General features: G+C 56.7%; 1 protein-coding gene across 18 annotated transcripts; it reads right to left on the bottom strand.

The window, feature by feature from the left end:
* Window positions 1-11,092: 11,092 nt before the first annotated feature.
* On the bottom strand, window positions 11,093-66,734 carry BIN1 (bridging integrator 1). 18 transcript variants are annotated; one of them, XM_036092906.2, is made up of 19 exons: window positions 66,468-66,723; window positions 39,574-39,654; window positions 32,996-33,050; window positions 32,649-32,743; window positions 32,189-32,284; window positions 31,176-31,283; window positions 30,259-30,351; window positions 26,486-26,571; window positions 26,194-26,269; window positions 24,760-24,842; window positions 21,526-21,673; window positions 20,068-20,196; window positions 16,664-16,771; window positions 16,126-16,149; window positions 15,045-15,152; window positions 14,050-14,139; window positions 13,680-13,790; window positions 13,275-13,376; window positions 11,093-11,722 (listed from the first exon to the last, which is right to left on the bottom strand). In XM_036092906.2, the coding sequence occupies exons 1-19, from the start codon at window positions 66,549-66,551 to the stop codon at window positions 11,615-11,617; spliced, it is 1,785 nt and encodes a 594-aa protein (XP_035948799.2). In that variant the 5' UTR covers window positions 66,552-66,723; the 3' UTR covers window positions 11,093-11,614. The 18 variants fall into 18 exon arrangements, with proteins under 18 accessions (XP_035948799.2, XP_035948806.2, XP_035948805.2 ...); XM_036092913.2 differs by lacking the exon at window positions 20,068-20,196 and having other exon boundaries at window positions 66,468-66,722; XM_036092912.2 differs by lacking the exon at window positions 30,259-30,351 and having other exon boundaries at window positions 66,468-66,722.
* Window positions 66,735-70,031: the final 3,297 nt, after the last annotated feature.

Here is a 70,031-nt window from a genome sequence, read left to right as displayed (position 1 = left end):
GTCTTCAATTTCTTTCCTCAATGTTTTATAGTTTTCAGAGTACAAGTCTTTCACCTCTTCAGTTAGATTTATTCCTAAGTATCTTATTGTTTTTGGTGTGACTATAAATGGGATTGTTTTCTTAATTTCTCTTTCTGTTCCTTCATTATTGATGTATAGAAATGCAACAGATTTCTGCACATTGATTTTGTATCCTGCAACTTTACTGAATTCATATATCAGTTTTTTGGTGGAGTCTTTCAGGTTTTCTACAGATAGTATCATGTCATTTTCAAATAATGAAAATTTACTTCTTCCTTGCTGATTTGGATGCCTTCCATTTCTTTTTGTCGTCTGACTGTTGTGGCTAGAACTTCCAGTACTATGTTGAATAAAAGTGGTAAGAGTGGCATCCTCATCTTTTTCCTGATCTTAGGGGAAAAGCTCTCAGTTTTTCCCCATTGAAGATGATGTTTGCTGTGGGTTTTTCATATATGGTATTTGTCATATTGAGGTATGTTCCCTCCAGACCTACTTTATTGAGGGCTTTTATCATGAATGGGTATTGTACTTTGTCAAATGCTTTTTCTGCAACTATTGAGAGGATCATATGGTTTTATCCTTTCTTTTATTAATGTGATGTATCACATTGATTGATTTGTAAATACTGAACCAAGCTTGCAACCTTACAATTTCCTTTAGTACTAAATAGGTGAACAAGGATTTTTTGTGGGGACCCATGATATTTTCTTAATCAAGCACCCAAATATCCTCTGGCAACTCTTTTTTTTTTTTTTTTTTTTTTGACAGAGAGAGACACAGCGAGAAAGGGAACACAAGCAGGGGGAGTGGGAGAGGGAAAAGCAAGTTTCCCGCTGAGCAGGGAGCCCGATGCGGGGCTTGATCCCAGGACCCTGGGATCATGACCTGAGCTGAAGGCAGACGCTTAACAACTGAGCCACCCAGGTGCCCGAGCTGACAACTCTTTTGATTTCTCCTTAAGACCAGATCCTAAATACAGAAACAGTAAAAACAAAGCTTTCAGCTATCTTCAGCTAAAACATTCTTTGAAACTTCCCAGAAAGCCCCTGGAAACTCACAAAGATTTGTTCCTTCACCTTATAAAACAAGGACGAGAGATGCTAAGTCATTATGTTTGTTAAATGGGTTCCATCTTCCTTCATCAGAGCTGTATTGGAAGCGCTGTCACATCAGAAGAGACCCTCAGCCTTCCCTAGGTTAAGGTTGTCTCTGTAAATGTCATCGGTGTGACTATTACAGACGCCGTAGGTTTTAAGGGAAGGCCCTGAAGGTTTGTCAGTGCCCTCAGGGTGAAGTAGAGTATTTTATACTCTTCCGTCTTTGTATTACTGGCTACTGTAAAAAATTAGCCACAGTTCTGTCACAGGTTGTTCTTAGTTAACTCTGTCTGTCTGGAAGCTCTGCTAATCAGCTGCAGGCCAGGCACAGTGTCCGGCACAGAAGGGCAGCCTCAGGTCCTCATGAGAATGTACCAGCGGCTCCAGCCACCAACACCTGAGTGAGTCACCTCTGGGGACAGACTGCTGAGCTGGCCCTCGCCTGGACAAACTTCAGACCACACCAACAGATGGATCAGGATTTCTAGGACACAGTTCAGAGCAGAAGCTTTCTGAAAGCCAACAAGGAACGAGAATTAATTCAGATTGAACGAGGTCATTTTACTGTGATTATTTTTTGGAACGTTGTTGATGTTGCTCTAGTTATCTTTCATTTACAGATCTGTGAGGGAGCCCTTCCTCTTCCCTCTTAACCTGCAATTTAATAGACTTTGCTTTTGTATATTGAAAAGAAACATTTTTTTTCCCAGAAATGACTAAAAGTCCTTGGATGCCTTTTCTCCCATGTACCTCCCTCCACAGAGGTGGCTATTCATTTGAATTTAATATATATTATCCCCATGCATTTTTGAACACTTTGTTATGGATAGATACCCATTAGTAATAGATGGCATAGTTTTCAAGCTTTTAATCTTCATAAAATTGGAAGCATGTTGTAATTGTCCCTCTGCAGTTTTCTCTTCTGGGAAGAAGGTGGTGAACATTGTTTTTGAGATTTGTCCATATTGATATATGTAGTTCTCACTCATTCATTTTTCCCATCATGTGACTATATTCTATCCATTTCTTGTTGGTGGACATTTAGGTTTTTGCCATTGTTTGTCTATACAAGTGGTGCTGCCCTAAACATTTTGTACAGATCTGATGACCTATTTACTGAGTAGAAGAATGTCCAGTGGAAAACTGGCACTGGTTTTAGCTGTTAAACAACTCATAGCTGTGCATGAAAAGAAACATTTTCATCTGATTCCCACCGACCAGCCAGAATTCAGAAACTCTTACTTAGTTCTTTCAACTTTTCGTGGAAGTGTAGTTATTGTCATAGGTTCAATGAGAAACTGTCTTCCTTTTTACTGAAATATAATTGGACTGTGCATTTGGGATGCCATACCTCGGGATAATTGTCATTTAACCAGGTATGATGAGCCACTTTATGTACAAAATCAATGCCACCAAGCCCTCCCCAGAGAGCGTATCGGGTGCCGGCCTCACAGGTGGAAAATAAGGTGGCTTCCTGCCAGCAGCATTCCCCCATCTCAGGAAGCTTGAAAAGAGAGGAAATCATCCAGTCACCTGGTGTTGACAGCTTCTTGGGCTCCGTTTCCTAGCAAATAATAGAAATTTTTAAAAATCCAGGCTGAGGGCCCTTATAAAAACTTGCAGACCGACACTAATTCCAGGGCCTTTGCTGTCGCTCGATGCTGAATGGTTCCCTAGATTTGAAAGCAAACTCAAGGAGGCCTGTAAATAAATGAACATTAATTTACTCACTGCACCTATGTAAATAATCAGGCCAAGCCTGATCAGACCCATTGGTTGGGGATCAAGAATAATTTTTGGAGATTATTATGACCCTGGGCTGGGGGTGGGGGTGGGGAGGTGGAGACTGTTCTTTAAAAAATGTGAAAGACTTTAAATAGGCAAAAGAATTACTGTGTGTCTCTTCGCTGAAAATCTGGACATGACTTAGTGGACCTTGGGGTTGTCTGATTCTATGGGGTGCATGCCTTTGACTCTCTAGGGCTGGGCTGTTTTGTAGCTCTGTAGAGACGGAGTGAGCTAATGTGGGCTAACAGAGATGTACATAAGTATTGTCCAGGAGAAACTATAAATCTCTGTAAACCCAGTTCTCGTGTAGACTGCCTGTAGCAGCTCACTGGCTCCTCACTAATTAGTTAAATAAAATGTGTTGCATTTCTATTTGCATGAGACATATGTGGATATGTATGCATGGTTTTACTTTTTCTAAATATTCTGTAATACTTTGGGGGGCCTGGGGGGCTCAGTCAGTTAAGCATCTGACTTTGGCTCAAGTCATGATCTCAGGGTCCTGGGATTGAACCTCCAGTCCTGCTCCATGCTCAGTGGAGGGTCTGCTTCCCTCACCCTCAGCCCCTCCCCCTGCTCATACTCGCTTTCTCAAATTTTTTTTAAATAAATAAATAAATAAAATATTCTGTAATACTTCTTAATTCCCACAACTACTCTGTGAATTAAGTGTTGTCACCACAAACTGAAACCCAAGGCTGGGAAACAAACTGAGACCAAGGCACCATTAAGGCTAGATGCCTCCAGTGCCAGAGCCCAGTTCTCAAGCACCCCCACACCTGTTTGCAGGTGCCTGGATACAATTCAGACATCCATCTTGTCAGTGCCCTGCACCTTGTTCCCTCTGGAATCACCCTTTCCTCTGCTCCTGAGTGAAACAGCTCACTGTCCCTTCCCTACATATTTTGAAAATTGCAGCTCCTGCCCCACTATCTCCTAGGGCTTCCTCTGGGCAGAGGGCTGGGGGGAGAGTGGTTTTTTTTCCATGCATGTCTGTCCTCTGCTCCCAGCAAGTGGCTGGCTCACTGCCACCTCCTCAGGCCCCTGTCTTCTTCCAGATTCCTCCATCTCTCCCCACCCTGCCCCTGGTGGGTCCCCACACCCACCTCCCTCACCCCCCACAGGCAGAGGCAAAATTACTTTATCATGAAGAACAACTCACCTCTTTGGCTTCTGCTATCCAGGCCATATGGGAGAGAGAGGGAGAATCATGTTTCAGAAGGAAACATGATCTTACGGTTGTTTTTTTTATCCCAACAAATGACCTTTTGACTCTGTTAGAGGAATTTTTTTGTTTCCTGCTGGCCCGATCCTTTCCAACTTCAAACTATGGCAACTTTTCTAATAGAAATTGTTTTCTTCCTATTATACAAAAATCGAATTCCCTGACAGAAGGTGATAATCTATCAGCATGGAATGCACCCAAACAACGTTGCCACTGGCCTGAAGATGCTTCCCACAGAGGAAATTCTAGAATGTGCTGAGCAACTGCAGTTTTTTGTTCAAATAAGGACACATACACACAGCACACTATTTTGAAAGATTTTAAATGTAAATCTTGCCTATGGTCTCTCAAAAAAATTCTTGTGAACAAAATAAAGATTTTCAGCTCACAGGACAGTGGGCAGGGGGCGGGTGTCAAACTGGGGAAACCAACATTTCAAAAGAGAATATCTGAGCAAGCATGAGTCTATGGTGGTGTGCCTCAGGGCTCTGCAGGAGGTGGCTCTGTAGAGTTCAGTGATTTTATTACAACTGATCATATCATTGGTCTCCTGTCCACCATTGGTGCACCACCCTGGGTGCCCGGCTTCACCAGAGTTAGGACACAGGCTGAGACGGAAGACAGCTGTGACAGATTCAGAGTCTACAGATCGCTGACAAGGCTCAGTCATTGGGTCAAATTAACCAGGCAAAATGCAACCAGGAGAAGTGCCAGTCTGCCTTTGAGTATTTAAAAACCACAATCCCAAACAGGCAAAAATGAAACAGGTTGCTGGGTTGGGTGATGGGATTGGCGCTCCTTTGCTCCAGTTTCTAGCAAACAATGCCCCCTGGCTTCTGCAATTAGCTGTGGTGGCCACAGGGCAGGGTCCAAGCAGAGCATGGTGGAGCACCACACTCTGAGCACCCTGAGGCAAGACCCTGACCTGGATGGAGCCAGGGGACACAGAGGGCTCCTGCTGCAGGGGGGTCAGAGGAGGGAGCAGCTAAGCTCAGCCCACTACCTGCAGCACGACAAACACCAGGACAGAGAGATGGACCGATGGGGGTGAGCTCAGAGGAGGTGGCTGACTCCCGGGGCTGGGCACTCAGGTCTAGAGGGGAGTGGGTGTCAATAGGAGAAGAGAGGGCCAGTCTCTGAGGGCACTTGGCCACAGCATGACAGAGAAAAGTGGGACAGCGGGAAGAGGCCAGGCGGTTCAGCTATGCCACTGAGACAGTAGATTCAAGACAGGGAGTGGAGGAAGATGGGGTAGAGAGATGGTCAGGAGCCAGCTCCTAAAGGGTCTGGATGAGGGAACAGCCTTGTGAGGGAAAACACAGGAGCTATGTGGTCAGGAATGAGTCTCTGAAAAATTCCTTTGGCAGCCATGGTTCACTCCAGGGATGGACTGGAGGGAGACGCCAGAGTGGCAGCAAGACCCACAAGAACACTGTGGCATGACTGCCGGAGGAGGTGACAGGACCTGAACCAGGAGGAAGGGGAGATGGGCAGGAAGACACCGATTCAGAACTCTTTAAGAGGCCAATCAGAGAACTCAGTGGCAGACACGGGAACATGGAGCAATCTAGAACACTTCAAGTAACAAACCGCCCCCCCAGATGTGCCGGGCTTATTTGTTTCACATGCCAAGTCAGGAGATGGCAGGCAGGTTGGAATGAACACAGCTCTGGGATGCTATCGCTTCACCTTTCCATTCTGTCATCCTCAGTGAGTGGTTCTTTGTCCTTATGCATGTGGCCTCGGGCTCACAAGATAGCTGCTGTGCCTCTAGCCTTCCTTCTAGGCAGGGAAGGAGGCAAGGACCTTTCTGTTGAAAAGGCTTTGACTTTTTTTTTTTATGTTATGTTAATCGCCATACATTACATCATTAGTTTTAGATGTAGTGTTCCATGATTCATTGTTTGTGCGTAACACCCAGTGCTCCATGCAGAGCGTGCCCTCTTTAATACCCATCACCAGGCTAACCCACCCCCCCACCCCCCTCCCCTCTAGAACCCTCAGTTTGTTTCTCAGAGTCCATAGTCTCTCATGGTTTGTCTCCCCCTTCGATTCCCCCCCCCCCTTCATTTTTCCCTTCCTGCTATCTTCTTTTTTTTTAACATATAATGTATTATTTGTTTCAGAGGTACAGGTCTGTGATTCAACAGTCTTGCACAATTCACAGCACTCACCATAGCACATACCCTCCCCAGTGTCTATCACCCAGCCACCCCATCCCTCCCACCCCCCACCACTCCAGCAACCTTCAGTTTGTTTCCTGAGATTTAAGAATTCCTCATATCAGTGAGGTCATATGATACATGTCTTTCTCCGATTGACTTATTTCACTCAGAATAATAACCTCCAGTTCACGTCATTGCAAATGGCAAGATCTCATTCCTTTTGATGGCTGCATAATATTCCATTGCATATATATACCACTTCTTCTTTATCCATTCATCTGTCGATGGACATCTTGGCTCTTTCCATAGTTTGGCTATTGTGGACATTGCTGCTATAAACATCAGGGTGCACATACCCCTGCGGATCCCTACATTTGTATCTTTGGGGTAAATACCCAGTAGTGCAATTACTGGGTCATATGGTAGCTCTATTTTCAACTTTTTGAGGAACCTCCATGCTGTTTTCCAGAGGGGCTGCACCAGCTTGCATTCCCACCAACAGTGTAGGAGGGCTCCCCTTTCTCCACATCCCCACCAACATCTGTTGTTTCCTGACTTGTTAATTTTAGCCATTCTGACTGGTGTGAGGTGGTATCTCATTGAGGTTTTGATTTGGATTTCCCTGATGCCGAGCGATGTTGAGCACTTTTTCGTGTGTCTGTTGGCCATTTGGATATCTTCTTTGGAAAAATGTCTGTTCATGTCTTCTGCCCATTTCTTGATTGGATCATTTGTTCTTTGGGTGTTGAGTTTGATAAGTTCTTTATAGATTTTGGATACCAGCCCTTTATCTGATGTGTCATTTGCAAATATCTTCTCCCATTCTGTCGGTTGTCTTTTGGTTTTGTTGACTGTTTCTTTTGCTGTGCAGAAGCTTTTTATCTTGATGAAGTCCCAATAGTTCATTTTTGCCCTTGCTTCCCTTGGAAAAGGCTTTGACTTTTTATTTGGGAAGGGATGCCCTTGATCTCATTGGCCAGGACTGTGTCATAAAGCCACCTGTAACTGCAAGGAAGGCTGAGGGACTTTTGTGGAGTTCATTGGTACCCTGAAAACAATCAGCGTTTGGTTAGAGAGGAGAAACACAGGAGTATTGGCTGGGTACCTAGCAGTGTCTGGGGCGTCACCCTGGGGGAGGTGGCAGGTGGGGGGTGTCTAGGGGACACGGCAAGTTTGACAAGCCCAGCTTAGAGGCATAAACAGTTTGAGATGCCCGCTGGCCTCCAGAGAAGATGGGCAATTGGATACACCCACCTGAAGCTTCAGTGAGGACACTCTCCTGAAGCAATAGATTTGGAGTCACCAGCTCATGATGAAGGAGGACCTTCCCAGCCCATTCCATGACTCTGCTCTAGAGAAACCATGCATCCTCCAGAACGACCAAAGTAAGAATGGTAGTGTTGTATCAGGCTTCCAGAGGAAGGAATCTCATCACCTTGGTTCTAGGGTGGTTTCTGTGTATGAACCTTGACCCACCATGAGCTTATCATCTCCTTGGGGAAGAGCTCGCCTCCTTCCTGGTTGCCTCCAGTGGTTCACACAGAGCAGGGCACACCAAGGACATGAGATAAACACTGGAGGCCGACAGGCTGGGGGCCAGGACCTCTGCCACCCCGGGACTCAAACAAAGTGTTTCCTTGAGCAAGACTTAATGTCCGTCTTTGTCACTGTGTGTTGACCTTGGCTGGCTGGGACAGGGGATCTTCCCCCCCTCCCGCCGCAGCCGGGGTCCTCATCTGTAATCAGGGTTGTCAGGAAGGCCACTTCTTTGCTTGGTAATTATCCTCTCTAATCATGCTGAGAAGGCCCCTTCCTCAGTGATTTGCTCTTCTGCAGCCTGAGCTGGGCCAGGGATGCCGCTGGGAGCAGCCTGCCCCGTCTGCCAACAGGCCTGCAGGGGCCCCTCCCAGGAGTCCGGCCTGAGAGCAGGCCAGGCAGGCTGTCTTGACTGCCTTGCCCCTCTCTGGCCTCATGGACCACAAACGGCTTCTGAAGGAGCTTTTCTTAAAGGAAGGTGTTTCTCTGCTCCTCAGCAGTCCTGCCTCGAAACCTCTTCCTCCCTCCTGATGTTGGTGGTCAGGCTGCCCCGAGGCCCTCCCCCTGCCTCCTCTACAAACTCCCCCAGGTGCCCTCATCCGTTCCCTGGCCCCAGTCTCCACCTCAGTGCCCCTCAGCCTCGACCTCTCTCCTGAGCTCCGGGCTCCCCAGCGAGAGCCTGAACCCCCACAGGCCTCTTCAACTGGCCCCCTCCTCTTGCCCAGGCTTGCCTCCTCTTCCACTTGTGTGGGATGGAGCCTCCCTGCATCAACTCCTGGAGATGCCTCGACAGGCTCAGCAGAGACTCCTTCTCCCATGTGAAGCCAGGGTGCTAGCTCCTTTTTGTCTGCAGAGCCTTGACCACACAACCACGATAGCCCCTACTGTGGTCCTTTTTTGTCCACTTTCCCCCAAACTGTGAGTGCATCAGGGATAGGAACCACACCTGAATCTTCTCTATAATCTCAGGGACTGTGTGGGAGATGGCTGGTTAGTGAATGAATGAATGAGCAAGTGAATGAATGCTCAGGAGACTGGATCTGTACAGACTCAGATGTATCCTCAACCACACAGGCTGAGGAAGACAGCACACTGTCTATACCATCTCCCGTGGTGGGGCAAGTTCTGGGGTGAGGGGTCAGATGACTATTCCTTCTGGAACACGAGAAACAGCCCCACGTGCGTTATGTTCCCTGGTCACACACTGACCCTCTTGAGGTGAGTGAAGTAAGGGTTTCCCAAGACTCACACACACACTCACACTCACACACACAAACACCCACTTGTAGCCTCTATCCAGTCACATTCCCTGGTCTCATGGTCCCTTCTGGAAGACACCATAATGCAGTGCACACTCACTGGTTTGAGCTCCTAGAACCCATTCCCCATCTCCTTGGAAGCCATGCCCAAATTTGCGTTCAGGAGTCCACCCTCCTCCATTTGACCCAGCCCCACCTCCGGCTCAAGGCCTTGTAACTTTGGGGCCAATCAGAAGCCCCACCCCCAGCCACAGAAACTGACTCAGCCCTGGGGACTCAGGCCAATGAGACAAAGATTTGCTGAGGGGCTTCTGGGAAGGAAGACTCGTGTCACTCTGCGGAGGTCTCCTCTGTACAGTGCAGTGCACAGACATCACACCTGAAACTGTCGGGAGCCCTGTCCAAAGATGAAGCCAATACCCAGGGAAGAGGGTGCCCAAGAGCATCATGGGAGGCCTGAGCTATAGCCCGAGTGCCCACCTACTTTAGATGCCAAGAATGCCCAGCCAAGCCTTGCTGAGCAAATGAGCCCAAGGTTTGGTCACAATGTCCCAGTTCAGACCTGGTGTTTAGGAGTGGGTGACACTAGAGGTGTGAATACTTAAATTCCCAGAGGCAGAACCACGGGTGTCAGGGCCAGGGGGACCAAGAGAAGCAATGCCAGTGTGGTCTCCAAATCCAACCAAGGATGAGGAACAAGAGGCCGGCCAGAGCTGGCCAGTGTCTGAGTCGCTGTGGAAGGGCTTGGGAGCTGGCAGGAGGGAGGGGAGACCAGGGGGAGTTCCCAGAGATGGGCTGGGGCCTTCTGAAATAGTCTGGTCACTGTTTGTGCAGAGTCTGTGGCCTTGGGCAAGGAGAGGGAGGGACCATTAGCACTGACAAGGTATGTGCTGCTCGCCTCTCTCAGACAGACACAAACCTGGTAGTGTCCCAGCTCCCAGACACTCGGCCCAGCTCAGGCTTCAGGCCAACTGCCTACCCACTTGGGCAGGGGCTACTGCACCCAGCTCCAGCAGCTATGAGCTGTTAGTGTGGGAAGAGTGGACGAATGAATGAAAAGCTAAAGCTTCCGAAACAGGGGTAACTGGAAATGAGCTCCGTGTGCCTCCCCGGGCTCACGGAAACCACGGCGGGCAGGGCCCACAGTATCGGCCACAGACAAGGCAGGGCCACGGCAGTGACTACCCTGCCACCTGAAGCAAAGCTCAGGGGTTTTACCCAAAAATAAAGCTAAGATTCTGACGTTCGTCTCCTTCACCGGCTTTTCACCACTATCCAGAGTTATGTAGAGAGAAGTCCCTTCCACCTGGAAGTCCAGCTGGTCCCTGGGCCCACGAGCACAGCTCCGGACCCGGGCCAGCCCTGTGTGTGTCACAGGCTTGCTCACAGCAGCCCAAGCTCACTGAGGAGCTGAAGAACTGGGCTGCGTGCAGTGGGGACCTTCTTGCTGGAAAGCGAGGCAGGCGGCATGAGGAGGGAGAAGCTGGGCCATCTGGGCTTGTCCTTCCTGGCGCCAGGCTCAGGCCTTCCCCCATGCACCCGAGGCCAACTGTGCAGGTTCAGAACCCTGTACCACTACTTACCAGCAAGCCACCAACCCTCCTTGGGCCTCAGTTTCTTCATCTGGGAAATGGAGTCCTGGCACCTGACCCCGGAATTCTCACACATATCAAATAATGTCACTTAGGGCGGCACCTAGCTGGCTCTTCAAGCACCTTCCCTGCCTGCCTCTCAGCCCCCATCACCTGCACCCCACCAACCACCAGTCAAAAGGCCAGGGGGCAGGGGCTGAAGCTGTCAGTGGGGCCGGAGGAACTCAAATGGAGGTGGCATGCACGCCACAGCTGGTGGGGGAACTGCGAGAATGGAGCCTCTTGACCAGCAAAACTTGCCCTGGCAGAGGGTTGGGGGAGCGGACTGTCTCGGGAGAAAATCATTGATAATCACAGTGTCATCACACTGCAGACAGAAACGGAGCGAGGACAAATAAATGGACATAGGTTTTCTGAGTGTCTTTGTCAGTTTGTTTCATTTTGTTTGGAACACTAAGATTTATTTTCAAACAGCACACAGACGGTCTGCGGGGCAGGGTCAGGCCGGGCTGATGTCTGGGCCCTGAGGTCTCTGGAGAGACCCAACCCCACCCACAGCAGCTGCCAGGAAAAAGAGGACCCTTGCCCAGGCTGCTCGGCCGAAGCTTCAGGCAAGCGTGGTGGCTCGGCAGCCCCCAGGCCCCGCCCTGCGGCCAGGCACACATGCGGGCGCAGTTGGGGGGGCGGCCGGGAACTAACTAGGGGACACAGCAGCTTCAGGAACACTGGTGATTCCACTGGACTTGCCGAAAACAGGCTCTTTGGAAAACAACCTAATCTTTGGGAGAATACCTCTTGGCTTAGGTCTCTCCTCTCAATTTCCCTTTGCTTTTCAAAAGTTTAAAAACAAAATCAAAAAAAAAAAAAAAAAAACACACACATTTTTCGGGAAAAGGTGTTCTTCACACGCCCAGAGAGCCACACCAGCCGCTCACTGAACCCGCTCGGTGAAGTTCTCGGGGAAGACGCCCCGGCATTTCTCCAGCTCCTTGTGCTGGTTCCAGTCACTCTCCTTCACGCCCATGAGCCAGCCTTCATCCTGAGAGTGAAACGGAGCACCCAGGTCACACGGGGTTGGGGACAGAGGGCACTCAAACCCTGCAGGGCATGGATCTCACTGGAGATCTGCTGGGAGGATGTCCCCTCCTTCTTCCTGATCATTTCTTCCAGCCTATCATACCCACCTGAAAGAATGCCTCCTCCAGGCAGCATTCCCTGCTACCCTAGACCCAATCCTACCCAAGCTAGGAGCCATCTGCCCTTTAGCAGGTGGCTTTAACTCTGGCATTCGGGCGAGTCCTCCTCTCTCTAGAAAGGCAGCCTGATCGCTGCACTGGTCTGAATGTGTCTAAACGCCCTCAATCCCAGGCCAAGGAGTTTCCCACTGTCTGGTACCCACAGAGCACACATTTGCTTTCATATTGACCCCTCACAGGACCACCTACCCAAGCCCTGACAAGTTCCCTAGCCCCAGACCCTGATCCCTGGGCCTGTAGGGGCCATCCATCCCTGCCCAGGGTGGAGGCCATCACTGACCATGCTAAGCCTGGGATCTCCCTAGGTCTTCATTATGTCATTGCCTGTCACAGAGCCTATGCATGTCCTCTCTGACCCATGTCCACCCACCTACATGACCCCCACTGTGGGCCGGGAGCCAGGATTCTGCTTCTTAAAATCCCACCCAGTCCAGGGCTGGCCCAGGGAGGACATGAGTGGAGACCCCGGGGGTTGAGGGGAATTGGCAGATTTAGCACTGGGCCCAGGAAATCCTTGTTACTCAAACCTCCCAGCCCTTGTGGCCTCAGTCAGTACCTGCTGCCCTCAAGTCCCAGCTCACTGAACACCCACAGTGAGGCTCCTGCTGAGAAGCCACAGCGACCCGAAGCAAGCAGCCTGTCCGAATTTAGGAGGGAGTCCCTGCTCTGTGCCAGCCCCAGTCTCCACCAGGAGCTCACTCTGAGATTGACTAACAAGGAGAAGCCACAGCAGAGGGAGGGTCTGGGAGGTATCTGGCCTGGGAAACAGTTGGGGACACAGCTGGGGCTGTTCAGGAGTCCTGCAGGAAACCACACACTGCCCCTGTGGGCAGGGGGCAAGGCCAGCCTGGAGGAGGCAGCCCAACGTGGGGATGCCGAGCGGGCACCTCACCAGCTCACTGCCGGGCAGGAGGGCTCAGTGAGAGGTGTCTCAGGGATCCTGTCCTAGGAAGGGAAGGAGGCCTTGAGGGGTAGGGGAGGAGGAGGGGAGAAAGACACCTAGATGCAAAAAACTGAGAGAAAGGCAGAGCCAAGGAAGGAGGAAGCAAGAAGAAGGAAAGCTGACAGTCCGAAGAGACGGACAGAGGGTCCACGGAGACGGGCGGGGGAGGCAGACAGACCCAGGGAAATGTGACAGCACGGGAGAAGGGGCCAAAGGGAAAGGAGAGAGATGGGGGAGAGGCGAAGGGAGGGGAAAATGAGTAAGGGGAGAAGAGAAAAGGAAAGAGGAGGAGGAGGGGTGAGCCGCCACGTGCTGGGCCTGTGGGTCTGCAGCTGGTCGGTCTCTGCTGCCCCCTGCTGGCCACTCCCGCCCCAGCCGGCCGGGGCCCTCACCTGCTCCTCCGGGTTCTGGAAGGGGATCACCAGCACCACGTCACCAGCCTTCAGCTGCAGCTCGTCCGTGTCAGTGGCCACGTAGTCGTGCTGGGCCTGTACCTGCAGAGGTTGGGCGAGAGCTCAACACCCCTTTCCTCCGAGGCCTTTGGTCCCACCTGCAACCTAGCGCGGTGCACCAGGCCTCGTGGTGGCTTCAGTGTGCCCTGGAAACATGGTGACCGGGAGCATGCAAAAGCCGCAGGACCAGGGCTCAAGATACCACCTCGACGACTGGGTAGCAGGGGTAGTGGGAGCAGGGGGACTTTGGGCACACCCACATAGCCTCCCAGCTCAGTGTCCTCATCTGTAAAAGGGCACTGTCGGGTCAGATGGAGGCTGTGGGGTCAGCTGGCCTGGGCTTACCTTGAACATGAACCCCGGGGGCAGGTCCAAGCGTCCCCCCCCGCTGCCACCCTCCACGGTGCCGTTCACAGTTGCTGAGAAGGTCTCTACCACCACCGCAGGGAGAGAGCTCTGGGGGGGGAGGGGAGGAAGCACAGTCAACATGTGGGGAGCTGGTCGCGGGAGGTCAGGGGCCACAGGGGCAAGGGAAGGGGAGGGTCTCTGTGACTGATGCCAGACCGGTCTGCCTCCGGGTTCCTCGACAGGAACTGTGACCTGGACCAGCACAGAGCAAGGAGCACAGGCAAGACACGGGGCTGGGGAGCCACGAGCGGGAGGGTAGGTGGACAGCAGGAAATAAAAGACAGGGCCTTGGTCCCTGTCATCTTACGGAGGCCGCTTCACTTGCTGCTGTCTCCCCGGGCTCTTGGGCTCCAGCCGCAGGGTGGGTCCCACCCGCCACCTCCGAGGCCTCCGCTGGCTGCAACATAAATGCCAGCATGGGGTCAGACACAGGACAGACGCTGTAACCAGGACAAGGAAAGGGGCCATGGAGGGCAGCACCCCAAGTGGTGTCTAGAGCTCGTCAGTGCCTCTGTGCGGTACAGGGAGCCCCTGGAGGAAAGGCCAGGTCCCTGCCGTGGGAAGCAGCTGGAGAAGGTGCTGGCAGCACAGAGATGCCAAGTGATGGGCCGCACAGGCCCCTGGATGCCACCAAGACCCCCCCTCACAGGCCCTGCCCTCTATGCCCAAGACCTGGCCAAGCCTCAGCTTCTTCCCACCTGACTGGCCTGGTGGCTGAGCCAGCAGCAAGCACCTGTCCCAGCCCAAACAACGCAGGGCAGGCCAAGCAGCCCTTGCCTGGCCCCAGACACCGGCTCCCCGAGGAGGGGCAGCACCGTGCTGGGCACCATGGTGGGGGCCCGGCCAAGGCAGAGTGGACACTGCCCAGCCTCCGTCAGGCTGACCTGGGCCAACACTCACACTCAGCCACTTCCGAGTTCTGGGATCAATCACTCAAGCTTCCTAGCCCCCACTTCCTCATCTGTAAAAGGAGGAAATGTCTAGGTTAGGGTGCAAATTAAATGAGAGAATCCTGGGAAGTGCCTGCTATAAATCAGTGGATGCTCTGACCACTCCTCCCTCTCTCTGCGGAAGGCCTGAGCTGGGAGGCTGGGGCTGGCGAGGAGGAGAAGGGCCCATGTGGCCTGAATCACTGCAAGCAGGAGTGACAGGCCCCATCCTGGGGCCTCTTGGCTCATGGCCCTGGCCTCACCCTCAGGCCCACAGTGGCCTTGTCCATCCTGTGCCCCTCCTCCAGGCTCTTCCTCACAGCTACACCCCCAGAGACTGGGGACAGGTGGGGGCTGGCAGGTGGACACTTACTTGGGCAGGCCCCGGCTCGGCCGTCTGGCTGGGCCAGGCCACAGCAAAGGTGCCCTCGGCAGTGCTGGGCTCCCTGGAAGGCAGGCTGCCAGCTGGACTCTCTGTGGGCTAGTGACGGGCCACCAGGGAGAACAGGGTGGGAAGGGTGGGAGACCAGGGAGGAGAGGGTGTTGGGCAAGGGCACGAGACAAGAGAAGAGAGTCGTGAGCAGCCCAGTGTTGGCAGAAGGGAGACTGGGTACCTGCGGCAGGCAGCCTGGCCCAACGGGGGGCAGACATGGAACCCCTAAAGGGAAAACCACTCCCACCTCCTTGCTCCTAGCACTGCCAAGGGGATGAGCAGGTGCAAATGAGCTGCACACAGCTCAGCACCCACCCAAATCCACTCATCAGGATGGCTGCCCGCACCAGGCTCACTCTGGCCTCCTCCAGAGCAAGGCTATCCGGAGCCTTCAAGCTCCTGGGAGAATATGCTACCAGCACTCCCACACCAGCTGCTCCTGCTCCTGCAGAAGCTGCATCGTGGCTGCTGATGAAGTCCCATGCCCCCCTGAGCCTCATGCCCGAGCCACCCAGTGAGGATGACACCGGCCCAGCAGGACGGCTCACATAAGGACACCTGGCCTCACCCTGCTTCTCCTGCGTCTCAAGCCACCCTCCTTCTCTCCCCTGTCCCAACAGCTCCCTGACGCTGCTGCCCTGTAGGGCCCCCACAGACAGACAACTCCTCAAGGACAAAGACCTGCCACCCCAAGGCCCCCCTCACGGGCCTCAGCCCAGCATGAGGGCACCACATCTATCCCAGGCGACCACTCACAGACCCTGACTACTGAGCCGAACCACAGAGGACCCTCTTCTCTGGCTAAACTGAGGAGCCCCTTCCCCATGGGGTCTGGCTGAGGGGCAGTTTCTCCGCAGACAGGAAGCAGTGATGGCCGGCTCCCTGTGCACACGAGCACCGGCCCCTGCGTGCCCGTGCATGCACCTGTGAACGGGCTAGGTGCAGGACCGGGCAGGGTGGGCTGGGCGCACACGGAGGAGCAGCTCCCCCCGGGGGTGGGCACAGAGCAAACACGGCTTACCTCCCAGAGGTCCCATGGAATTGACTAAGCGCAGCAGAGAGGGAGAAGGACAGAGTTAGTACAGAGATTAGTGATGGGGGGTGGGCAAGCAGTCCCCAGTGACCCCCCACCCCAGGTCCTTAGAGTCCAGCAGGCACAGGGCAGCACGGAGCCAGGCTCCAAGGTCTCCAGAGAGCCAAGTCCTGGACGCCTGCCAGGGGGCTGAGACCCCAGGCCAGGCAGTGCCCAGACACGGAGCTGCTGCCAGGAGACGGGCAGGATGCTGACAGGGGCCATAAGTTACCAAGTGAGTGTTCAGCTGACCCTCCTTCTGAGGGTCGTCCCCCTGACCTGTGTCTGCCCTTCCCGTCCTCATGTTCAGGGCTGGAGGAGGTGACAAGAGCTGGGGGCCAGGGGAAGGGCAGTGAGTGGGAGGAGAGCCTGTTGACCCTAGACCCCAAAGGCCTGCCTCAGATGGGCACACGTGGCCAGACATGAGCCCATGACCCGGTGCCCCAGAGACCCATGGGCCCGCAGGTGCCGGTGGACTCAGACCAACCTGACCAGAGGGCGTGGGCGCCTTCACAGGGCTCGCCACAGGCGGGAGGGGGTCAAAGTCCAGGTCCAGCAGACTGGCCTGCTCCGAGAAAGGCCCCGGGGCCTCAAACTTGGCAGCGTGGCAGAGGAGGACGGCAGTTAGTGACAGGCCAGGAGCATTCCGCAGGGTGCCCACGGCAGGCGCACACGCTCACAGACACGTCCGCCTCACACACAAAGGAGCACTGCCCAGGCACAAGCCTGGCATAAGCTCCTCACACACAAAGACGGCACCCGCCACCCACCTCAGACACCAGCAACAGACCCAGCGGGCAACAGCCACCAGCCCAGCACCACCCCCGGCTCTGCCGTCAGTCTCCGTCCCCAGGCCGAGACCGTCTCCCGGGGCCTGCTCCTCCTCCCTGCCCCCCCACCCCGCGCCCACGGGCTCTCCCAGCGTCCCCACCCGCCCTCCCCAGAAGCAGTACAGTCCACCACCCCGGGCTGGACAAGACCACACACGCTCCCTCTAACTGAGAGGGCCCCTAGGACAGGCATTGGCCTCCCCTCGCTGCCCCAGACAGACAGGTCACCTGTGGTGACCCCATCCAGCAGCCAGCCCCACAGAGTGAGGACAGGGCTGAGCCCTGAGCACACCGCCTAGGAGCCCGATCTTAAGTGCGGGTTCCCCAACACTGGGGGCACCTGTGCTCAACCTGCAGGTGCTACCCCCAGCCACGCCCAGAGATTCCCATTCAGCGGGCCTGAGCGCAGCCCAGGAAAATGCTTGTAACAGCCATGGCCCCAGGAGACTGTGTTCACACTGTGAGAAGCCAGCCCCACGGTAAGCTGGGCAGGATGATCGAGGGAGAGCTGCTCTTGAGGAGGATGGGCTGGGTCAGCACCAGCTCAGAGGACACACTGTCCTCTAGGGAGGCGGGGCCTGCTCAGTGGCACCTCCAGCTCATACACAGGGTTTCCCTTTGGGGGCCAGGGAGCACTTTGCCCGAGAGAAAAGGGCCCTGGCTTGGCCCTGGGTCCTCCTGCCCTACTTCATGTGGTGCTAGGAGGGCCATAGCCCCAACAGCCCAGGCCAGCCCAGCTTCCCACGTCTACTCGCTCTTGATGGTGCCCAGTGCTGACAGGAGCACCCTCCCCACCTGTGTCCACCTGAGGTCTTCTAGCAAGAAGGACCCAAGGTTTGGGTCCTGGAGAGACAGTCTCCCCAGGAAGGCCTTTACAGCTGAGCTGTGGCCCAGCAGGAGAGACCCAAGACTCTCAGTTCTGAGAACACAAGGCACCAGCTGTCCCACAGCTCGGAGGACCAGGCATCCAGTCTGGGCCAAGCTACAGACCTCAGAGGGCCCAGGCCGAGTGGTCTCACTTCCTGGACATGGGTCCCCACCCCCAAGCCCCTGCCCTAGGCTCACCCCCAGCCACTAACTTTCCTTAGGTTGGTCCCTGTCTAATGAGCCAGGCACGGGGCTGCGGCGGGGAGGGGGGCGGTCACTGCTCTGTCCCCATAACCCTGCCCTCTCTGAGCGAGGGAGTGCTCAAGACTCCATGAGTGCATGGCTTTTAGGTGCCCTCCCGCCGGCTGGCAGCAGCAGTTCCCTCCGCCAGTAGCCCCACCACCAGCCCCTTGTCAGAAGTCCATCAAGCCCTGACAGCTGCCCTCTCATGCTCCAAGGGGACAGCGCCACCCGGCCAAAGGGCAGACCACGTCCTCCCGCCCTGCCGCCCAGCCGGCCAGCCTCCCCACCACGCAGGATCAGAACTGTCCTTCGGGGCAGGGATGCAGGCTACTCACCTGAGCCCTGAAGAGCAGCCCTGTTAGCACGGCATCACGGACAGCCCACCCCAGCCCCGGGCAGCAGCACCCACAGTGGACACGTCCCACCCTCGGGGCAGAGACCTGGCCCCCCGGAGTGGGCAGACGGGGTGGCAAGGCAGGCATGCAGCAAGCACGAGCACGGAGAGGCCGACACGCTCGGTGCAGGCAGTCTGGCTGCAGGGCAGACCCGTGGGTTCCTCACCTGTTAAATGGGGCAACAACCCCTCCCGGAGCATAGTTGAAACCCAACAAGGTCACGTAGGCCAGTGGCTGGCGCCATTCCCTACTTAGTGTTTACCAGCGCTCTGCGTCCCCGTCTCCCTCGTGTGCACGGCCAGGGTGGAGACATACTCCAGCTGGAGAGCGTTCCAGCAGCACGCCACCCCAGACGCCGTGCCACCGGGTTTCCTCACCGCTCAGGAGCACCCCTGGACCAGCCTTGGCCACCTTCTACAGAGAGGAGCTCCCCTGCCTCCCAGGGCCCTGAGCCAGGGGGTCACCCACCTGCCCACCAGCCACCCTGTGGTGAAAGCTCCTACTTCTAACTTGGAGTCCTCCTGCTGGGGCTTGAGGCCTACTCGCCCCAGGCCCCTCCTAGCAGAGACCACTGTCCTCAGGTCCCAACTGCCTCTCCCTCCGACTTGGACCCTCTGGCCCTGCCCCTCCCCTCCAGGCCTCTGAGCTCGGGCAAAGGAGCCTTAAGGGGGCAGAGCCCAGAGGCCCTGGGCAGAGCAACTCTACGGCAGTGCTCCAGAGCAGGGGGCGGCCACAGCCTGGGACGAGCCAGCCTGCACCACAAGTGAGGCCCCTAGTGGGAAGGGCCCTGGCTGCAAGGCTTGGAGACGTGGCTTGGAGGGGTGAGCACAGTGTGGCCTCTGTAAGCTGATCTGACAGTGTGCAGCCTGCTCCCGTGCCACCACGGGGACCTTCCTGCTCAGCCCTCCTTCTGTCCATCTGTGGGCAGGCATGACAGAGCTTCTCCGGGCACTAACAAGCAGCAGCCCTGCTCTGTGACCCAAGCACGGTCCCAGCACCAAAGCCAGTCAGCAGCTCTGGGAGCTCAAGTCTAGATGCCTTGGCCGGACATTCCAGAGTCTTCCCAACTATGTTCCCACTGCCTCCTCTTACCGCCCCACTGCAGCACTCTGCAGACACACCGAACTCCCAGAAGTCACCCCTCCTGGCCTATACACATGCTGCCATCTCTGGCTAAAGCGATGCGTCTGCTTGCAGCCACCTGGCAAATGTCGCCTGCTCCAGGAAGCCTTCCCTGACTGGCGCGAGTCCTCCCCCACTTCCCGCTCTCCCCTTCGGCCATCGCATCAGTGGAGGTACGAGGCCGCTACTGAGCTGACCGGCTCCACAACAACCACCCACCCGTGTCCCTGCGTCTGGCCACAGTACATGCTCAGAGATGGATGAGGGAGGATGGATGGAGGGATGGATGAATGAGCAAGGGGGAGGCTCTGGGCCAACCTCTAGGGCCAGATTCTGGCTCTTGAGGCAGAGGCGCAGGGCATGGGATGAAGGAAGAAGGCCATGCACACCCCGAGAGAGCAAGAGAGAGCTGGGCCGCGGTGGCCGCGGCTGACCTGGGAGGGGGTGGTCACGCTGATCTCAGGGACAAACGTGTCATCAAACAGGCTGAGGATCTGCTCTGGCTTGACCTCCTTGGACGGGGTGTGTTTGGGAGGCGGAGGGACTGGTGGCCCTTTCCGGAGCTGTGGGTCGGCGGGTGAGGGGCCGCACAGGGAGGCCCAGCGGAGCGTGGGGGTGGGGCAGACAGACAGACAGAGACAAAGCCACGGTTAGTCACACCCTAGGCCGTGGCTGCACCCAGGCAACTGAAGAAGATGAAGCAAGAAGAATCACTGCTGCCCAAGGCACAGACACCAGGACTACAGGACCACCCCCAGAGGGAGACTGAGGCAGGAGGCCCAGAAATGCTGTGCGGAGAGACAGAGGATGAGGGGAGGGGACAGAAGGGGGAGAATTGAAAAGAGAAAGACAGGGAGAGGACAGAAAAGAAGAGGAGAAAAAAGGAAGAGCATGCCGGCCGCCCAGGGGCCGCTGGAGGAGGTCTGGGCTGACCCCCAGCTGGGTGAGACACTGCAGAGAGAAGCCGTAGCTGAGAAACAGCTTCCCTCCCAGCCTGGGCTCTGCCCTCCCGGGACCCTCCCTGCACCTCCAGCTGGAGGAACTCTGGCTCGCCTGTCACCTGGGGGGGCCAGCACAGAGCCGGAGCCAGTGCCCGGCGTGGGCCCGGGCAGGACGGCCACACGCCTGTCCACTTGGGGGGCCTCAGGCAGGTCAGGAAACCCCCCAAGCCTGGGTTTCCTCAGATGTCGAGCTGGGGTGGGCATCCGCCTCCCAGAGTGGTTGTGAGGATTTAATGTATGACAGTGTAGAAAGTGCTAGCACAGTGTCGGCCCGGAGAAAGTGCTATTCAAGTGTGGACTCTCGTCACACTCTTCACATCGTTATCCGAATCAGCTGCGGGACGGGCGACAGCCCGCCACCAAGAGGGCTGCTGCCGGGAGCGGAAGGCTGGGGGAAGGCGGACAGCTCAGACAGAGCCGCAGGCCAGCTCCCGGGGACGTGGCAGAAACCTGGAGAAGCCGGCGGGGGTGCGGGCCGGGCTTCGGGGGGCTTCCAGAAGCTCAGGGCCTGTCCCCTTGGCTACTTCATACTCCCCTCACTGCGCCCTTTCCCTTGCTGACCCTGGAAAGGTCCTGCATGGCCCACGCCAAGGGAGACGGTGCGGAGGAGGGAAAGCAGCCACCTCTGCAGGTCTGGATGCCCCCGGGGCTAAAGGCCCCGGAGCCTGAACCGAAAGGAAAGGAAGATGGAGGAAGTCAACAGCCCCGAGGGCCAGGGAGAAAGGGAAGGAGAGGGTGCTGCGGGGAGTAGAGGGAGAGACACAGTCACAGGTCTCAAGGCAGAGTCACTGAGGGGAACCCAGGCCGGAGTTGGGGACGGAAGACTGGGAAGCAGGGGCACACGGGTAATGCAGGAGGAAGAGGAGGGCGGGGAGCGGACATGGTGCCTACCTGAGATGGGGACTTGGGGAGGGAGGCCCCGGCTGTGGCCGAGCTAGGCGGCTCAGGCTCATGGTTGACTCTGATCTCTGGGGTGGCGGCAGGGGAGCCATCTGGCGGAGGCGAAGGGCTCTTGTTCCCTTTTGCAGGGGCGTTGTCACTGTGGAGGTAAGACCAGAGAGGAAGCCCGATGGAGGGAGGTCACCGCTTACAAGAGGGAATGTACGAACCCACAGGTGTGCATGGGATGGGATGTGTGCCCCAGAATCCCTGTGTGAAAATGCGTGTCCATGTGTGTATGAGCGTGTGTCCATCAACGTGTGGAAAGGAGGGGGTGTGTGTGTCCACATAGGTTTGCTGCGAAAATGTGATGTCCATGTGTGCATGAGTGGATGTCCCCGTGCTTACATGTGAGAAATGCACGTGCACGTGTATCAGAATGGGGGGGAATGAAGGGGCGTGGGCACAGGGCCTGCCTTGGAGACAGTGACAGCCCCAGGCGGAACTCCAAGCTGGAGGTCTTCGATCCCCAGGGAAGCCACCCCACAGGCCGTTGCCAGGCTCCACCAGGGAGCCCAGCTCCACAGCACAAGAAAGCCAAACATCCTAGAGGCAAATGAGTCTCATCCCACACGTCACGTCACGCAGCAGCCCCTGTGCCCAGGCTGGGCCCCACTCCTCAGCCAGCCCCCAAATGCCTCGTCCGGCCCCCCTGCCTGTCCACCCACTCACACCAAGACACCAACCACTGCCCCGCTCCCAGGGTCCCCACTCCCCACCCACACCACAGTCACCAGCTCCACACCTTTGCTCCCACAGACCCTTTGGGGGAAAACAAAAGAAGCCAACCAGAGACCACAGGGAGAATGGCTGCTGGGGATGAGGAGGGGAGGTCTCCCAGCCATATGGCTCAGTATAGAATAGAGAACAAGGGCAAACAGTGTGCATAACCAGCCACTTGGGTGCGAGGGGGCAGGAAATAAAAACGTGTATTTGTTCTTGCATCAGGAAACTCTAGAACGGCGCTGACGAAGACTAGCCACTGGCCACAGGCAGCTGTTTGAATTTATATTTAAATTAAGTGAAATTAAAAGTTCAGCTGCTCAGTCACACTGGCCACATTTCAGGTGCTCACCAGCCTCCTGAGGCGAATGTCAGACAGGGCAGCTCTGGAAGGCTACAAAGAAGCTAGCGACCACATCACCAGGGGGGCGTTTAGATGATGGGACAGGCGACAGGCGTGTGAGGGACATCGTGGTCCCTCCTCATCTCTAGTGAATTTGTGTTTCACGGGAATGTATTTGCCTCCTTAAAGCACATATAGAAACATAGTATACACACACACACACACACACACACACACAATTTTTAAAAACCAGCACTGTGCTACCAGAGCCCTTCCCCTGAGCCTCGCCAGGCCTCCTTTCTGGCCACATTCCCCGTTAGCCTCCTGGTCTGGGCCACAGCCAGGAGGACACGCTGTGGTACAGAGAAGAATACACTCAGCTGAGCTCAGGCCATCTGCCCCCTCATTCCCACCTGACAGCCCCTGAGCCCTCTGCCCCCCACAACACACACAGGACACAGCGCAGCCCCGCCGCCCTGCCGGCCCCTCCCACCAGCATCCCTGCCCACAGCACCACACACAGGAAGACAGGTTAGGGGTTAGTGGCACCTCCCAGAGCAGGGCGCTAGGCGCATGCACGGGGGCCGGCCGGCCAGGGTGCTGGCCTCAGACACCCCCACAAGGCAGCACTCGGTGCTGGTACCTGTTCTTCTTTCTGAGCAGCCGGGAGAGCAGTTTAGTTTTCTTTCTGTGGGAACGGACGGGACGCGGAGGCCTTCATTTTGGGCACGAATCAGGTCTGATTTGAGGCTGGCCTGTTCCTTTCCCTCATCAGCAACCCCTCTGCTCTGAGGAGTGCCACAGGGCGAAGCCTCCCCTAATACTCAAAGGCCATGCAGAGGGCCTGACCTTGCTCTCAGAGCCCCATTGCCCAGTCCTGAGGACCCCACTGGCCTCGGCCCTGGGATGGAGCTGAAAAAAGGAGCAAAAGGAGCAGGCCCAAAAACGGGCCTGATGAGCTGGGGAGACTGCCGGCCACCCACCCTGCCTGTGGCTCGGCACACAGGGGCTCTGGGGGCCCGCAGTGCCAGGAGGGAGCAGTGGGGGGCAGCTGGCTGGCGTGGGGCCTGGGAAAGGGGGCAACCAGGCCGCAAAATGGGCCACAGTGGTGTAAAGGAGGTTCACAAAGTTCCACTTCCCTCCCTGTCGGCTCAGACCAGACTTCTCCCCCAGGAAGTGTGCATCCGGCAGCTGCACCGCCCAGGTGGGGGGGCTCACCGCCCCCCTCACCCGTCCTGACCCTCCCACCATTTCCCAGAGGCCTTTCCTCCCTGCAGGGACCTGGGAATGGCCTTCTGGCCTTTATTCCCCACCCCCGCCTGCCCCCTGTGCACTCCTTGCCTCAGGGCCCCCTGCGGGCCCCTTTCTCTCAGCCGCACATATTCAGTCTTATTTTCGGGGAGAAGAGGAGCAGCAACATTCACTGAATACCTTCTCAGTCCTAGATGACACCCCAGTTACCCCGGGCACAGATACACTCAGCAGTTTTACAGCGAGGAAAGCGAGGGCCGTCCATGCTCTCCACACTGTGCTGCCACAGGTTCAAGCCAGGAAGGAAGGGAGATCCCAGACTCGCTATTGTTTCCCCTGAGCCACAGCCAGAGGGCAAGGCACGTTCCCCCCCCCCCCCCCCCCCCCCCCCCCCCGCCCTCGCGGTTTCCCCTCAGGAAGCAGGAATCTCCTTGCAGCTGGAGGGGCCCTGCGAGGCCAGGCCAGGCCAAAGACAGGAACCAGGATGCTTTTGTGGGCGTGCAGAATGCCAGCTTCCAGGGACTGGGGCTTTCCCAGGAGCAGGAGAGGGGAAAGGAGGAAGGCTCACCTCCCAGGGGCCTCTGCCACCAGCACTGAACCATTTAGTTCCTGGGTCCCTGCTGCTCCGGCCCCCTGCTGGGGGAGCCGGGCCCAGGCTCAGGTGATACGCAGACGGCCCAGGAGTGCTCCTTCCCTGATGGACACACCAGAGGAAACCGGGGTGCCCTACCCTGCTCCCCCGAGCACAGAGAGGCCAAACCCCAGCGGCGGCGGGGCATGCGAGCCTCGCCCTGGCCTGGCAGGAATGAGGGACCCCGGGACACCTCCCCCCAGCCACCTACAGCCAGAGGGCAGTGGGTGTCACACACCTGGGCTGGGCCTTGACTGTGAAGGTGTTGCTTCCGTGCTGCTTCTCCAGGCTGACCAGCACATCGTTGAGGTTCTGGTTGAGCTGCAGGATGATCGGCAAGTAGGCGGGGAGCGCCTCTGGGGCCACCAAACAGCCCCACTCTCCCCAGTAACATCCCTGCTTCTCTCCGTCCCCTAGCCCCTTCCTTGCACCCTTGTCCCCTGCCAGGAATAATCTTTCCTTACCACCTGAGTGGGAACTGGGAACTGCACACCAAACCCAGAAAAACAAAGCGGAAAGATGGAGGAAATGGGCTACACTGCTAATCGTTACTGTTTTGGAGGACTATCTTTTCCTTTCTTTCTACTTATAGAAATTTCCTAAAATGCCTCACACCGCTTATACTCTTTTTAAATTTTTTTAATTGTTTCTGCAAACTAACTGTTGATTCTAATTGTTAAGCGCATTTTGCCAAGATGTTTTCAGGCCACATTACTACTGCCAGAGATTTCACCAAAAGCACCAAGGCAAGACAAGAGGTTTACCTCATGTACATAGGACATTCTCATTACTGAGAAAATTTCCCTCTTTTGCTTTGGCCACCAGAAGCTCAGAACTGAATTTTCTTCCTACTTTACATAAATGTTTCCTTCCCCGCAAACACCTCTTTCTGTTTGCTTGGATTTTTTTTTTTTTTTTAATTTTTCATTAAGTTGTCTCAAATCTTTAAAGGGAGGAAGGAAAAGAAAGGGAAGACCAAAAAGGCAGGAAACCGTAGTCAGGGTGGTGACTCAGGGCAGGCCCCAAGCTGCTTTTCCTCCTCCCGCCCTGGGCCTGGAATCCACTACCATCACTTTGTTCCTCTGGGGCCAAGAGACAGAGGAGTTTCTCCAACTCTGCTTTGCAAGTTTAACTGCCAGTTAAGTTAAAATTAAAATAACACAACATAGGAATTTGAGCTAATCAGACCCCTTCTTACACCAGATTCTGGCAGATAAAGCAGACATGTTTCAATGTCTTAAGAAACATGAGAGAAAAATTGAGAAAATTCCAGTATTTTATTGATTATTTGCCTACGAACTGGGAAAGGGTGCCACCATTCTCTGACCTGGAGCTCCCTGGGCCAACACTGACAGCTCCAGAGGGGCCGGCTCTGTCCAGGCAGGAGGACTGAACTGGGGGCAGAAAGGGGGCAGGGGCCGGGCCTATGGGTCCTGCTCACAGCCTCCCCAGCACTCCCACTGGGGCTAGACACTCTAGAATGGAGAGCTCCTGGAGGGCAGGGCAAGGTGGCACCTCCCCAGGGCCCAGAGGCGGCACTGTGGTCACTCGCGTGTACCAAACCCCAAGTGGAAAGAGGGAGCTTGGCCGGCCCGTTGCATGCCTCTGCCCTGGCCCTTGGCAGCAGAGCACGGCCCAAGGCCTCAGGCCCCCAGGAGTCACCAGTACCTACCTTACTCATCTCCTTGTGGAAGTTCTCCTCCAGGCCCGCAATGCTCTGAAACGTGTTCACATAAAAACCTACACGGCTGAGGGAGGGAGGGAGGGAAGGGAAAGGGCAAAGTGAACACACGGATCAGTGCAGATGGCCCAGGAGAGCCACACACGCACTGATACCCCTCCAACCCTCCCCAGAGACACAAACCGTGGGAGGGCCTGGGGCCCAGCGGACAGACACAGGAAGACACCTGGGGCAGCCCCGGGAGGGAAGCCAAGGCTCAGCCCCATGACCTCCCGGCACTCACCTGTTCCACAGGGACGGCAGCTCTTCCTGCAGATCCACGTTCATCTCCTCAAACACTTTCTGGGCTTTGATGAGCTCCTCCTCTGCCTGAGGGGCAGGACTGGTTATTCCCCTCTGCTGGGCCTCTGTCCCAGCCAGCCCAGGCCAGGCCAAGCCCACCCCCCAAGACCTGCTCCCCCTAACCTCCCACCCAGTGCACTGGGACCAGGGCTCTGGGCAAGATGGGGGTGAACCAGATGAGGACACTCAGGGGGCCTTCCCCATGCAGCTCCTTGGGACCTGCAGCTAGGTCTGTAGGGTCTGCTCCAGGAAGGGGAAAGCAGGGCAGCCGTGGCTGGAGGGAAAAGCCCCCTATCAGGCCCAGGTGGGCCAGGAGGGAGATGATGGGTGAGCAGGGCACAACAAGAAGGCTTGAGACAAGGGGCCCAGGAGCTGGGGCCCAGGAAGGAGGCAGGGGCAGACCCCAGACCCAGCAGGGACTCTGCCCACTTACATGTGAACCCCTCTCAGGCTAAGCATCAGCCTGCTGCCCAGCCCCCTCAGCCTTGCCCTGCTGTCCCTGCTTGAGTATCCCTTTCTCAAAGCGGGTCCTACTCAGCCTCAGCCACCTCCCTGTAGGATGTGGCAGCAGTATTTCCCATGCCTAGCCCTCTCTCCTCGGTGACCTGTCCCCACCAGCCAGAGGCCAGAGACAGGAGCTCAGGCACATCCAGGAAAGACAGGGGAAAGATGGGGGAGAGGGCAGGGCCAAGGGAGGGGGGCGCTAGGCTGCTGGGCAGGATGCCTGTGCTCACCCACGAAGCCCTCACCCTACCCAGGCACGCCCAGTGCCTTCCGGGCCTGCTCACACCCACCAGCAGGTGGCGCTAAGGCCCCATCCCACAACGGAAGACCGTAGGGAACAGGGCAGCAGGCTGCGGCCGAGGCAAGGGTAGGGGTGAGTCACAGACCCTGGGCAGAGAAGGGGCTCTACTAGCTCATTTGGAGGGCGCTGCTGGAAACAGTGACTCAGTTGGGTGACTTGGATTCAGGGTCTGAATCACAACCCAGGAACGTGGCAGGCCCCTCCCCGGAGAACACTTCCCACCAGCATCCTTACATTCTCAGGCCTTTTGGCAAAGGCTGCCAACTGGCCAGAATGCCAGACTGCCACAAAGCACACGATTTCCCCAGCCCACCCAGCCGTCCCATCCAGCTTCAGGCACCAGGTCAGCCCCAGTCAGCCTGTACCTCGGCCAGCCCAGCCTCGGTGGTGGGGGTGGGGCTGGAGGAGAGAGAGGGGCCACCTTGCTCCTGACTACAATTACCTTCACGCTGTCAGAACTTGCTAGAATGAACATAACCTCCATGCCTAACTTTTTAAAATCTAATTTAAAAATTAAAGGTAGAGTAGAAAAAAAAAAAGAAAGAAAGAAAAGAAATGTCTGTTTGAACATGCATGCCTTGGGCAGCTCCTGCAGAGGATCAGATCCAGCAGGCCCTCCCTGCCTTACCCCACTGGGCATCCCAGCACCCGAGTGGAGGCCACTAACGTGAGTCTCTACAACCCACAGAATGAGAGACTTTCACCACAGGTCTAACCATGAGTGCTGACACTGTCACACACCCAACTGCCGAGGGTCTGGCTCAAGGCCCATGTTCCCCAGCTCCCATGCCCCCCAGACACCAGCTCAACATCAGCCACTACCCCACAATGCTGGTCCTAACTCCTCAATGAACATCCGTGACAATGACACGCAGCTCATTGCCGTAGGCCGAGCCCTAGTCACACGCCCAGCAGTGCTGCAAAGAACAGGGTGGCTCTGTTTTAATGTTCCTGGAACTCAGGGCCTGTGTCTGTTATTCCCTTTGGGTCCCATTCCTCATATTCTGGCTGTTTCAGAAACACTTGGGGTGGCAGGAAGTGGGGGGAAAGCTGTCCATTGTTGGGCAGGCTTTGCAGCCCCAGTGGCTCGGCTAGATGCTGACGGACACACAGAGCAGGCCAAAACAGTCCCGCTTACCAGGCTGCAGGCACCAGGGTCCTGCAGGCAGGTTTGAGGGGACTGTGGCCGGTGCAGACAGCAGCTCAGAACGAGCCCACAGGATATGTGGTGCTGGTCAGCTTGGGGGAGCACAGCTTTACCAGGTCACATTCCCTCCCCAAAGTCAAGTCAGCCAGCAGGGCAGTCCCAAGACCCCAGTGCCCCAGCTCACAGCCAGCCAGCTGCCCATGGGAACTCAGAAGGCTCCCCAGCTTCCAGCCAGGCATAAGGCAGGGTGGGGGCAGAAAGAGGATATGCTCAAATAAAAATTGCATCCAAATGGGAAAGCCAATTTGGCCAAAAGGCCAAACATCTGCAGTCCAACAACCAGAAATGAGATCATGTGCCTTAGCCTCCCTAGTGGCTCCCCTGAGGTAGGGGTGTGGGGCCCTCCCAGCAGGATCCCCCACCCACACCCATCTCAGGAGCCCAAAAACAGCCATGGGCACTACCCCCAAACCCCACAGTCTCTCAGGGGCAACAAAAATTTTCACCTGGTCTCCTGCCAAACCCACTTCAGGGAAAATTATGCAGAAACCCTGGCTCTGGGTCAGTGGCCCCATCCCCCTCCAGCCAGAAGTCCTGAACTCTATAGGCAGGGCTGGTGCTCCAGCCTCTAGCTCCTCCCCACCTCCCACAGACCATCTCCCCCAGACTTCGGAGATCCAGGGTCACCCCAGCCTCACGGTGGGGCTGTCACCAACTCCAAAGTCAGCCCATAACTTTGGCCTACAATAAATCAGGCAGCAAGTCAGGTAAGAAATTGGGCCACGAGCCCATGCCGAGCCCTGAGCTCTCCACATCACAGGCATTCAACACATGTGGGTTGAAGATGATGAAATGAGGAGTTGGCCCAGAAAAAATAGGGCAGCTGCCCAAAGAGAAACCCAACCTTGTGGGTCAGGGCTCCGTCGCCCGCCCCCACCTCAGGACCATGAGGGGTGCTAGAGTCCTGTCAGTTTCACTGGAGAGAAAACCATGAGGCCACCTCTCGCAGAGTATATCTAGCGGTCCCCGGCCACACTGTGCTCACCCAGAACCCAGCCTGTCCCGAGGGCAGAGGGCTGAGAAGAGTGAAGTATTGCCAGGGAAATAGGATCAGTCAGGAGTTTTGTACAAAGAGCCTCCTCCGAGAAGCCCTCCAGAACCACTGTGGTGTGCCTAGTTTGCCCTTCATGAAACTCCCAAAGAGCAGACCCTTTAGGCCCCAGGTCTCAGCATCCCAGCCACACTTGAAGAGCCTTGCCAGGGCTCCCCCTCCAGGAGCACCATGAAGGCCCACAGGTCCCAGGGGTCCCTATGAGCTGGGGTTTTGCCTCTCTGGGCAGGTTTGTCTCTTCAATAAATTTTGGGTAGCCTCACAGTTTTTATGAGGCTTGAAGGACAACACATGCTAGGACAGGAGCCCTCAGAGAGCACAAATGGCTCAGAGGCTTTCCTGCGTTCCCAGAGGCTAGGATTTCATAGAGTCTCAGGACTACCAGAGACTCGGGCACAAACCAACAGACCGGGGCCCTCCCCAGGTTAACCAGAGCCCCAAACCTCTCTCAGCCCCCGACATTTGACCTCACGTCTCATCTGAAGCAGGAGCTCTCTCAGCAGAGACATTTGTAAACGGCCCTGCCCCCCAACCCAGGAAAGGGACTAAGCCCTCCCCCGCCCTGGGCAGTGCAAGACAGGCGCCCAGCGCCAAGGACAGGACAACAGACCAGAAGGCGCCAGCACGTGCAAGGTTAGAAGCCAGTGTCACCTGATTTCGGAGCAGGTTAGTTTGAGCTACGAGATGAGCCTGCAGTTTGCCTTGGCACCACTGGGGGGCAGCTTTCTCAAGCAGCGAGACAGGCTGGGGGTGGGGAGGGGAGGTCAAGGCAAAGGAGAGTGGAGAAACAGGAGGGAGATGGGGAGAGAGAAACAAAGACACAGATATTAAACACGAAGTCCAAACGTCCCAAATGCAATGACAGACAAGCTGGCCACCCCTCCAGGGGGCCAGCCCCCCAGCAGGTAAAGGCCCCTGGAGGCTAAAATAATTAAGGGGAGCCCTGGGCAAGGGGCAGAGAAAGGGGTGAACTCCAACTGCAAAGCAAAACGTGAGAGTCGTTAGCAGGGGCAGAGGGGCTCAGCAAGCTTGGTCCTGCCCCGGGGTGGGCTGGGGAGAGGGGAGCCACCCTCAGCCCCTCACTTGTGGACAGCGTGACCAGCTCAAGCCCTGTGCCCTCAGGCTTGTTCCAGCGGAGACAGGGTCACATCGGATCCCATGACAGAATTCCACTCAGAGCACGCCAGGTCGGGTGGGGCTGTTCCAGTGAAACCCAAGCCAGGCCTGTTCTCATCCTGGAAAGTGGCCTCAGAGCAGGGTGGAGGGCCCAGGGCCCAGGGCAAGCGCGACAGGATAGGCAGGAAGTGGACCCTCACCCAGGTGCCCACAAAGGCCTTTCCCTCAACCTGCCGTGAGCCCAGCAGCATCCCTCACCCCCCTTACTACCTGGGACTAGTCACCAGCTGTAAACCCATCTGCAAGTGGGGTTGATGATTCCTGCCCCAGGGGAGCAGTGATAACCAACAGTGCAAAAGGGTGCAGTGAGTACAGCACAAGAAGAAGGCCCCTCCAGGGGACTTGGGTACCCCCCTTTAGGCTCTCCCCCAACCCTGCCCTCCAGCCCTTACCTTGGCAATTTTGGCTTCATCCTTCTTTTTGGCGGTTTGAAGGGACTCGTAATGGTGCCGGGCACTGTCATAGTCCACCAGCTTCCGCCCTCGCTTGGCAATGCGTGACTGAGGACAGACGGAGGTGAGGGGGTTGCTGGGATGCTGACCCAGGCTGGGCTCAGAGAAACTGGGCTATGGGCACTGGGAGTTGGATGAAGCCAAAGGGCCCAGGGCAGTTGACCCCAGGCTCAAGAAGTGCATCTAATGCATGCTTGAAACACTTCCTCCAGCATTTCTGGGGGCAAAGAGCTCACCCCTTCAAGGCGACCCATGCCCTCGGGGGGTCCTTTCTTATGCAGAGGTCAAACCACTGTCTTCAATATTCAGCCACTTTTGCCAGGACAAACCAGCCAGTACTGTGTGCGATACGCCTCCCCCTCCTGGACCCCAGGCTGCTCTACTGGTAGGCTACCACCATTGGCCTCCCTTGCACACTCCCCATAAGGCATCTTGAGGGGCCCGGGGCATCTGCATTGGGTGGCCACGGGGGCCAGCATGGAGCCCAACCCCCAGGGGCTCAGGTCCAGCGCAACAGTCACCACCTAGCCTCAACACCTCTGCTTCCATGTCTGAAGCACCTGGGGCCCACTGGCTGCAGTGGAGGGCACCTATCAGGCCCCCATGCTCAGGCCTTACATCCCCTTAATATACCTTATACAACCCTATAGTCACTCCACAGTGACACGGCCACACAGACGTACATGCACCATGAGGTCTCTTCCCCAAGTCCAGAGACCCAAAGCCCTCAGCTCAGAAAGGCCCAGGTCTGGGGGCTGGTGGGCTGGCCTCAGAGGGAGCAGCGCTGGAGGGATGAATTGCCAGGTGAGGGAGATGTCAGCCTTCAGGGCAGTCACCTCAGTGCCTGAGCCGGCCCTAGGCTGACCCCTTCCCCCCATCCTTCTATCCCCGCTTCAACTCCCCTGCACAGGCTACCAGGCCAGAGCACGACAGATCCACAAAAAGTGCCTCACCTTGATGTCAGGGAACTGGCCCAGGTATGTGTCCATGGTCAGCAGCGCCTGGTCCACCAGCTTCTGATGGTAATCCAGCCAGAGGAGGTCATTGTTCTGAAGGAGGTGAGAGCTCATGAGTATACGGCCCGGGAAGCTGGGCCACACCAAGTCCCCAGCTCTCTCCTCCCAGAGACCTGGGGTTCACAGCCCAGAGGCTTCTCAGAACCTCAGGTCCCTTGGCTGTAAAATGAGGGTAGTAACTCCTGCCCTCTAGCCTCTCACAGGGCAAGTATAAGGAACAGATAAGCCCAGGGCTGGTAGCTCAGGGAGGGGAGGTGACTTGCCCAAGGGCACACAGCATGGGAATGCCCGAAAACCAGAATGGCTTGTCCCAGAGGGCAAGGCAGGGCGGAATAGGCCTGGGGCTGAAACCAGAGGGCCCTCTGGGAAGGACCGAGGTCACCTGCCTCACGCTCACCTCAGCTATCTTGTTTGCTTCATCCCTGCCAGGCCAGTCGGGCTCGTACACCTCCTGCAGACATTCGTTCAGTTTCTTGGAGGCCTCGTGCATGGCTGTGGGGCAGAAGGGCCATGCTGCAGCCAGGGCCACGGGGCAGGGGGCGGGGATGAAGGTGGGGGCAGGGGAGGGACAGGGACGGTCACCCTTGCCCCCACCTCCTAAGGCCCCACTGTCAGCGCTTACCGCTCCGTAACAAACCCTGGTCCCCATCCCAGCTCTGCCCCCATCACCTTCATGGGGCAAAGGCCCCTCAGTGTCCCATGAAGCCCACTACCCAGACCAGGTCTGCCCTGCCTGCCCCTCACCCTTGACTGAGGCCAGGTAGGTCCGGAGATCCTTCTGCAGTCGAGTGCCCTCAGTCTGCAAAGAGAAAGCCAAGGCCAGGGTGAGGGCCCAGGGCACACGCTGTACCCGACCCTGTCCTCCCTGCACTCCCATGTGGACAAACACAGGCTGCTCCTGACGGCCGCCCCAGATCCGCTGTCCTCATCAGGGCAGGACTGGAGAAGACAAGACATGAGCGACAGCTCCTGGGCACGGCCTGGCCCGGAGCGCCCCTCGGAGCCGGCAGCTACTGTCTCTAGCTGCAAACGCCTACTGAGCATCCAGTGCTTCTCAGCACCACCCCTGCCTCAGGAGCCCTGTGCGCCATGGGGTATTCCTCCTGGTTTGTCAGCACCTGTCTCTTCTGGGCAGTCTTCTCAGCCCTGTAAGGAAGGCAGGAAAGTAGAGACCCCTCCACCCTAAACAAGGCACCAGGGACACAGGCTCAATGACAGGTATGACGCAGCACACATGTACAATGGGACTGGCGTACATACGAGGCGTGCCCCGGACAACCACGGACCAGAGGACCAATGAGCACAGAACACGGGAGTGGAACACCCAGCACCTTGCCCCAAAACCTTAGGCCAGCACGCTCCCACTGCATGGTGCCAGGGACAGAGGATGGCTCTGGAAGGGCCAGGGGAGGTAGGCTGTGGAAGGTGGAAGGGAATGGCTTAGCCAGGCTCACAGAAGCGGTGGGTCATGCCCACGACTCTCAGACACTGGCCCAGCCAAGAGGGAGGATGTAGGATGTAAGAGGAAAAGATTGGCCAGGGGACTGGGCCAGACAGTGAAGGCCCTGAGCTGGGGAGACAGCCCCAGGGACTTGCTGAGACAGCAGGACCAGCAGAGAGGATGGACCCATAGGCAAAACCTCCAGTTCCTCTGGATTATCAATGCCACACAAGGCAGGAGCAAGAAAACTGAGCCCCAGGTGAGAGGGGGTAAACAGGCTGAGGCAACAGGTGAGGTATGAGAGCACCAACAGTGAGATGCTGGAGTTTCCAGAAGCCATGTGCAAAGGGGTCTCAGAGAGCACACTGGCTTTGGGGTATGAAGACCCGCCCAACTCTGGCCCTCACTAGACATATAGCCCTAAGCAAGTGACCAAACCTCTCTGAGCCTTGGTCTCTTCATCTGTCAGCTGGGATGAATGACCCCTGCCTGGCAGACAGCCAGCTAGTGTGCGCTCAGGAAGAACAGCCTAAGTGGCCAGACGCCTAGCCTTGAAGGCCAGCTCCAAGAGATGGGCTTTATGCTGAGGATGGTGATGTGGGGCAGTGGGGGAACCTGAGGAGAGAGGGCTTCTGGAGGGCCAAGGATGGCAGTGCCAGAAGCTGGTTTCTTCGGGGGACGAGCACCCTCCTGGCGTCTCCCTGCCTGATGCTGCTCACATCTTGTTTTGGATTCCCTTGCCCTGGTGAAGGGTTAGACAGACACAGACCCACAAGCAGCCACAGTCCCACTCAGGCGCCTCTGCAGGAGATGAGAAGTGGTCTCCACTCCAGCTGAGGGCAAGCAGGGACACAACCAGCCTTCTAGGTGCACCCCAGGCACCCTCAAACCTCTCCAACCCCCCCCAAACAGGCTCTCCCTCCTCATAGCCAGGGCCTGCTCTTCCTCTCCCAGTGCGCTCAGAGCATCACATACCACCTGCCCAGTGGGGCTGGCTCTTTCCTGCATCCATCTCCATATCATCACTGTCCCTACCTGAAATATGAGGGAGCTGAGAGGTTCAGTGACTTGCCCGGTGCGACACAGACTGGTAGAACTAGTGAGAACCCCCACCGCCTGGGCACTCAGGCCCCCCAGGCAGCTGCCTGTTTATCATGATGGGTGCTTCCAGAAGACAACAGAGGTGTCATGCAGGGAGGGTTCCAGGGCAGTGCATAAGATGTACAATTAGAAAAAAACAAAAAAACAAGGGGTGGTGGGAAAAAAAAAAAACCTCTCCAAAATTGCTTGAATCCCCACAGACCACAGAGTAGCCTAGAGAAGCCTGGCCACACGGAATTCTGAGGAACTTCAAAGATCGAGGCCTGATGATTAAAGATTAAAGGCCAATCCACAGCATCCTAACCTCTCTGGAATTCCATCAGGGATCAGATGTGGGCCCTGTGGGACTGGGAATGGGGAAGGGCCCATCCCACACTTGATGCTTTGGTGATGCAGATGAGGATTCAAACGTGTTCATGACTCAAGGCTATTGCATTCATCTGATGCCACAGAATCTTCCAGACTCAGTTTCTCTTCCTGCCAAGCCTCCGTCATCTCACTCCCCTCCCCACCATCCTGCGAGCGCCTGTCTACTCTGCACCCCGAGGAAGGGGTCTCCCGAGGGGCGGGTTGCTGTGCTTGACCGGGTCTCAGGCAGTACCAGGGCCCCTTGTGCTTCCCGAACAAGGCCACGCTGTGAGCAGGCACCCTGGGCACAGATGTGCAAGGGGCCGCCCAGAGCTCTGCCTCGCACGTGCCAACTGCAGCTGGGTCCCTAAGCCACACTCCCCAGTCAGTCCCCAGGATCAGGCACAGCCCTCCCCCCTGCAGCTGCCTCCTGCAGGGCAGCGCCCAGGCAGGCCAGCACAGAACCTGTGTGTTTGCTCCCAGACTGGCTCCCTTGGCCCTCCACATAGGGCACCTGAGAAACAACTCTCTGGAGGTTCCTAGGGCTTTAACACACTCCTTGAAGAGCAGCTGAGGGAAGAAGAAAGTTCTGGAGCACAGTCCCTTCAGCCTGCTCTCCTGGCTCTGGACTCAGGAGTCTGGAAGCACACCACAACCCAGTACCAACACCTAGTATAACCCCACGGGGGTGGCTTGGCCAGCACCCCACATCCCTGCTGTACCTTCCTTCAAAGGGTGCTCCCTGCCTCCCCTGACATCAGCCCCCACCAGTGGTCTGAAGACCCAAGCCCTCATCTTCCCAGTGGGTCTAGGGGGCAGGGACATCCCCCCTGCAGGACTCCCTCTGGCCCCAGCTGACTTGCGCCCCTCTGCAGTCCATTCCAGAGGGTCTTCATGCAATAGCCAGGGATGCCCTCTTTGAGCAGAGCAGGCCCTAAGAACAAGAAGGAATCCGACCTGCCCCACCTCAGCAACAGACAAGCAATAATGAGCCCTGGGGTGCAAACTACAGGTGGTCCCGGGGGAAGAGCTTGACCCATTCACCTCCCCCTTCCACTGCCCCCCAGCTCAGGTTCAACTCAGGCCTTCCTGGGAGCCATACTGGGTCCTCTGAGTGGGCCAAGCTGTTTCTCAGTACAGGGACAGAGGGCAGGAGTGCCAAGACAGGTGCTGAGTGGGCCCAGGAAGGGCTATGAAACCTGTCCCTTGTGAGAGCCGGTGACAGCAAGGTGACCTACGCCCTCACCTAGGGCACCTGTAGGAAGGGGTAGGAGATTTACTTCCTTGAAGCCCATATCCCCTGCCAGCCTAGTCCCCGACTAGCACGGGGCCCACTGCGCTTGGTGTTCACAGATGAAGAGCAGGAGAACACTCAGCTTCCAGACTTCCCACACTCAACCTCCACCCCACCTTTCCCAGGGTCGCCCAAGCCCAGGGCTCCAGCCACCCACACACACCCATCAAATCCAGAACCACATGGCTGCCTTAACCCCCAAGAGAGGGTTACCCAAGTCTCAAATGAGACCTCAAATCTACCCCTCTTACTTGGCCCCTGAAAAACCAGCCACCCCTAACCTGAAGGCAGACAGAGCCCCAGCTCAAGTGCCCACTCCATGTCCACCTCCAGGGAGCCACCAGCACTGACTATCTTCAGCACTGGCCTCACTGCCTGGCCCCTCTGCCCAAGGACCACTGAGTGACTCCTTGTCCAGAGCCGGGACCCAGAGGGGGTGACTCTGAGGGACAAAAGTGGACAGTAACGCTCTGGCCCCAGCACTGGGGCCAGGCCAAAGGGAACCTCAGCTCCCAGACATGTACTTTGCTCACCTTCTGCCAAAGAGCCCAGCTGATGGGGCAGCCCCATCACCTCCACCCAGCTCAGGAGCTGCCCTAATCTTTCTCCCCAGCCCAGCCAGTCATCCTCAGGATTGGGGCTCGGCTCCAGAGAGCCGACCTGAGAGTGGACAGATCTGGACACCACACACTGTGTGTCTTTGGAAAAGTCGCTTAACCCCACTGGGCTTCAAGTACCTCCTCTATAAAATGAAGAGACTATCAGCATCCGCCTCAGGAATGCAAGGTTCAGGTCTGTAAAACACAAGCAGTACCTAGTCTAGAGTAGGGACTCTAGAAACAGTGATTCCCTAAAAGACTTTCAGAGCATCCCATAACCTGAGGAAGCCAGCTGAGTCAGAAGCAAAGTCTTCAGGCTTCTTGTCCAAGCCTCCATTTTGCAAAACTGATGCCCAGGGAGCAGGGGCTCACCCAGGGCCACAGGGGCAGTAGATGGCTCTGACATGGCATATACCTGGGCCTTGAAACACCTCCCATTCATGGCCTGGGGGACAAGCAGCCATGAGGGCTCCCATTCCTGCCCTAAGGAGCCTCTCCATTGAGCTCTTCTGGCAGGCGAGAGTGGACTTGGCCCTGGAGACTTTCCCAGCTGCTCTCCGCACCCCTCTCTTCAATCATGCGTCCGCCCAACCCCAGGCGCTCTCCCATCATGTCCCCAGGCCCTCTCCCATCATGCCCCCTACCCCATGGCCCTCTCCCAGAATGCTCCCTGGGCCTCTCCCAGCTTGCCCCCTGGCCCTTTCCCAGCATGCTCTCCAGCCCTCTGCCAGCATGCCCCCCCCACCACTCTCACCCAGCATGCCCCCTATTCTCTCCCAGCATGCCCCTCAGGCCTCTCCTAGCATACCCCCCACTCTCTCCCAGCATGCCCCCTACTCTCTCCCAGCATGGCCCACAGGCCTCTGCTAGCATACCCACCCCCCGACTCTCTCCCAGCATGCCCCCTCCCAGCCCTCTCCCAGCATGCCCCTTACTCTCTCCCAGCATGCCCCCTGGCCCTTTCCCAGCATGCTCCCCAGCCCTCTGTCAGCATGGCGCCCACTCTCACCCAGCATGCCCCCTACTCTCCCAGCATGTCCCTCAGGCCTTTCCTAGCATACCTCCCACTCTCTCCCAGCATGCCCCCTACTCTCTCCCAGCATGGCCCACAGGCCTCTGCTAGCATACCCACCCCCCCAACTCTCTCCCAGCATGCCCCCTACTCTCCCCCAACATGGCCCATGGGCCTCTCTTAGCATGCCCCTGTCCCTCTCCCAGCATGCTCCCCAGCTCCCAGCTCCTGGCCAGTGGACTGTCAAAGTTCTCCAAAGAAAGCCCCCTCCCCTGGGTTTAATTCCAGCTGCAGAGGTATTGGTGGGCACCTTCAGTGCTTTCAGAGGGCTCAGGCATAAACGAGGAGTAGGGAGAGGCCTGGTCCTTCCCAGCCCCAAGTCTGGGCCTATTTGGCCCCTTTCCTAGCACAGCTTAGACCATGACCCCACCCCCCCCCCGCCCATTCCCATTCCTTGTGGCCCCTGCTGGCCTCCATCCCCACCTGTTCTCACTGGGGGCTAGCCTGCAGAAGCCACAGGGCCATGGCCCAGCTCTCCCTCACTTCCTGCCACCGGGCCCTTCCCAGAGAGGGGAGAACCACCAGGGTTATCTCATTCCCCCCCTTCTATATCTTCAGATACACCCACAGAAATGGCTAATTCTAGGGGCACCTGGGTGGCCCAGTAGGTTAAGCGTCTGACTCTTGATCTCAGCTCAGGTCTTGATCTCAGGGTCATGGAAAAAAAAAAAGTGGCTAATTTTAGACTTAGCAGATTTATGTGAGGGAAAAGGTTTCAGGGACATCCCAGTTAAAGTATTCAGGGTCCTTCAGTCAGGAAGTCCTCCCTTGTATCTAACCACTGCCCCCAGGCTGCCAACCTGATTAAGCCCCTTCTGTCACTGGTCTCTGAACTATCTAAAGGAATTTGGTAAGGGTGCCATTGCAATCTTTGGAACCAAACAAGTATGGATCTAAATCCACTCCCAAAGCAGGATGGCCTTGGGCAAATTACCCAACTTCTCTGAGCCTCAACTTCTTCATCTATAAAAGGGGAACGATGATACTGGATACCTTACAGGGCTATTGGGAGGCATCCATAGGCCATGCTCAGCAGGTGCTCAAATCAGATCCTGTCTGCTCTGCTCCCACAGTAAACTCTGCAAACGCCACTCTCCTCACAAGAAGCTTCTTTAGCTCTCACTTGCTTTGACATTCAAGGTTTTCCAGAGTCTGGCCAAAATCTATTGCCTGCTCCCCCCCAACCCCTACCACCCCCCCAACCTGCCCCAGGCCTTCATATGCCTTATCAAAGACCTAAAGTATACCCCCCAGCCCTCCCTCCATGGCTCTTTGGTCCATGCCCCTTGGTCCATGCCCAGAGCCAGTGCTCCCTCTTCCAGGAAGTCTTCCGTGACTTTGCCAGCCCACACTGGCCCCTTCTCCCAGCTCTCTAACTCCACAAACTCAGCTCTTGACATTTTTTACCTGGCAGCCTCACTTCCACTTTGCACAAGCTCCCTAAGGCCAAAGGCCACCCACACTCACCAGCTGCTTGTTGAAATTCTGGACACACTGTTCAAACTGCTCATCTTTTGTCTCATCCGCCTTTCCCAGTTTCTGGAGGACCTGCCAAGGCAGCGGGAGAAGGGAAGCGTTACCATGAGAAAGAGGGTGGCCAAACCAAGAGTGCCCAATCACCAGTACCACAGATGGCTTCCCACCCCAGCCAGCGTCCTGGGGGCCCACAGCCAGCATCACGCAGCCCAGGGCACTGGGACCATCAGAAGATTTCATGGCTGCTGTGATCCCCAAAAGCAACCCTGAGTCCACCAAGCCTTGAGACCTCCTCATCCTCTATCGGCCAAGTGGAGGAGCTTAGGTCAGGCTTGCTGGAGTGACTGAAACCAGGAGGAGGGGGATACCCTCAAAGAAAGCTTGAGGGGTCAGGCACCCCTCCTTGCTGATCTCACACTGCACCCCTGGGGGCTCCACCCCAACCCTGGTGGCTAAAAAGTGAGTTGAGCACAAGAGGGCCCAGGTAAGGGCAGCCCCACCACCCCACATGACTCCATTTCCTGGGCCCAAGACTCAGGAATACCAGAGGGAGGAGCAGAGCAGCCCTGAGCAGGAGGTAACTACCCCAGGACACAGAGGGCAGCGAGGGGCGGCCAGGGGTCAGGCTCTTCGTGTCAGTGGGAGCCAGCTCGCAATCTGACTAGATTTTCAGATATGACCTGCTCCCTTCTCTACAGCCCAGAGGGCCAAGCTGGGCCCACTCCTGGCCACACTCACACTCACACTCACACACACACTCACACACACACACTCACACACATGGGTTTACAGCTACCCGCTCTACCCCCAACTAGACATCTCAGAGGCGGACTCTCCCCCTGATGAGTCACAACTGTGCTTTCTCAGCTGTGTGGGGAGAGTGGGAGGGGAGGGCAGAGGTGGGAAGAGGGCTGGGTAGCAGCAGAGAGACCCAGGGCCAGAAGAGGGGGAAAGACTTAGAAAAAGGAGCTGGATCAGGAGCCTGAGAGGAAGTATGATGGGAGGGTGGAGGCGAGGAAGGGCAAGGGCAACAGGGGAGGGGAGGGCAGGCAAAGAGAAAGAGGAGAGATAGGGTGCAGAAAGGGGAAGCTGGGGCGCCTGGGTGGCTCAGTCGTTAAGCGTCTGCCTTCGGCTCAGGTCATGATCCCGGGGTCCTGGGATTGAGCCCCGCACTGGGCTCCCTGCTCACTGGGGAGTCTGCTTCTCTCTCTCCCTCTGCCCCTCCCCCATGCTCGTGCTCTCTCTCTCTCTCTCTCTCAAATAAATAAATAAAATTTAAAAAAAAACAAACAAACAAAAACGAATGAGAAGAAAGGTGGCAGTGGGTGGGGGTGGCAGGCGGAGGGAAAATCGGCAGCCTGAACCGAGGGACGCCCTGTCCCAGAACAGAGAGCCCGGACCCTTCCCAGCCCTGACTGGCCCTAGGATGGCCTAGGCCGCCGGCTGCACCATCTCCAGCAGGCTCGGGGGCCACGGCCAGACCTTCTCTCGGCGTGTTCATTTAGCCACCTCACCAAGTGCCGGCTCTGTGCACAGCCACGGGCCCCTCTGCTGGGGTAGCAGACATCAATCGGACATGGATCCAGACAGAGGGAAGCACACAGCACTGCAGGAGCCTGGGGTGGAGAGCCCATGCAGCCTGGGCAATCAGGGAAGACTTCCTAGGGGAAGTGGCAGCTCAACAGCAGGGAGAGCATGCAGCAAAGGCGCGGAGACCAGAGAGATGTGAGGTACATTACCAGGGAATTTCAAACAGCCCAAGGTGACCACAAGTCACAGAGGATGGTGAGGGAGGATACACGCAGCAGGAGGAGCAGGGGGTAGGCCTGGGAGAGGAGCCCACCAACAACTTTGCGCTGTAATGGTCACAGCACAGTTTATTGGGCAAGTGCAGCTGTAGGCCAAGGGCTGACACTGAGGTGAGAGGCACAAAGCAAAACAAAGCCACCAAGAGCAAGAAAATCAGCACTTCCTGCCAGCCACGGGCTCCCCCCCACCTCCCCCTTGGCAACCATACACAGCTGGTCCCGTGGAAATGGGGTGGAGCTGTGGAGGCGCCTGGCCCACTCTGCATGGAGCTTGAGTGGGTGACTCACCCCACTATCAGACGCCAGCCCCTTGGCCCCACCACCTCCAAAGACAGAAATGGAACACCAGGTGGAAAAGAACTTCCAGAAGTCAACAGAGGCCGCTGGAGTGGGCAAGAGGCTCCCAGGAAGCAGGATCAAGGCCTGGTCGGCCCTCAAGACAGGAGGACTGGGAAGTGGCCCCGTCCAACCCCTTCCTCTCTTCTCCCTGAGGAGATGTACGCAGTCAGCAAAAGGTCCCTAATCCCAGTCCTACCACCAGAGTGCCCGAGGGCTCCAAGCCCCCAGATCTGCACCCAGACACGCACACCTGGGCCCAGTTCCCCAACCGTGCTCCACCAGGGAGATCGTCAGGCCGGCCACAGCGAGCCAGGCCCGGCAGTGAGAAGACACTGAGAAAGGGGACTTTCTCTCTGAGCCTCAAGGGCATTGTCTGGAAAATACAGGGAACACTGGCACCCACCTGAAGGGCAGCTTCACGGGGGAGTCATCTGAACCAAGGTTTGAAGGATGGATAGTTTATAAGGCACATCCTATCCATCCTTCAAAACCTGGCTCAGATGACACCCCCGTGAAGCTGCCCTGCCCTCTCTCCCCCACACACCCCAGAGCAGTTAGGGCCGGGGACCTACTCTCCTCACTACTCCGTAACGTGCCCATGCATCTGCCTCTGGCTCTGCACCAGCCACATGAAAAGTGTGAGGTCACAGACGGCGTCCAGCCTTTTCCATGTCCCCGGCTCCTGCAGAGGGCTGGGGACAGGCCCGACACACCGCTTGCTCTTGGTGGCTGCTGGCTAATCTAAGCCGTGAGCTGTGAGGACAGAGTCAAGACCTTGAACAAAGCATCCCATCTCTCAGACAAAGTATCCTCTTCTGCAAAATGGAAAGGTTGTGTACAGAAGGCACCCAGCCTGACTCATGGCCAGAAAGCTCACCGTGAAAGGTCACCCTTGAAACTAGGGCTAGAGCTAGCACTCACATTAATCTGAGGTCTGGTCTTGGGTGACGTGGGCCTGACAAGGCAGTGTGCAGGGGGGTGGCCAGCACAGGAAGGTGGGCCAGGCTCCCGGCTCCGCATGACCTCAGGCTAACTGCTTAACCTCTCCACACCTCAAATGGTGACCACCGTGGGGCCAAGGCTTGAGAAAATGCGCGGTGAGTGCGTGCTGGCCTTGGCCTTGTTAATCCTCACTGTACCCACCCCCATTTTAGAGATGACAGAAGGAGGGCACACAGCCTGGGTCCCCGACCTCAAGGCGCTGCTGGAATGGCTACTGGGGGAAACACAAGCTGGGCGTGCCTGCCTCGAAGAGGCACCAGGACAAAATTCGGTCCAGTAAAATCCCACAACCTCCCGCTACCAGCTTCCTTTTGTCCACCCTCTGTAACTGGAACCCCTGCCTGATCAGCTGCTGGCTGACCATGACCAATCCCCTCCCCACCACCTGAAAGCTATTCAGCCATGCTGCCATCTGCCCCATCCCCAGGAGAGGCCCCAAGGTTGCGCTCTTCAGCCCCCACCAGTGCCTTCACCTCGGACACACACGCGTGCACTCAGCCCTCTACTCAGCAAGAGGGAAGCTGTGGCCATGGACATGGCCCTCAGCGGCACAGGTGCTCCACCCATTCAATACACGGTTAGTGGGGTCTCCTTGTGCCAAGCTCACACACAGACCACTGAGAGCAGCAGGGGGACTCTGGGTGTCCAGAGGGGCTGGCTTCCCGGGGGGGCTCAGAGAATGCGGGACAGCCAAGGTGGGTTCAAAGGATGAGCAGGAGTCAGGTGGGCAGGAGGGCCTGGTGGCCGAGAGGCAGGATTCCCACTGTCTATCCAGGGTTATGTAGGGGGAGGGCCCCAGACACTCTGGTGTCACACACACTTACACACTTGTCACACATGTCTCCCTTTGTAATAAACACAGGGAGCCTCTCTGACGATGGGACAGAGGACAGGTGCACAGGCCCTGCCACACCTTGGTGTTAGCCCAGGGGCAGGGAGTGGGGACGGTTCAGCAGCCCAGCGGCCAGCAGTCCAGAAAGCCTCATCGGGGCCATGGCTTCTCAACACGTCCTCAGCCCAGCCAGATAGCAGTGGCGCCAACCTGCCTCAGAAGGGACAGTCTGGGGCAGGGCAGAGCCGGGCAGCTGGTGGCAGAAACAAAGCCGCCTCTGACAGCATCCACACTTCAGCCTCACTGAACCTGGGCCGTGACCCGGGGCCAGCAGCCCCTCCCAGAGCAGGGTAGGAGGCTCCCCAGGGCTCGGGCGGAGCTTCGGAGGAGGGAGGTGCCCCTTCCCCAGCCTCTCTGCTGTGACCTTACTCACAGCCCAGAGCATCCCACTCCCACAGCCCGTATGGGGAGTCCTGCCAAACCCTCACCTCTCCTCCTCCCAGCCAGCAAATGACCCCTGGGACAAGGCACCTGTGTCTCTGCACAGTCACACTTGCATGACCACCGACCCTAGAGGAACAGGAAGGTCCCTGGGGGCCAGGCTTGTTTGAACTAGGAGCAGTTGATCACTTACTACTCAAGGAGCACTGAACAAAGCACTTTACAGTCACCAAGCGCTCCCTCTTACAGGTGAGCGTCTTCACCTCCATGTGACAGATGGCAGGTGAGCACAGATAAATCAGGACACATAGCCTAAGGTCTTACACTCAGGAGTAAGCTCTGAGCTTCTCTGCCGCTCCCAGCCCCCAAAACTGGAGGAGGGGCACCCAGTAGGCCTCATCGGGCACAAGGCACTCCAGCCCAGCTGATACAGTGTGGATAAGCATGTCTGCGGGCACTCACCCACTGGGCTGACAGCGGGTGGCCCTGCCTGGAGCCCTGAACTCAGGGCAATCCCCTCCCGGGGGCTCTAACCCCTCCTTCCTCCAGGGAGGGACCGGGTTCTCCGGCATTGAGGGGACACACACTCACATCTGAATGGCATGGCACAGGGCAGGAGTAAGTGCTTTCTAGAACCCAAGGCTGGGGAAAAGAGCCAAGTCCAGAGGCCCAGGAGGGAAGCCCAAGGGAGGCAGGGCCCATGTTCCCAGTCAGCCCTGGTCCCCAGGCTCTGGGCCAGACAGGAAAGCTGGGGGCTCCCCCAGCAGCTACAGCACCCTTGTCACGGCTGCAGCACAGGCATCTCACACAGCCAGCCAAGATGGGGACCCACTCACACCTCACCCCGAGCGTCCCCAGAACCCCAACCCCTCCACACACACACACATACACACACTCACACACACACAAGCGGTGGGGAGGGGCCTCGTCCAGCTCCCCTCCAAAGACCCACCGCCCAGCTGCTGAGACCCCAACAGACCTTTACCTTTCTCATCATCTCCTCCCGGCACCTGCCCGGTCGCTGCCTCTGACAGGGTTGGTGGCGAAGTGAGCTGTACCCGGGGGGCTGGGTGTTGCCACCTCACTGCTTCCTCCCAGGAGAGCTTGCGGTCCGGGGGACCACAGCAACAGGATGCACGTCCTCGCACCTCACACACACCTCCCAGACAGGCAGGACAGGCAGACCGACAGACAGATGGGCAGGCAGGTGTAAGGCCAGGTTTTCCCACAGATTGCTCAGCACACACAGCTGGGCTCTCTTCTGAGGGAGACTCCCCAAGAGGCGAAAGGCCAGAGCTGCCCCCTCCCCCAGGCAGACATGCCAGTCTGGCATATTCTGCCCCCTCTGCCCACGGGCCTCTGGGTTTCTGGTTCCCTCCCTGTCACCCTGGGGCTTTCTCTCTGTGTTCAGCTCTGGCTGCCTCCTTCTCCTCCATTTCTGCCACACAGAGCAGGGGTGGGCCATGTTAGGGAGCTCTGTGGGCACTGCAGAGCCGGGCCCCTGTTCCCCCTGTTCCTATGCTGCAGGGCCCCTCGACCCACGGGATGGGCCCTGACACTAGTGGCCTGAGCCTGTTCCCACGCTCCTCTCAGACCCTCTGGCAACCCAGGAGCTGGGAAGGACCCCCCAGCAGCACCCACAAGAGAGCACAGGAGAGAAGGGAGGTAGGCCCCCAAGCCCACCACTCTCTGACACATTGCATCTGCCCCTAAAATCAGCCATTTCTCCAAGGGGCCCTGGTTGTCTTCAGGGGGAGGTGTGTTCACTGCTACTGGGTAGCCTTGCTCCTGAGTATCTCATTTAATCTTGAGGCCATGTCCTGAGCTACATATTCTTAGCCCCACTTTAGAGATAAGAAAGGTAAGGCTGAGACATTAAGTAATTCAGCCACATGGCTAAGAAGGAGCAAAGCCAGGACACTGTGGCTTTGCGGTGGCCGTGAACATGTGGCTCAGATCTCATCTGCTGTGACAAATGAGCTAGACCATCACTGTGTCCCAGCTGAGGCCACACCGCCCGTGGGCTGCTCTGGCCAGTGACTGAGTGGGGGTGGGGGGGGTGGCAGAGGCAATGGGCTCCAACAGGTAAGTCTGGCCTGAGGATACCCCACCAGCCTTGCTGAACCCTGCTGTGCTGCAGGCTGAGGCTCTTCCCCAGGACCCTCCTCCCCTGGCCCCTTCTTCTACAGTGGGCCCCTGGCACTCTCACTTAACGAGAAAGAAGAGGGAGGCAAGAGTGCAGAGGTAGCCTGTTGCCTGGCCAAGGCTAGACCCAGGGCTCCTGACTCCTGGGTCCTTTCTACCGGGTGCCCCTCCAGGGCTGTGGCTCTTGCCCCTGGGCACAAGGAAGTGGCTGCATCTTCTCATCTAGCATGCAGCCCCAGCAAAGTCTGCCCCTCCTCCCAGAGAGCCCAGTGAACGAACTCACAGAGCAGTCAGGCAGCTCTGCCTTCAGAGCAGGCAGCCGTGCTTCCCCCAAAGGCTGGGGGTCTCCCAGGCACCGGTCTGTCACGGTGAGCGGCCCCAGAGCTGCTGCTGTGCTTTTGGGTTGTGCCAAGGGGAGAGGGGGAGAATGAGGGGCCTGACCTCTCCGGGAAAGAGTGTGGCCCCACTCCAGCCCCGCTGCAGCCGGCAGTAGGGAGAAACCACTGAGGCTCCTGCCTAGGAGCAGAGCCCAGGGTCCCAGAAAGCGAGTCCAGAAGACACAGCAGAGTGGCCCTGGCCAATAAAACTCCTTAGCCCTCCTGCAGTGCCAGGCTGGCCACACATCAGGCTTTCCCTTACAACTTACAAGACTTTTGAAGAAAGATAAATGTTGAAACATGAGCCTTGGGCAAGAGCCAGGAACAGCATTCCATCCCCAGGAGGCAAGAATGCTCCCCAGCACCGAGGCCCCCCACGCGGCAACCGTCTGCAGACTCCCAGGCTCCCATGAGCAGGCCACAGGAGCACCCAATACCCTCGTGTTCACGTGCTGATGCTCGCCCACGTGTCTATGCACACACACTCACACACACTTCCTCGTGGGCCTCCTGCCCACGGCCCTTCAGTCGCCCCCAGGCATGGTAGGAAGGCGGCAGGAACCACAAGGAGGCTGCAGAGCCAGGCGAGAAGCAGAGCAGAGACCAGGAGATGCTGTGCAAGGAGAAGCCAGAATGAGGAAGGGGAAATGGAGAGAAAACCAGAGAAAGGGAAACCAACAGTAGCTCAGAGCTCAAGCAAGCTGGGCTCCAGGCCAGACAAGGACCTAGCAGACCCAGGCAGGTGGGTCTCAGGGAGGAGAGAGAGCCTCCAGACTCCAGCTCCCTCTCCCCACCCTAAACACACACACACACTCATGCACACACGCACGCACACACACACACACACATGCACGCACGCACACACACACACTTCTGCCCCCAAAAAACAAGCCTGGCCAAGGGGCCCTGGTCCCTTCTCTTGGTCTTGCTGTATCCCCATCCTAAGACCTCCATTTCCCCAGGCTGGCTGCAAGGTGGTGGCAAGAGAGGCTGGCTCTGAGGACTGGCATCTGACATCCTGCCTTCCTCCCAGGGGAAAAGTGTTGCTAGCTCACCTCCCACTCTGGAGCGGTCCCCTCACCGTCAGATCGCAGCCCAGCTGGGCTCCCCCTCCTCCTGAGCTCCATGAAGATCACACTGCAAGGCATGACCCCGGGGAGCCGGGTCCGAGGATGTACCTTGAGGGGGCCCACCACCTCTGACACCCCCTTCCGGCTGGGCTCACATCAGCAGGACTTCCTGAGGTGAGCACTGTTGTCTCATTTTACAGATGAAGGAACTGAGGGTCAGGGAGGTCACTCGGCTGATGAGTGGCAGAGCCAGGCCCCCAAACCTGATGGACTCCAAAGCCCAAACTCAACTTGTAATTCTCAAGTGGGGAGTACACAGACACCCAGCCATCACAGGCGGTATGTTTAGAGTTTACTACAAAAGATTCATTTTGCTGCGACTCCATCTTGCTGCATTCCAAAGATTTAGCTGCTAAAGAAAGCACTTTTGAAGGGGTGCCTGGGTGGCTCAGTCGGTTAAGCATCTGACCCTTGATTTCGGCTTAGATCCTGATCTCAGGGTTGTGGGATTGAGCTCTGCGCTGGGCGTGGAGCCTGCTTAGGATTCTCTCTCTCCCTTTCCCTCTGTCCCCAACTCTCTCTCTCCCTCTCTAAAAACAAAAAAGCACTTTCGCGACATAGCCAACACAGATAGATTGTGTAGCAGAATGCAAAGTTTGCAAAGATTTTTGCCATGAAATACAAAACTAGAAAAACATTTCCACATTCCTACTGGCCAACTGAGGTGGGGCTGGGCACACACCCCGCCCCTCCCCCAACCCAGGAAGCTCCTCACCTCACCCCCACTTGGTGATCTGTTTTTTTAACAAGTCCTCGTGTTCTGGAAGTCACTGTTCCCTGACACCAGTCCACAAAGACTCATCATCTTTTTCTGTGGGCCCCCAGTAAGAACGGCTGACTGGCTGAGGAAGCCAACTGGCCTTGCTTGGGAGACGGTCACTCTAAAATTACCTCCTTCCTCTTTTAGCAATTTTCCCTTTCCTTTACGAAACACTGGTGAGAGTGAAGAGCAATGTTTGATTTTCTTTTTTACATCCTTAACTGGATTTATAAAAACTTGGCCGCCACAGATATCAGCCCCACCACAATGCCTTGAAATGTGACTCATTGGTCAAAAGCCAGAGTGCAGACAGCTCTATGGCCCTCGTCAGTTGTCAGTCCGTCAGTCCCAGGGCTGGAAGCCTAACCCCCGAGACAGGTGGGGGGGCCGGGGGCTGCTCTTCCTCCATACCCACCTCTCCAGGTGGAAGGGAAGGCTCCCTCCCCAGGGGACTGTGGATAAAAGCCCCCCCTTCCCCTCTCCCCTCCCCTCCCAGGGGGCCTGAAATTCCAGCCTGTTCAGCAGATAAGCCTGTGGCCAGTGGCCAGGCTAGGGCCACCCAGAGCCCAGGGGAAGCTAGGGTGGGCTGGGGTGGGGAGGCCGGAACAGCCCCGAACAGAGCACAGGGGAGCAGAGGCAGCAGGGCCAACGTCAGGATGGGGAAGGGGTTAGGGAGAGCCAGAAGGGCCCAGCTGAGCTGGGGTGGGTGAGCTGGAAGCCACAAAACAGCAGCAGTCACTCATCCAAAGGCATCCTAAAGGCTTACAGGTGTTCTCCAAATCCGTGAGAAGAGATGAGGAGACTGAGGCCCAAAGCCCGTGATCTCAGGGCCAAGTCAGCAGAAAGGAGGTTTAGGCTAAAAGAAGCACTGGAGGCCCGAGGGAGTGCTGGAGGGGCCCAGGCTGGGGAAAGGCGCCCCTCCCCTCAGGGACCACCCACCAAGCTGAGCCCCTCCCTAGTCGACAGCAGAACCAGTCTTCCACGTGAGTAGGAGGTCTTCTGGAAGGGCCAGAACCACCCAGACGGAGGCAGGCCTCCCCCTTCCACAATCAGAAACCACCCAACTGTCCAGACCTCCCCAAAGAGCCCTCCACTCCTCCCATCCACACTCCAGGGGGAGAAAGGAACTTTTTACCAACTTTCCAGGAGGGCCAAAGCTGCTCCCTCCTCAGGAGCTCCCACTTGATTTTGCCCCTCACATGCTGTCCATGGTAAGGAGTCCCTACCCCTGGACTCCGGGATGTGGCCCCCTGGGCTGGGAGAGCTCTCATGGGGGCTCATCTTGGACACCCTCCCCCAGCCTGCCTGGCTCTGTTCTTCAGGGAGCGAAGCAAGATCCCTGAGCCAACAGTCTGAAGAAGAGGCATGACTGGTGGTAATACAAGTCTCTAAACAAAAATATGGCAGTGCACAGAAAGAGTGAGGCAAGGGAGGTGCTGTTCTTAGGAAGTAGCTCAGGGAAGTGACAGCTGAGACCTGATGAAGGAGAGAGAGCTTACCAAACAGAAGACAAGCAAGTGCAAAGACCCTGAGGTCGGAAAAGCAAGGTCAGCACAAAGGGAAAGTAAGAGGGTGGGTGAAGGAGGAAGAAGTCCTAAAACGCCAGGTGCTGAGCACTTCACCTGATTCATCTATCTATCTCCCCAAATCCTCAAAAAGGAGTACTAGTATTATCCCCACTTTGCAGATGAAGAAACTGAGGCACTGCTTTAAAATCTCCCCAGGGTTACACAGCCAGCCAGCTGGGTGGCTGGCATCCAAACCCCACGCCTGGTTCCAAAGGCCATGTGCTCTCACCACTGCACAAACTGCCCTAACAGCAAGGGCCAGACCACAGGGCCTTCGCTGGACGCCCCTGGAAGACTCTGGCTCTGAATCTCTGCAGGGAATAGGAAGCCCTGGGGAGCTCTGACCTGACCCTCAGTGTTAGAACACCCAGGCTACCCTGTGGGGACAGACTCAAGAGCAGGGTGAAGCAGGGAGCCCATTTAAAAGGTGTCTGCAATGGCCCAGGTAGAGCTAAAGGTGGTTTGGCAAAGGCAGGAAATGGTGAGAAGTGGCTGAATTTGGGGTGACAGAGAGAAGCAAAGGAGACTCCAGGATTTGAGCAACAAGAGGGAAGGAGCAGTCATCACCCAAGACAGGGACAGCTGAGGGTTGTGGTGAGTCTGAGGTGCCCAGAGATGTCGGGGAGGGAGGTGGGGACACAACAGCCAGGACCCCAGGGCGGCCAGGGCAGACCCCACTATCAGGCTCCTGAACCCCCCATTCCCTGCCCACTTCCCCCCTCAGCCACTCCTGCTCTGGGACGTCCAGCTCAGGGTGTCTGGTCGCAAAAGCTGCTAAGGGAAGAGGAGAGAGGGCGGAGCATCTCCCTCTCAGGACCTCTTCTGCTATGAGAGGCCCCACAACAGAAGATTCAGGGAGCAGGCCCAGGCTGGGCAACCCTGGGCAGGGAGTACCCCTTTCTGAGCCCTGAGCTTCATCAGTAAAATGGAGCCAAGACCTCTCCCTCAAGGGGAGGATTAAGGATGAAGAATGGTTGAGTAGGTAAGAGGGCCCAGCACAAAGTGGTGGCTGATATCCTTTCTATTCCTTTACTCTTATCTTGACCTGGGATGCCTTATACCGAAGCCAGAAAGTTCAGGCAGCCTCTCCCACCTAGTCCCCACCCTGCCCCACCCTCCCACCCCCAGCCCACACACGCCTTCCCTGGTGCCTGCCACCAAGCGCACCTGCTCCCTGTGACTCACTCAGGCTTACGCACTCCTGGTGGACGGCAAACACCAATCCACCTCCCCTCAGCAGCCTCCTCTACCCCAAGGCTCTGCAGGGACCCTACACGCCACCCCCTTACCCTGGCCCCCTTTGGTAGTAAGAGGGTAAAATGGTAGATCCCGTGGAAACCAAACAGCAGCTATGACCAGCAGCAGCCACCATTAGTAGCCCTGATGCACCTGGACATTCCTGGCATGGACCTGGGATACAGCCCACTCTACGAACAGGCCCAGAGAAGGCTCGCAGCCAGGGCATCTGAGTGACACAGGGCCTCCTGTCATGCTGCGTGGGGCCTGCAGAGGGCAGGAACGACCCCACCCTTGGCCCAACACCCCACACCACCTGTTCAGAGATGTCAGCACAACCACCCCCAGGGCCACCACCCACCCCATCTGTCCCCTCCATGCATGTGTGGGTGCTATTCTCAGCCCCAGGCTCCAGGACTTAGGCCATCGACAGAGGGGTGGACTCTGCCCCTCCAGTGCACCGCCTCCCACAGAACCCTCATCGGCTGCTTCCTTAGCTCAGTGGGGGAACAGCCTGTGTGGAAGAGCAACAAAGCATGGGCCCAGCCCACAGCTCAGCAGGGTACAAAGCCAGGGCCAGGGGAAGAGAGGGTCAAGTACCCACCTGCATTGGGACCAAGAAAGTTCAGCCCTGGGTGCCCACAAGCTCCACAAGGAGACCCTTCTTCCTTAATGATGCCAGCCCATGCTGGCCTTTCAAATGACCTCTTCCAGGCAGGCTTCCCTGACTCCACCCCATCCACAGGGGCTCACTTGCCCCTCCAGATGCCCTAAGCCCTTTGCATATGTCTGTTTCTATCAGAGAAGTTCGACCTAAATATGCAAACAGGTCATTCATTTATTTCACCAGTTGGAATCCTCCATGTCCACATCTGTGAAATTGGAACTATTAAACAGTACTTAAAGGAGATAAGATATGTGGTATTTTTTTCCAAACACATTATTGCTACTATTTCGGTTATTGTTACTTTTGTTATTCAAAGGAGCAACGCCCACAATCACCTTTAAATAGCTCCCACCCAGTCCAGCCCACCAAAGTGCAGACAACCCACACATGGCCCAGCAGCCAGTGGGGAGGGGGGCCTCACCCCGGTCCCTGTGCTCACTCCCAGGCCGTCATCTGCCCCAAAGCCGTGCTCAAGACGTCCCTGCCTCAGCCCTGGACTGTCCACAAGTCCCCAGTACCTGTGAGGGCACCACAGGGACCCCCAACTTCACAGATGGGGAATCAACAGGTGAGGACTGGATAGTTCAGTGCTCCCCAGCAGACGAAGACTAGTTCCACTGCATTTCACTAGTGGAGGCAGGGGGAGATTTGAGAAGGGACCGGAGGGGAAGGGGTGTTTGACCACCTGGTAATCCAGTAATCCGGTGGAGAGTGAAGGCTGGGGTCAGGAAAGCAAGTGGGACCATCCACAGACTGGGGGACGTCACATGGCTGCCCCTGCCCCTGGGAGATGGAATGAATATTCAGGGGCCAGGACAGGCTTTTGCAGGCTTCCTTCTGCTGATCCTGCATCCTGTTTTTCTGCGCTTCTGGGGGGAGGTTAAAGCAATGGGTGGGCAAGGGGCAGACTGAGGGGGAAGGCACCACCCCCCCCAAGCCCCGGCAGACACAGGAGGTCGGTGCACAGGAACAGAGGGCTGGAGGCCTCGCTGGCGCCGGGGACAGCTCAGGGGGATGACGTGGGGCCCACAGAGACCTGGGCATGTCATCACTTCTCAGGTCTCAGAGTCTTACCTCTATAACCAAAGGAGGGAAGTGAGGACCAGGTGACCGTGAAAGACCTGTCCAACTTGGCTTCCCGGGGCTCATGCAGACCATCAGCCTTGGAACCCCTGTCTCACCAACTAAGGAGGGACCCCAGGGATCTCGCCTGCATCCCTCCACTCAACACATCCAAGCTCCCACGAAGGTTCCAGAAGGGCTGAGGCAGTGAGGACAGGGAGGGATGGCAAAGACCCCCCAAAATCATAGCAAACACCAGAATACCCTCTATGCCTGCTGGAGAGGGTTTCATGCCCACCTGTCCCTTCCTCCCCTGGGGCCCTCCTTACCAGGAGAAACACAATTCAACACAAAGGGAAAGTTGAACAGCCAGACAGAGTTACCAATCCTTTTTAAAAAAAAAAAATTTAAAAATCATGGGAAGGGGCCAGAAGAGGCACACAGGAAAGACCACAGTGGGGCAAGGCTTGGGGATGGACACCCGATCCCAGATTCTGAAGGTTGGCCCCTGGCCACCCTGTGCTACAGCTCTGGACACTTCTGGATTGTCTATAAGCTGGGAGGGATTCTGTTGCCTACAGGGAGAGGAAATCAGAGTGGGAGAGCTGAAAGGGTGGGAAGGAAAGAGGGGGGGCATGTTGTCACCCAGCGCCCCACCCCCGCCCCCGTGAGGTCCTCTCCAAGCAATGCCTCCTTCCTTCCTCCTTGAAGGCCTCAGGCCCACCATCTAGATTTCATGCTGGGCCTGGACTCCTGCACCACCAGTGGGCCAAGGTTGGCCTAGACTTGGCCAAGATGGCCCAACAAGACACACACAAAGTGCCAAGGCACAGTCGAACACCCCACACCCTCCTAAGGCACCCCAGCCACCCCCACCCCAGAGTAGAGCTGGCTCCGTGAGCTGGCACCCCAACTTTCTGTCCTTGGTGTGAAATGGAGACACCATTCTCCCATTTAATCCTCACAAAGAGGAAACTGAAGCTCAGAGGGGATAAGTAACTTGCCCAAGGTCAAGGGCTTGAGAGGAACAGAGCTGGGATTTGAACCCGAGCCTTCGACCTTGCCACACCGCATAAGGTGCTTTGTAAAACCTTTACCACTGCTTCTGCGCTGGAGCCTCACTCCAACTCGCTTAGCATTAAGTGTCTACTGTGTGCAGGTGCCAGGGTCACAGACTCACCGTGGGACCAGCCTCCACCCTCAAAGACTCTGGGTCTAGCGGGGAGGATGGTTACCCCATTCTACGGAGGAGCAAACCAAAGCAGGAAGGGTTAAGTAGCTGGCCCAAGTCCCAGATAAAAGAGAAGGAGAACAGGAGCTGGAATCCCGGGTCTCAGGATGTGCTGAGAGCGCCTGACTCCTAGAGGCTTCTCTCTCTACCGCATTGCTCAGGAGCAGCACCGCGCTGGCTGCAGAATGTGGTGGCGGCCTCCCCAGCTCTCCTGGAGTGCACAACGGGCAGGGTGACCTGTGAGTGCAGTGGCACAAAGCAGGAATGCAGGCACCAGGTTCTGCCCTGCTGCTGACCATGGGTTTCCCACGGTGCTGACTCAGCTCTCCCTCAAGGTAGTTTCTGCAGCGCCCTGGGCCAGCAGTGCCAGGATCAGACATGAGGATGCGGCCCCCACCGGTCCACCAGATCCAAGGCAGGGCCTCCCCCAACGTCCTCAGGAAGGGCCCGGGGCCGCCTTGGTCGTGGCCTCCTCCAGACTCACAGACAGTCAGCTTGGGGAAGGTGGTGACATTCTAGCTCAGCCAAGCCCACTGCCAGGACAGACTGCTAGACTGTCCTTGTGGGGGTGGGGAGGGGATGCAAATTCATAACCCCCGGGCTTAGTTTATATTTCAGAAAAACAACAGTATTTGGATCCTGTCCTAGGTTCAGCAAATGCATCCAATTAATTGTAGATTTTGTTTCTCGTTTCAGATCAGGACTCAGCTCACACCCCCAGCCATTAGCTCATCCTTAAGTGTCCCCTGCCCCAGGATCCCCCAACTCTTCCTTCGTGGGAGGTGGGAGCTATGGCGCCTGTGCTCAGCTCCTCCTCTACCTTTGGGCTTCCCGAGGAGTGCAGATCAGGCCAGCTCTGTCCAAATCTGACCCTCTAGGGTCCCTTGATTCCTGGGGGCAGCCAGGTTCCCACCTCCCTCATGGAGCTGGTTGGTGGATGCCAAGCTATGAGGAAACCCCTGACTCAGGGAAGGGCCAGCTCTGCAGCTTCACCTTCTCCTCTGATGTGCCAGCCTCCTGGGGCAACGGAGGGTCAGCATCCCCACCACACACACACACACACACACACACACACAGAGGCATGCACATTTGCACTTCAATAGTCTCCCCCTAGGGGAGCCTGGCTGACCTGGGCAACCGAGGGTCAGCATCCCCATCACACACACACACACACACACACACACACACACACACACACACACACACAGAGGCATGCACATTTGCACTTCAATAGTCTCCCCCTAGGGGAGCCTGGCTGACCTGGCTGGCTCTGTAGGTAGAGCTCTTGACCTCAAGCCCCTTAGGTGTGGAGATTACTTTAAAAAAAAAAAAAAAGTCTCTCCCTAGCCCTGGATTCAGGGATGGGAAGGGCAGCACCTAGGAAAGGCCAACCTAGGGCCAAGTCTGATGGCTGGAAGTGAGGAAATCCCAGGGTTTCCCTGAGCCTCAGTGCTCTCATCTGCCAAATGGAACCATAATCCCGTCCTGCCTACCTCACAGTCAGCAAGACAATGAATCAAATGAAAAAAGGTGGGTGTGAGGGTTCTTCATAGAATTACACAATGCCACAGAGATAAGAAGACTGTATTCCCCCCCCCCCCAACCCTCTAAAGCCAGCTGGACCCAGCAGAGACACAGCTCTGCCACGAGCAGAGTTCACCTTATCTCCCTTGATAAGAGGATCTCATGTTTCTCAGTTCCCAGATGGGCACGCTGGGGTTCGGAGGCCCAGCCAGGGTTCAAGCCAGGTCTCTCAAGCCTGTGCTCTTCTGCTGCACATCAGGCTCCCAGAGTAAATGAATGATGGGAGACCCCTCACCTCTGTCCCCCGCTCCATGCCCCGCATCTGGTCCCTGAAAGCACAGCCCACCTGGAACCATGTGTCCTTCCCCAACCTCATTCAACGGGGCTCTGGCTCAGGGGGCTCTGACTTCCCTCCTGGAGGAGATGATACCACCCCCTCCCAATTAAGCTTTTTCAGCCAGTACAGGAAAAAAGAGGGAAAAAAGGTACACCGCAGCTCAATTTCAAGAATCCTGTCATATACAAAACAAACAGCTCAAAACACAAAAGCCAGAATGGTCCATACCTGTGGGTTCTCAGGGGCTTCCCCAAGATGCTCCCTGGGAAAAAACCTGTGTGTCAGCACCCACCAGGGACCAGGCATTGATCACATCACTTCCTCCTGGGCCCTATCCACAAGCCGGTGGGAGTAGGAACTCTTGTTCCCATGTACAGAGGAGGAAAGAGGGGCGCAGCTTGCCCTGGACCACAGAGGAGGCAAGTGGTCACTGGGGCCACACTCCATCCTCCCACACACACCTCTTAACCCCGGTTCGATCTGTCCTCTGTCCTTGCCCAGCTACCAATGTTCCGGGGCCCCGGGTTAGCACCTGCATCCACACACCACCTAGATCTGGCCCCAAGATAGTTAACATGTCCTGGCAGAGTGGATGCCATCCCAGAGCAGAGACTAGCGGCGCCGTGGCAGATGGGGGTGGGGAGCGGGGGTCCCCTTGAGGGGCCTCTCCCGGCCCAGGTCTCCTGTGCCAGGTCTGTCCCCGGTGCCCAATAGCGGGCCCAGGCTCGTCCAGGGCTCAGGCATGTTGGCGACAGTCCTGGGGAGAGGCTGAGCTGACCAAAGGGTCCAAAGAAAGTAGCAGCAGCTGTTGGAAAAGGGGCCAGTCTGACAAAGGCTCTACCGTCACCCGATCCCCCTTCCGGCCCCACAGCCTCTGATGGCTCCTCCAGCCTCAGGCCTGAGTGGAAACCCCAACGTGCCTCACCAGCCAGCGCTGCCCCCTGAGCCTCCATCCGTACAACATTACCGACATTACTGTTCCTGTTGTCCACGCCTCTCCCAGCAGTCTGCACTTACAGCCAGAGGCCCCCACCCGCTGGCATGACCCCTCCTCCCCTGAGGACCCTCCTCTTCTGAGGACCCTCCCCTGCTCTGACCCAGGAGCTAGGGGACGGCCCCCCATGGGCATCTGACCAGTGGCCTGGCCACGAAGGACAGAGCACACAGGAGTGCCGGAAGAGGGGTGAACTGATGCACTGATGGCCCCTCCCAGCTGTTAGGCTCTCCAAGCCTAGTGGTGTCACCCCCCCTCAGTGTCACCTTGGGGCCCCAAAACAAAGAAGCAGTACACATGTGGGGTGGGGACTATAGGATGTTGTGCCTTTCTAGCAAGCCTGGGAAACAGACATCACTCAGCCGCTGTGATCCCAGCCCTGACAGGGTAGACTCCAGGATGGCAGCCCGACCCCAGACCCCCTTGTGCCTTCCTGGGCACACCTGGATCCTAACCTGGCCAAGCCTGAGGTCATTCCCTCAGGGGACTCAGGACTCACCCCCTCACCCCGGGTGGGTCTCCTTTTCCTCAGAAAGCCAGGGGCTCCCTCGGCCCTAGACAGTGACGCACCAGGTTCTCAGCTAAGCCCAGACTGGAAGACAGACAAACAGACAAATGGCTCAGGCAACATGTGAGGAAGAAAGGGGAGCAGGCTGAGGCACACAGGGGTCTGGGGTCCCTCCCAGCCCTCCAGGGCCTGCTCTCCCCCACCTATCCTTTCGGTCTTGGGCCTCATCCCGACCACCCTCACTCACACACATTCCAGCCACCCTGGATAGTCCGCCAAAAACGTCCCTGCCCTCCCCACAACCCACCTCCTCTGCCTTTCAAACCCAGCTCAGGTGCCTCCTCCGAGGAGACTTCCTTGACTGCCCAGGCTGGATGTGAAGCTCTTTAGCACCAGCACCCTTGCCTCGATCTCTCCCCAGTGCTGTGACGGGCTCTGGGAGCTCCTTGAGGACAGGGGCAGATTCTCTCTCAGTACCCTCAGCACCTCAGCATCCTGGCCCACAATGGGCAAGCCACAAACAAGGGAATGACAGCCAGAATAAATAAGGTCATCCCAACCTGAGAGAATTAATTCAATGTAAGTTGAGGCATCTGAAACAAGGAGCCAGCAGGGACATCCCTAAGAAGACACCCTGGCATCTCCAGGACAGGGAGGCCTGCAGGGGCCCAGAAGGCCTCGGAGCCCTGGCCCCACACCAGCTGGTACACGTCCCTCCCTGTGGTGGCTGTTGCTGCCCGCTCACTGCCCAGCCCAGGGGGCTCAGCCCAGAGCCGCTGCGGCCCTCACCCTGCAGAGGCGGGCATGTCTGCCGCTCACCACCCTTCGGTGGAGGCAGCGGGGGGGGAGGGGAGGGCTGGCCCGTGGCCCCAGGCTTGGGCACAGCATGGGAGGCACAAATGCCCACCCCCAGGGCACCATGGCTCTCTGCACCCTGAGGCCACTGTCTGTAGCCAGGCTCCAACTCCCACTCTTGGCCCACGCTGGGGCCCCAATCCCACCCCATCTGCTGAGCAGCAGGGTTGAAGGTAAGGTCCAGGAAGCGGAGGGAAGAAGGCCTGCAGAGAGTACGGTGGAAATGGGTCTGAGGGCAGCCTCTCACTGGCCCTAACAGTGAAGTCATGGTCCAGCAAACCACGCAGGCCCCCAGGTCAGCAATCCCTGGCATTTCTGTCACCCAAAGCTGTCTCAGGTTGGAAGAAGACTCTGGCAGAGGGCTCAGGCCAAGGCCTCTCTGGCATCTGGCCTAAAGCCTGGCAGGGCTCCCCAGCAAGGCCCCTGCCACTCCTGAGAACCTCAGTTTCTGGGCCCAAGCACTGCAGTCCCTGGCTCAGGTAAGCTCCACCACAGTCCTGGGCCCTTTTACTGTGGAAGATGGTATTTGCAGTGATGCCTGAGTCCCTCCGAATGGCCTGTGGAGGGGGGCAGGGGCCCCCCTCCATCCGACTCCAAGCCCTCAGCTCTTACTATGGCCTCCTCTGCTCTCTGAAGGCCTGAAATCCTACAGCCCCAGCTGCCCTACCCCACCCACCCTGTACCCCAAAAACCCAGGGGATCTCCCGGGCCTCTGCCAGGCCTGCCTGAAGAATCCATGCATCCGTGTGAGCACACACAGCGCGCTGAGCTGGGAGAAGCCACAGCCACCGCAGGAAGCAGCACCCACCCTCAGGGAGCAGATATTCTAGGAGGCTGGCCCCAGGCTACCATGGGCCAGACTCAAGCCTGGACCCAGGAGAGCTGCCTTCCCACTCCACACAGCCAGTCCACAGGGATGGGCAGTAAGCTCCCCCAGGGCAGTGGGTCCCAGACTTTTAGATTCCACTCCAGGAAAAGAGGGTGTGTGTGTGTGTGGTCAGTTGCATGACTATTTCTTCCCCCAAGAACATTAAAAAATAACTAGTATTAACATCATTTCATAAAAGAAACACTGTTGCAACAACATAAACAAAAGTAGACAGACTCTCAGAATAAAGATGGTTTCTTTATACTGAATGAACTGGATGCAGCTTTTATATTTGGGAAAACACATACACTCACATACACGCCACATTGCCTCCTTTGTCCTCATTTTCTTGCAGAAACTCTTGTGTTTCTGCATCAGGAAAGCTCAGGCCATCCCCTCACCCCAGAGCCCACCACACATCTCAAAAGGGTAAAGGTCATACTCAGGTGAGGATCCAGTGGGGGACAAGGGCCCTCAAATCTCCTTTAATGGGGGAGGAAGAAGGTCTTGGGGACCCAAACCTGTCAAATGATTCCCCTAATAGACAAGGCCTTCTTGATCAGGAGAGGTCAGGAAGGGTCACTAGAGATTCATATCTCATTTGCATGGCTCCACCAGAGACGTGGTAAGCCAGACAGTTGACTGGGAGAGCCCATGGGCAAGTCACACCACTGCTCAGGCTCAGTTTCTTCATCTGCTCAATGGGAATCATCATGACCTCACCTGGTTGCAGTGGGATGAGAATTTTTACCAAGTACCTGGCACTCAGCAGGTACACAATAAACCACGGCTGTTATCACTAAGTTAATATTTGACAAAGGCTTCCCTTGGAGCAAGAAGAGCCTGCCTTTCCCTTTTCAACTGCCCAGCACTGACCCCTGTCAGCCCTCAGCATGGAGCCAGCTTTGCTGCCCAGTCCACAAGTGGGTGGCCTCTTTGGGAAGTGGCAGTCTCTTTGGAGAGGCCCCAAGAGTCCCAGGTACCAGCCAGTTCCCATGAGAGGGCCCCTTCCACCGCACAAGACCAGCTCCTCTGGGAAATGATGAGCCCTGCCCTTCACATCTGTCCACTTAATCTGCACAGCATGCTACGTGGCATATGTCATCTATATCAGGTGAGGAAACAGGCTCAGAGAGGTGAACAAGACTTACCCAAAGGCAGCAAGGCCTGGGGAGAGCATTGTAAACTCAGCTTTCTAAAAAGTCTTCCAAGAGCCTGCCCCCAAGTCTGGGCTATCTTCGGTGCCTCCCTCTTCCTCTTTCAGGGTCCCCCTGCGTTTGTCTTCCCATCCTACATCCAGAGCCCCTGCCCAGCCTCTGAAGCTGTCCAGGCCTGTCCTCTGTCAGTGCCCTGCTGAGTGGTTTTAGCATTGGCATCCTTTTCTTTGTACCTTTAATCCCAAAAGGAGACTTGCCAAAGAGCCTGTAGAAAAACACAACATACCAGAGTGGCATCCAACAGAAAGCCTTCCTCCCCCAGGTGCCCTCTTACCTGGAGACCAGAAGCTTCCACTCAGCCTCTCCCTGGCCAATCCCATGAACTGTGTGAGCACCCACGTTCACAGCCCCACCTGAGTCCTCAGCAGGGGTACTAGGGATGCTCAGGAAAGGCTGAGCCCATTCATCAGACTCCACTGAGGAAAAGTGAAGGGCCCTGTTCACAGGAGGTGTCCTGTTCACTACCCGCCAGCACAGTTGCTTGCTTCTCTACCATCTCCCCCCCACCCCTCCGCCCTCCCTAATGGCTCAGCTCCCTGAGGGTAGGGCATGGTTTTGTTCAGCCCTGTATCCCCTGTCCCTAGAAGAATGCCCAGCACCTAGTAGGTGCTTGAATAGAGGAATAAATAAGCAACCCCCCATTACTTTACTGAGGGCCAAAATGAGGAAGCCCAGAGAGAGGGGGGATACTTACCCAGAGCCACCGAGTTTATGCGTAAGGTGAGTTAAGATTCACTCCAGAAGTGTCTGATTCCCTCCCCTGCTGTAGGCTGCCCCTCTACACACACACATACACACACCACCACCACCACCACCACCACCACCACCACCCAGGCACTGGGGCATCATAAGCCCTGATCAGCTAAGGGCTCAGCAGGGATTAGCTGTCTATAGAGGCTTGAAATGGACACTCGCAGGGAAGCAGGCCTAGGCAGGGACGGCGGGCTCCTGGGTCGCTTCATTGTACTGCCCTGCCCCACAGAGTGGGCATTTAGTGAGCACTTGCCTTGTGCTGGGCCCTGTCCAAGGCTTTACTCTCCAAAATGAATATGTGCAGAGGAACCATTATTGCCCCATTTTATACATGAATGTCCTGCAACTTGCCCAAGGTCCTAGCTAGACAGGGAAACTGAGGACTGCCTCAGAAACTGAGGACTGCCTGCCTGCCAAGCCCATGCATGTTGTCTCTCCCACGCGCCCTTGTAGTCTCTTCTCCTGTGGTAAGAAAGAGGCCTAATGCTGAGGGTAGGACCCAGGGATTCTAGAACCTGATGGAAACAGAACTATGCAAGGCCTGGCCTTGAGTTAAGGCAGGAGGGAGGGACAGAAGCATTCTCTTCATGTTGTCCAAGTCACACAGCTTGTAAGGGACAAGATGGATCAAGATTGCCTAGTCCAGGGGCAGGGACCTGAAATTGGAGGTGGGAAGAGGGCCCCTGACGGGGTCATCTGCGAAGAAGGGAGGAGAAGCATTCAAACCTCGGCTTCTCTGAGAATCCAAGAGATACACAGATTTCCCCACAAGACTTGATCAAATCTGGCCCACATCTACCACCCAGCCACCCCTCACCACTCCCAACACACTGGGCCCCTTCTCTTTAAGTGAACTAGTGGCCTCCTGTCCTCACTCTCACCCAACACCTTGGCCACATAGACCCTCCCAGAACACCTTCTCCAGGCCCCATGTAGCCCAGGAAGCACACCCTTCTCTGCAGGCCCCTGGGTAAAACAGCCTTTGCCTCACCCTGAGCCCTGGCATGAGCCAGCAGACTCACCTGAGTGGAGACTCCTCTCCCCCAAGGGCACACTGGAGCTCGGGGAATTCTGGAGGCCATGTTTCCAACCTCTCCATGCCCACATTCCTTAGCCAAATGTCCCCCAAGTCCCCATAGACACCCTACCAGAAATGATGGCTGGCTCAGAAGCCTTCCCTCCAGCGGGCAAGGTGAACCACAACCACCTGCACCGATAATTCAGGTTCAGGGAGAAGCTGCTCTGAGGGTAGAGAGGGGCAAGGGCCTTGTGCCAGCTCAGAGGAAAGAGACACAGAGCAGGGAGATAGAGAGAGGCTGAGGGAAAGGGGACACTGGGTGGGGTGTGGGCACAGACAAGAGAGGGGCAGGAAGAGTCCTCAGATACCCAGGGACAGAGAGAGGGACACCAAGATGAGGAAAGAGAAATGCAGAATGTGGGGGGAGAGGAGCAACTTTTGGCTGGGGCCTGGGGAAGCAGGGAGGTGAGAGGAGCCTGGTGCCTCACAGGCCCTCCCGCAGACCCAGATGGGCCCCCCTCCCAGGGCACCTGCTCTTCCGTGTGGCGTGGCTCCTCTTAAGGCTGTCATGAGGGTAAGGATTGGTTGTACAGGCCTGGCTCCAGCTGAGGCCCATACGGCTACTTTGTTAGGAGACCTTGACCACTAGACGAGCATGGTGCCATCATGGCCATGTGTCAGGGTCCTATAAATAACTGCCATTGCACCTTCCCTCTGGGGAGCATCTACTCCAACTTGCCAGCCCTGGGCCCTGCCCCCTCCCAGCTGGGCCTCCCCACTCCCAGCAGGCTCAGGGCCTGCCACGGGGGACAGAAGGAGTGCACACTCCCACCTCCCGCCAGAGCCTTCTTCCTTGTGCTCATCATCAGCCCAGCTCTGGCCTCCCTCCATGAGGACTCCTAAGCAGTGGGCCTCAGGCGCAGGGGCCAGCGGGCCAGATTCCACCCCCACCCCAGCTGTCCCTTCTCCCCCACCCACCCCTCCCCCAAGGGGCCCAGCCGGCCAACCTCTAATCCTCTGTCATCTGACCCAGGCTCCACCCTACATTGGCTCTGCCCAGCCACCCTACTGAGGCCCAAAAATGGATAAAGTCATTCACAGAGGGTCCAACAAGCCAAACGCAATAGGAAGATGACCTCATGACGCCCCCGAGCCCAAGCTCCAGGCACACGCTCCGTACCCCAGCACTCTGGGGGCAGCCAGGGGCTAGGAGACGAGGAGTGCAGTGCCATGCTCAGACCCTGGTGACCCTTCCAATATACTCTTATGCCTCCTCATGGCCAAAGGCCCCGGGACCTTACAGCAGTAAGCTCCACAGCAGTCACAACCACCCACACCCCGCTCCCCACTGCACCCCGGGCTCGGCCCAGGGCCAGGCACACAGCACATGTCCAAGGCAGGGTTTGCTGAACGGGGGAAAGCAGAGAACACAGCACAAATCAGCCCACCCACAGGCCTGCACCAGGGCTGCCAAGCAAGCCCCCAAATGCCCTTGTTTGTCCATAAACAGTCACTCTGCACCTGCTGGGGCCAGGTAAATGCCTGAGTACACACACAGATCTGCCCTCCCCTCAGGGGGAGCACCCAGACCAGTGATGCCTGGGTCAAGGGAGGATGAGATGGGTAATGCCAAGCCAAGACCCATGGAGAGACGCACTAAGCTGGGGGCACAGGAGAGCCGGCTCCACAGACACCAGAGGGTAAGCTTTCCTTGACCACACTGTCACCCTCTGAGTCCTGGTGGATATTTGGGCTGAGAGGGGAAACTGGGAAAGAAGAAAAGGAGAGATGAGGCCCTTCTACCTATGGGGATAGTATCCAGGCCCTGCACCAAAGCTACCACTTGTCCCTGGTCAGGAAATGCCCTCCTATGGCAACACAACTGGAATTGCCCCCATTACTGATTGATTCGGCCGAGGCGAGGCGGGAGCAGGGGTGCCTGTGAGACCACTGGCAATGTGAATTAGACGGGGTCCTGAACACCACCAGAAGGTGCTAGGGAGGCAGCCGTTGACCCATGCTGCACCAGACTCTGAACCACAGAAGGGCAAAGGGGAGAGGCTGGTGTGGGTTGAGGCATCAGGCTTCCCCAGAAGGGGGTACTGCTGCAGGGCCAACAGGGGAGGGGACTGAAGGAAGGCTACTCTCCGACTTCCAATGCGGGAGGGTCTCCTAACCAGCACCCAGTGTCAGAGGGGAAGAGAGCAGCAGTACCACTAAACAACTCCAGTCCCCTGCAGCCCAGGCTTGGGAAGGGCCAGCCCTTGGCCAAGGCCAGCGTCCATGGCCGACCAGCTGTCAGCCAACTGCCCATGCCACGGAACAGGAGCTGAAGAGGGAGGGGAGGCGGCTCAGTGGGGTCAGTGATGACGTACTGCCACTTACAAGGAGGGGACACAGCTCATGCCTACTGCCCCTGAAATTAGTGAAAGATGCTGATGCAGAGACAAGGCAGCCAGGGCAAAGGGGACACCGAAAGAGCAAAGGGGAGCCAGAGAAGAGTAGGACATCAGTGGAGTGGGGGCAGGGAACTCATCTCAGCTAACCTTCTGCTTCCCATTCATCTTCCTCAGCCCCTGAGGAGCAGGAAGTCGGCTTAGCCCAGAGCTGCCGGCTCCAGGCACCTAGATGGATTACCCAGTCCTGGGCAGGAGGGGGGTGGGGGGAGGAAGCAAGGGCAGCAGCATCTGCCCCCCTCCACCACCACCAGCGCTTATTGAAGTCTTCCCAGCCCCCAGCCAGCTATCTGTGGTGCTCTAATCCCTCCTCCCGCGGGGGCAGGAGTGGGTGGGGGCAGTGGGAAGGGTGTACAGCTGCTGGGGCCGGCCAGCTCTGGAGCTTGGCTGAGGGCCCTAACCTCCACGCACACCCACCCATCTCCTTAGCTTGCGGACTACAAGGATGAGCAGCGGGACTCTTGGGGAGGCGCTGAGGAAGCTCTAGCCCCTGCCCCCCCATCACGTGGCTGCATCCTTAGGGAACCCGCAGGTCTCAGCTGCAAAAGTCATTGTTTATAAACAGCCACAGACTGGCTGGAGGAGGCCGGCCTGTCCCCGAGTTCCCACTCTTGGCTGAGCGTCGGGTGGGAGAGAAGGCAGACTCCGCTGGGGGGCACTGGGGGACCACCCTGGCTGGAGCAGATTCTGCAATCCTAGATTTCAGAGTCCGAGTCGGCAGGGGAAGTGGCGTCAGCAGCTGGCGTGATCCAATTCAATGAACCAGAGGTGGCTTGGGATAGAAAGCTGAACGGGTGCGGACCCCCGCCCCCCAATACTGCATTTCCTGCACTGTCAGGGTGCCAGGGGAAGCCCTGGCTCCATCCCCTTCGCCTGCTGCCAGTTGCTCTGGGCACTGAGGGGTCAGGTTTCCTGCGGCGCCCTCCACGCCCCCGGTGTGGCCCCAGCTCCTTCGGGCCAGCTCCCCACCCAGGTGGTGGGCTCCCAAAGCCGGAGCCACCACTCCCTCCCCAGCCGCCGGAAACGCGAAGCCCAGGCTCGGACGAAGGCACCTCCCCGAGGGGCGCGCAGTGCTGTGCTCCCCAGGGGCCGGGCCGGAGCGTCCAGGCCTCGGGCACCTCTCAGGAAAGGAAACCCGATCCTTCCTTCGGCCGGCGGGGACAGAAGGTGGAGAGGCGGCTGGGGAGGAGGGAACGGCGGGCTCAGGAAGTGCCCAGGGGCCTGGAGCTAGCCCGCTGGCACCCGAGGGCTGAGGGGCAGCCTCGGGATTCCCGGAGCAGAGAGGCCCTGGGACACAAGGGGCAGACTCCCTCCCCCCAGCGCCGGCCCCGCCCGCGTGGCCCGAGTGGGGCCGGGGGGCTGGGGGCGCCACCTCGCCTCCCAGCCTCCGGGCCCTCGGCCTCCAGGGCGGGATTTACTGGACCTCGCGCCCCGAGAAGAGCGTGGGCCGCCTCTTCCCTGCAGACAGACGAAGAAGATACAAAGCTGGGGGTGGGGGGAGCGGGGGGAGCCGCGGGAGGGGGGGGTGAGGGGACAGCTGCGCCCTCTTCTGCCCCCGCTGGGGGTGGGGAGACAGAAGACGCGGACCCGAGAGGCGCCCAGAACGCTGGCGGCCGCAGCCTATGGACCCCCGAAGGCCCTCGGCAGCGGTCGTCCGGAGGTGACAGCGCCGGATCCCGGGTGAGGACCAGCCCCTGGGGGGGGAGGGGGGGCAGGTGGCCCGGACGGCGCGGAGGCCGGGGATCGGGCTTGCTCACCTTCTCCTGCGCGCGCGTGAGCTTCTTCTGCACGTTGCTAGCGATCTTCCCTGCCGTCACCCCCTTGCTGCCCATCTCGGCCATAGCGGCTCAGGCCCGGCCCGGTGGCGGGAGCCGATCTCCCAGCCCCCAGCCCCTAGCCGCGCGTCCGGCCCCGGCTTCGGCTCCACGCCGCGCGCTAGACAGCCGAGCCGACTGACGGAGGCGGAGCGTGCGCCCGGCGAGCGAGCGAGCGGCCGAGCGACGCGGGGACCTAGGGAGGGACGGACCGAGGGAGGGGCAGGGAGGAGGGGCCGGGCCTCGGGCGGCGGTCAGTGCCCCCCGCCCGCCCCCTCTGGACTAGACTCTGCCTTTTAAAGGGCCATTGCGGGCTCCGGAACGCTTGGCTAAGGAGCGAGCGGTGCGCGCGGGTGCCGGGAGCTGCGGCGAGTGGGACTCCTGGGACGCTCCTATGACACCGCCCCGGGGCGGAGACTAAGATGCCAGTCCTCCCGGGAGAGGAGGCCAGTTTGAGACCGGTGCGTTCAAACACCGGGGTTTAAGTGCTGCGATTGGTGCGTGCCCCTGGAATCGGAGAGCCCCGGCTGCGAGCGCGCGGCAGGAGCCCACTCTCCTGCCTGGGGCTTGGCTCTGGCCTCACGCTGGACGTTCCGCCTCCTCCTGGCCTATAGACTCACCGGGTTCCACCTGGGTTCTCTGGGGGCCCCTGGGACAACTTCACATCTCTGTCCCTGGCACCTAGTTCCATGCCAACCAGGTACTCCATCTTCCCATTTGCTGATTATTATTATTATTATTATTATTATAACAATTTAACATTACTGAGCTCTTACTGTGTGCCTGGCACTCTGCTAAGTGCCTCCACGACAGCCCTAGGAGGTGGGTGCTATTATCATTCCCATTTTACAAATGGGGCACAGACAGGCCTGAAACCAAATCTCTTGATTCTGCGTTCCAGGGTCTCAACCACTATACTGTGGGCTGTCTTCTCTTCCGTGCTGGGGAAAAAAAAAAATGATTGATGATAATTATTCAAAGAGAAGATAAGGTTATTGCTAACCAGCTTTGCCAACAAATCAATGACACATTCGAAATTTATAAATATGTATTGAATCTACTGATCCCACTCACACCCCTCCCCCAAATCATGTCAGAGACTATGAAGGATGCCACAGTCCTTTGCTGTCCTGGAGGCCAGGGACAGCCCTGGAAGATTTCTCAGGGACTGTTGGTGGAGCTGAGTGGAGAAAGGAGTCCTGAAGGCCCTGCTGAGGAGAATGGACAGAAGCCAGGGCAGGGGTCTCCGGGAGGCTCCTGGGAGGAGCAGAAAAGGCTTTGCAGACCATACACCAAGAGCCCTCCCCATACAAATGGAGAAACTGAGGCCCAGGAGTAAAAGGTTCTGGCTTCCCTCTGCCTGGAAGGCCTCCTGAACTCTGGCTACTCCTCCTGGTTCTTCCCATTACTGCTCAACGCCCATAGGGGATGATCTTAACCAGTCCTCCCTCCTGGCCTATTATTACTCCTATTTTGCAGAAAGATAGACTGCGGGTTGCTGAAGGTCACAAGAGATAAGCAGATATCCAAATCCAGGTCTTCCTGCACTAAAGCCCTCAGCTGAGACACTGAACTGCTTCCCAGAAAAAACATCAAGCACTGCACGAATGGAAAGCATTTTGTCAAAATTATTATAAACTCATGACCAATTCGTGAGTTACAAAAACAAAACCTAAACAACCCGGCCTGAGTTGCTAAAGCAACTTTCTTCTAAAGGCTTAATGTGCTTTTACCTCATGGTCTCTTTTCCTAATTTTATGGTTATCGTTTTCCTAACCATTCCCTAAGAGTGATTTCTCCCAACATTCCTCTGAAGAAAGGAGGAAATGGGCAGAAGTCAAACTGTATTCCAGTTGGCTCCCAGGGAACAGTGGGAGATTCTGCTTCGCTGGACTTTGGTGTTTCAAAATATCACTTGACAAAAAAATTAGAAGCAACTTAGATGGTTATCAGCAGGATAGAATCTTGCACAGCGACCGAAGGGGCCATTGGGGGATCATTCTAAACAACCATTACAGAGATGTAGCAACATAAAAATAATGCTTACGGTATAATTGTGAGTGAAAAGGAGAAGACCAAAAACTGTGCATGCACTATCCTTGCAACCACTAAAAATAAATACAAGTGTTCATGATCCAAGACTCAAAAGGACCATGCACAAAAGAAATAGACGTGTTTAATGTTAAAGCATTATGGCTGATTTTTTTCCTCTTAATTTCCTAAATATTCCGTAATATGCTATATGGCCTTCATAACTAAACACACATACACAGCTCTATCTTTAAACAAGGTAATTCTTAATGTGATCTCTAGATTAGAAAGGCTTTTTTAAATGCAAAAGCATTGGAAGATATTTTGAAATAAACAATGCTCGCTTGAGGATACATAAAAATTTCAATTTTTTAAACTTCAAAAAATACTGTTAACATATAAGGTTAAAAGTTTGGAAGGACATGCTCCAAAAATGTTAGTTACAAGTCCAAGAGGGTAGGAATGTAGGAGATTTTTACTTTCTTCTTTATGATTTGCTATAATGTCTAATTTTTTTTTACCATGATAGTCCATTGTTTTCACTATCACACGCACACACAAAAAATAAAGGTATTTCTATGAAAAGAAATTTGACATAAAAAAAAATCAAAGTGTTAGAAACTGGGGAAATATTTTTGAAAATAAAATAGAACTCTCACAATTCACAACAAAAACACTAAGATCCCAATATAACTGGGCAAATGGCACAAATGGACAATTCACAAAACTGGAGATTCAAATGATCAATAAACAGGTTTTAAAAGTTCAGTCTTGGGGCGCCTGGGTGGCTCAGGTCGTGATACTGGGGTCCTGGGATCGAGACCCTGCATCAGCCTCCCAGCTTCTCTCTCTCCCTCTACCATTCCCCCTGCTCGAGTTCGTGCTCCCTCTCTCTCTTTCTCTCATAAATAAATAAAATCTTTTAAAAAAAATAAAGTTTCAGTCTTGGGGTGCCTGGCTGGCTCAGTGAGAGGAGCATGTGACTCTTGATCTCAGGGTCATGAGTTCGAGCCCCACATTGGGTATAGAGATTACTTAAAAAAAAAAAAACTTTAAAATTCCAGTCTTACCAGAAAACTAAAAAAGCATTCATTAAATCAATGAAATATATCATTCCTGCCTCTACTTTCATCAAATCAGTGAACAGTTTTTTAAATTACATTACTTACAACCAGAGAGATAGACACAAGCACTGCTTCTGAGAGTATAACAGATAATGGAATTTCTGGAAAGCGGTCTTGCAATATGTATAAAGACTCATCAAAATGCCTACATTCTTCAATCTTAGAATTTCAAGTCTAGGAAATAATTTAAAATTTTAGCAAAGCTTTAATCACACAGATTTCTGTCATGTTAACTATAATAATGCAAAACTGAAAACATGAGTGTTAGCTATTTATTGCCATTGTTTGCTGTTATTGTTCACGTTAGTTCAGTCCCTCAGTCTCCAAACATTTCTGAGCACCTATTAAGTAC

Source organism: Halichoerus grypus, chromosome 4, assembly GCF_964656455.1.
Source record: "Halichoerus grypus chromosome 4, mHalGry1.hap1.1, whole genome shotgun sequence".
Classification (NCBI taxonomy): Eukaryota; Metazoa; Chordata; class Mammalia; order Carnivora; family Phocidae; genus Halichoerus; species Halichoerus grypus.
The sequence above is the reverse complement of the archived record's forward strand: the minus strand, read 5'-3'. Positions and strand labels throughout refer to the sequence as shown.

Coding starts and splice junctions, on each gene's coding strand:
- BIN1 (XM_036092906.2), bottom strand. CDS start 66,551: ATGGCCGAGATGGGCAGCAAGGGGGTGACGGCAGGGAAGATCGCTAGC. Junction 31,284..32,188: donor GCCAGTTCCCTGACATCAAG/GTGAGGCACTTT, acceptor GTCTGTCCTCAG/TCACGCATTGCCAAGCGAGG. Junction 24,843..26,193: donor TCCACAAGGAGATGAGTAAG/GTAGGTACTGGT, acceptor ATCATCCTGCAG/CTCAACCAGAACCTCAACGA.